The 52,194-nt window shown below is 38.3% G+C and overlaps 1 protein-coding gene, 1 long non-coding RNA gene and 1 other non-coding gene across 7 annotated transcripts; 1 reads left to right on the plus strand and 2 right to left on the minus strand.

Moving 5' to 3' along the window:
• Positions 1–8,131: 8,131 nt before the first annotated feature.
• Positions 8,132–16,285, minus strand: LOC132603082 (uncharacterized). Of its 5 annotated transcripts, none has more exons than XR_009567981.1 (7): positions 15,380–16,285; positions 14,852–14,917; positions 14,041–14,113; positions 12,118–13,506; positions 10,376–10,432; positions 9,542–9,614; positions 8,132–8,538 (listed from the first exon to the last, which is right to left on the minus strand). XR_009567981.1 is itself a non-coding variant. In XM_060315966.1 (6 exons), exons 4-5 carry the CDS (start codon positions 13,502–13,504, stop codon positions 10,401–10,403), a joined length of 1,419 nt encoding a protein of 472 aa, XP_060171949.1. In that variant the 5' UTR covers positions 13,505–13,506; positions 14,041–14,113; positions 14,861–14,917; positions 15,380–16,285; the 3' UTR covers positions 8,547–9,614; positions 10,367–10,400. The 5 variants fall into 5 exon arrangements, 3 of the variants coding, with proteins under 3 accessions (XP_060171949.1, XP_060171948.1, XP_060171947.1); XR_009567980.1 differs by having other exon boundaries at positions 10,367–10,432; XM_060315966.1 differs by lacking the exon at positions 8,132–8,538 and having other exon boundaries at positions 8,547–9,614; positions 10,367–10,432; positions 14,861–14,917.
• A 14,904-nt stretch (positions 16,286–31,189) lies between these two features.
• On the plus strand, positions 31,190–31,295 carry LOC132604731 (small nucleolar RNA R71). The gene has a single exon (XR_009568833.1). It is a non-coding gene; the product is annotated as a small nucleolar RNA R71 (small nucleolar RNA).
• A 15,526-nt stretch (positions 31,296–46,821) lies between these two features.
• LOC132602110 (uncharacterized) lies at positions 46,822–48,575 on the minus strand. The gene is made up of 2 exons (XR_009567602.1): positions 48,523–48,575; positions 46,822–47,068 (listed from the first exon to the last, which is right to left on the minus strand). It is a non-coding gene; the product is annotated as an uncharacterized LOC132602110 (long non-coding RNA).
• Between the last annotated feature and the right edge of the window lie 3,619 nt (positions 48,576–52,194).

Here is a 52,194-nt window from a genome sequence, read left to right on the forward strand (position 1 = left end):
ATAATCAATAAAACTGAACATATATAATGTAAATTCGAAACAAACCATTGGATTATGTATATATTGTAGATTTATGTAACAACCAGATATGGAGAAACCAAACAAGGATAGCAGCAACTTAAAGGATCTAGTCTCACAGTTTCGAATAAAGTCGCTAAAGAGAGAGCGTTTAAAGATCTCGGACAGTTTACAGATCAGGTTATGTGTCACTTAATCTCAACTGGACATGACCTTAAACCCAAATATATATAGCATACGGCCTTAGTTATATAAACACAATAACATTATTTAAGAAAAAATATAAACCCCTGTATACGAAGTATGCAGGCAGGTTCAAGATTCGCGAAAGAGAGAACACTTGAGTTATACAGATCATGTATGTCAATTAATCTCATTAATCAGACGCAACTTAAACATGACTTGACGAGCTTCCTGATTTCCAAATACGTACCTTTACCCATATAGTGTTAGAACAATAGTGGAAGTGCAAATGCAGCAGCGAGGTAACAGTAATGTCATCAACATCAAAATGGATTTCAAAATTCAATGATTTCTCAAAGGGGGGGGGGGGGGGGGGGTCAGTAAGAAAAACAGAAACTTGGTTGTATATAGATCAGGTGAATCGTCAAACATGTCATTTAGATATCTCGATATTTTATCAGTTTCAAACTGAAACAGGGTACTAAGATTGGCATAATATTCGTCAAATTGCTCATTCACATAGTTGGACCATTTATCGAACTATTCAACTAAATAAAAAATTAGATTTGGTTACATTACACACTTCACTTGAAACTAACGGTAACGAAACTACTGCCACTATTTCCATATTAGAATAAATCAAAACAGGAGATTTAGATTTATGGATGAAAGACAATTATGGAGACGATTTAATGTCGATCTGTTCTGATGCCATACGCAATATACCTAAGATATACACTCTAAGACATGTATATTAGATGTATATCGAATATATAACTTCTTCTTAGCTTGATAAACCGTTGTATATCCTATGTATATTGGACTTCAAATAGGTTCTAAATCCTGGAAGTTCAGTCTAAACATCTGAACTGCAGTATACGTCTTTCAAATTCGTTTTAGCAAGTACCAACCTATCCTAACAGCGCCCAAACATCAAACAGACAACACGACGACAAAGAAAACTACATAATTAAGAGAGATATCAGAATAAGCTAAACGCTTTAACTAAAGCAGAAATTAAAATTAAAAGCAATAAGTGTATCCTTGTTTACCTTTTTTGTGTGCAATGAACGAGGCGTCGTGGTCTCGAATCCACTCTCGAATAACGATGAATGATTCTTGTTCAATCTGTTTGAGGGGGATTTTTTCAGGTCTGTCCCCTCTCTTTTCGGTTTGTTTCGATCTTGTTTTCTTTGTTTTTAACAGATTTCCTTTTCGTTCTGTTTTGTTTTCGTCTTTTTTTTTTTTTTTTTTTTTTTTTTGTTTCTGTCCCTAGAACCAACGAATCCTTCTTCTCCTCCCTCCCCCTTCTTTTTCTCCTTTTCTTTTTTTTTCGTCCCCCCCCCCCCCCCCCCCCCCCCCCCCCTTTTATAGGAAGGTGATTAGGTTTTTGTATGTGAGGTGCGGCGGTGAGTGGAGAGGAAGAGGAAAGAGAGGAGTGATGTCGGGTGAGTGGAGGGGAGCGTGTGTGGGGAAAAGGGAAGAGGAGCGGCGGTAGTGGGGAGTGAGACGAGGGAGATGAGGCGGAGGAAAGGGGGAAAAGGAAGAAAGAGAGATGAGGAGGGAGGCGGAAAAGTGGGAAAGAAAGAGAAGAGAGGCAAGGGGTGAGAGAGGCGGGGAAAGGAAAAGAAAAAGGGGGGTAGGGTTTAGAATAATGAGGTAAATGGGCCGCCGGGTCGGGTGAAATAATGGACTGGACCGAAATTAAGATGGTAATGGGCTGGTCCGTTTGGGCTGAAAATATGGGTTGAGTATAAAAATGTGGGTTATTTATTTGGGTAGGGAAATAATATTGTATTTGTATTTTTGGCCATTAATTTGGCTGAAAAATGTTGATCCTTCCTCCTTTATTTAATTATTTTTTGGGCTTCTAATTTGATAACTAGTACAATATATACTATGTAAAGACGATTGATAATTAATATGTAGATAAAAATAAATATTTTGCAAAGTGTTGTCTTGTAATTAATTTAGTGATTCCAAACCCGAAAATGAAATGATGACGAACATTAAAAAATTTGTGATAAAGTAATGCTCGTAATGTTTAAAAATAAGAGTAGTGAAAAATAATAGTAGTGAAAATAAAGTATTTAGTTCTTCAGTAAATTTAGAAGCCCGAGTGAATAGAATTAAATAAGGAAGGGACAAAATTGGGTGTCAACAGATGCCCCTCTTCGACCGGAGACGATGTAAGAGTTTTCGAGCGAAGAAGTTGACGTAGTAGCCAATTTTGTTACGACCAACAAAATATGGATTTGTAAGGAAATACGGTTTTTAGAGAATTGGTTGTCGATCCTGTGGAGAGAATATTATTTATGGATTTATAACTTTGCAAGGGTCATGGACAGATGACGAGAATGGAACATATGCTTATAGCCTCCTAATTATAAATGTGGCGCGCAACACACTTTCAAGTAGGACTCTACTAGGCACGATGTGAATTCTTCAAAGATGCCCCAGTGTTGAGTTATGGAAACGCTGGGGATGTAGAAAGGAATATGAGATTGTGAAAAGAGTAGATTTAGTAGAGTTTTAGCGGGAGATGTGAAAGAGAAATTAACCTACGTATCACATGTTTGTGGATTGAGTTCGAGAGTAGATTCGTGACCTTTGCTTGTGAGTTTGGTATTCCTCTTCAGCAAATTTGCCCCAGTTCACTGCGTAAGATAAAGTTCCACGTTGTGTTGTGTCTCCGCAGGTTGTACTTTCTGCCAAAACTGAAATTCATGTCACAATTAGTAGAAAAGTTGGAAGTGTAAAATTATAAAGAGTGTAAAAATGATAATAGATATGAGTGTGAAGGTGAGGGTGGAGCTGTATGGCTTATAATGATGTCGTGTGTCCGAATGTTGTCCCTGGTTGTCTTCAGGGACTTGAATGAATGTGTGATATATATGCTAAGGATGTGATAATATCTCTAGTTGCATTTGAAGATGATAGTGATAAGGTCTCCGGCCGTCTTCCGGGACTCGATGAGAAATGATATCTGCGAATTTTAAGGAAAATTCATTAAAGTGGTAAGGTAGATGATGAAATAAAAGAATGAAGTAAGGAGTAAAATAAGTGTATAGCCGTTTGGCTTTATGCAGGTGAGGCCGTGTAGCCATGCGATGTCTCCGGTTGTCTTCGGGGATTTGATGCTACGTCTCCGGTTGTTTTCGGGGACTTGATGCTACGTCTCCGGTTGTTTTCGGGGACTTGATGCTATGTCTCCGGTTGTCTTCGGGGACTCGATGCTATGTCTCCGGTTGTTTTCGGGGACTCGATGCTATGCCTCCGGTTGTCTTCGGGGACTTGATGCTACGTCTCCGGTTGTTTTCGGGGACTTAATGCTATGTCTCCGGTTGTTTTCGGGGACTTGATGCTATGTCTCCGGTTGTTTTCGGGGACACAGTGATATGCTGATGAGGCTGTACAGCCAAACAATGTTCTCCGGTTGTCTTCGGAGGCTCAATGATAATTCCTGTAAAGTTCAGGGTAAAGTTGTTAAAGTTGGTAAAGTAAAGGATAAAGTAGAGAGTGAAGCCAAAGTATAGCCGTCTGGCTTATGCGTATGAGGCCGTGTAGCCATGTGATGTCTCCGGTTGTCTTCAGAGATTTGATGATGATTCCTGTAAAGTCCAGGATAAAGTTGTAAAGTGGATGATGTCTCCGGTTGTTTTCGGAGGCTCAATGATAATTCCTGTAAAGTTCAGGGTAAAGTTGTTAAAGTTGGTAAAGTAAATGATAAAGTAGAGGGTAAAGTCATGGTGTAGCCGTCTGGCTTATGCATGTGAGGCTGTATAGCCGAATGATGCCTCCGGTTGTCTTCGGAGACTCGATGCCAATCCTGTAAAATTCAAGATAAAAATATGAATTCTTATTTTAGGGTGGAATGACCCAATATGTTCTATTTTAGGGTGGACGAACCCAAGTATCCTATTTTAGGGTGGAAGAACCCAAGCATCCTATTTTAGGGTGGACGAACCCAAGTACCTTATTTTGGGGTGGAAGAACCCGATATGTCCTATTTTAGGGTGGACGAACCCAAGTATGTCTCCGGTTGTTTTCGAGGACATGATGCATATGCCGCGTGAGGCATTTAAAGAAATGATATAGTATTTAGTTCTTCAGTAAATTTAGAAGCCCGAGTGAATAGAATTAAATAAGGGAGGGACAAAATTGGGTGTCAACATAATTGATAAGCTAAAATTTAGGGATTTTATTGTAACGTGAATTCCTTATTTCGGCTGCCTTTTTTTTTTTAATTTATTCTTTTTGTATTTTTTTATATACCTTTTCTTTCTCCACTCTACAACAAAAACAACATAGTTGTAAATTGTAATCCTTTAAGTGGGGTCTGGATAGGGTAGAGTGTACACGCATCTTATTTCTCTGTTCCGGTAGACCTTCGGCTCAAGTAAAGCCGAAATGTAACTATTATAAAAACATAAGCAATGACAACATCACAAACTAAAGCAGAAGCGACGAAAAGTAGCAATACATATGCAAACATAGGAAGACTTCGAAACAAAGATGATTTTTTTTTTTAATTTCATATATGTTAAACTCAACATTGTACGCGAAGTCACTTAATTTGGTTGTACCTAAAGTGTCAAATTTAACTTGATAGTGCCTCGAGGATATTTGAGGTATAGTCGATTGATTACCTCGAGAATGATTATCAAAGATTGTCTACTGCTGAAGTAAGTATCGTCAAGCCTATTGTAATTTTTTCATTATTTTTCTTTTTCTTCGGTTGAACATTACAAACCTTTTCTTGCGCGTCCGTTCATTTTTTTTATAATAATAACAACAGGTAGCATGCCTTTTGCATTGTAATTTTATTTGATATTAGAACTTCGATTTAGTCAGAGCATTAGAACTGGTTATCTGTATTTTTTGTGCGACTCTGTTGGCTCACTCAGTTATGTTGGTTCTCCGTAATACTCAACAGTTAGTTATAGCCGTTGTTGAATTTGTTAGAAGCAGTTGACAAATTAGATTCTTTCTCATCTCTACAGAAGGCATTGCATCATTATAGATTCAATCATCAATTGAATATACTACAAGTTTACAATCGAATTCTATTCTTCATCTTCTTATCTTTTCATCTCCATAGCTGTCCACTCGAGTTTCTCTGTAAAACTCCTGTCCAGCTGCTAAAACCTCGGATTCCTCTGAGAATCCCTGCATTTTGGCTAGCAGAGTTTTTGCTTCTCTTCAAATTGTTCTTAAGAATTACTAGTACTGTTTTACTTTTTTTTTTATTTTCTCTCGGATTACCACAAACCCGTAGCTTAGATCTGATGGTGTCATTTCTATTTTTTAGGGGATGTTGTTATTGTAACTAACCCCCTGTTTGGATGATGGTTTTTCGTGGTTCATTAATGTATGGTTTTCTATGAAACATATTTGTTTTCATTGTTCTTAAAATTATGTGGTTTTGTGTTGTAGACCCGTGGTTCATCCCATGGTTATATAACTATCAAAAGTTCTAATTTTTATAACCACGAATTTAGTGATTTTTCCGTGGTTACGTATTTCATTTCTCCGTTATACACACCCTCCACAATCCACCCCACCCCCATGCCTGCCCCACCCTCCACCCCACCTCACAACAACTTACCCCCACCTTCATCCCACAACCACCCACCTCACACCACCCACCCCTCCACCACCCGCACCTACTACCCCTCACCACCATCCAACCACGTACCCACTACCCCCACCCTCATACCACAACCACCTACCTCACACCACCCACCCCTCCACCACCCCTACCCAATATTTACTTATTTTTTAAAGTTCCTATTCTTTACCTGAGTTTTATTAACATATATAAACTAATTTTTAATTAAGAGTTAAGGGTATTTTAGTAAACTTACAAGTTATTATACAGTATCATACAGTCAAACCAAACAATACAAATGTTATTAAACCACAACAAACGATACAGTCTATCCAAACATTGTGTTAATTAATACAGTACAATACAATATAATACAATACAATACAACACCATACTGTACCATACCATACTGTACATTAATGAACCACGGGAAACAACCATCCAAACAGAGGGTAATAAAGATATGATTAATATAAGCTAAAATTTTGGGATTTTATTGTAACGTCAATTCCTTGATTTCGGCTGGCACTCTTTTTAGTTTTTTATTTTCTTAACTTTTCTCTCTCCACTCTTAAACAATAACGGTTGTTTCGGCTAGATCCTCGGCTCAAGTAAGGCAGAAATACAACAATTACGAAAACATAAGTAATAACAACATCAGGATATATAGTAATATATAGTAAGTAACTAAAGCAGAAACGACGACAAGAAATAATACATACGCAAACATAGGATGACTTTGAAACAAAGATGATCTTTTTTAAATTTCATGTCTGTTAAAACTCTACATCGAGAGGTAATAACACAGAAGGTCACCCAACTATGGGTAATGATCTCTCAAAGTCATGTTTCTTTGTTTTGTAACAACAAGGTCACCCAATTATGAGTAATGATCTTTCAAGGTCATGTTTCTTTATTTTGTAACAACAACGTCACTCAACTTTCCCTATATCATATCAAAAGTCACCCAATACATATTTGGCAAATAAAATATGACATGACATTTAATTTAGTCCACATGTACTTTTCCTTCTTTCTTTTCTCAGTCCACGTGGCAAAAAGACCCGACCCGGCCCGATCCAAACCCAAACCCAAATTAACCCTATTTTCTCTTAATTAAAATAGAGTTTTTTTTTTCTCTCTCTCTCTCTCTGTGAAAAACATTGGCTCATCATTTAATTAAAATCGTGTCATCTTCTTTTTCCTTCTTTTAACACTTCTTAGACTTCTTGTACATATTTCTTCATGACTCTTTTCTTAAAAAGTCTGTCTCTTTTTTAAACACACATACATTAGAAAATGCAATTTGTTCATTCACATTCTCTATGACTTCAACTTGTTCGTTATTGACACCCTCAAGACCTTCTGCAACGTCCAATTTGCTCCTTAGTCATGCCAAATAAGAGAAGGAAAAGAAGACGACACGATTTTAATAAAACGATGAGCCAATTTTTTTAGAGAGAGAAAAACTCTATTTTAATTAAGAGAGAATAAGGTTAATTTGGGTTTGGGTCGAATCTGATTTTTTTTGCCACGTGGACTGAGAAAAAAAGAAGGAAAAGTACATGTGGACTAAATTAAATGTCATGTCATATTTTATTTGCCAAATATGTATTGGGTGACTTTTGATGTGATATAGGAAAATTTGGATGACCTTGTTGTTACAAAATAAAGAAATATGATCTTGAGAGATCATTACACATAGAGCCCGTTTGGATTGGCTTATAAGTTGCTTATAAGCTGTTTTCAGCTTTTTTGAGTGTTTGACTGGCCAGCTTAAAGTCATTTTGTGCTTAAAATAAGCTCAAAAAAATAATTGGGCCCATTTGACTTAGCTTATCTAAAGCAGCTTATAAGCCAAAAAAAATAAGTTAGACTACTCCAACTTTTTTTTTTTTAGCTTATAAGCTGCAAACAGCTTATAAGCATAAGCTCATCCAAACAGGCTCATAGTTGGGTGACCTTGTTGTTACAAAACAAAAAAATATGACTTTGAGAGATTATTACCCATAGTTGGGTAACCTTCTGCCAGTCTCAATACTGAAATTGCTAACAAGTTTTAATATTTTATGTGCCTCATTCCACTAACATTGAATTATGCATGCGTGACTAAAGTTAATTCATATACACAAACATATCTGTTAAAAACTACTGTAATTTACATTCAATTTCAAGATTACAATATTTAAATAAAAAGCTACAGTACTTAAATCACATTCCCTATTATTGATTTTCAACACCTTCCGAAAATAATATATAGCGGACTTACAAATTGTCCGTCACACCCCTACCAGGAGTATGACGGGCTCCGACCCGTAGACCGGGAACCACCTGACTCATTCGTGACTTTGAACATTATAAACTATAACTCAAAGAATATCTGCACGCAGAAAAGGCCCAACATAGGAATATCCGCTCATTCAGCACACATGTACATATGCAGACCGACAAGGTTGCCACAACATAATGTATTTCATAAAGCCGGCAAGGCTAACAGTAGAGTATCAAGAGCTCAAAATAAGGCCGACAAGGCCACCAATATATTATACAACAATATGAACCGGTGGATCTATAAAACATCTAACTATACACACACGTCTACGAGCCTCTACATAAAATACAAATGATCATAAGGGCAATACCAAATATACTGTAGCTCCGAAGTAAATGGAGTGCTCCTGAGAATCCGCTGATAGAACACCTACGGGCCTGATCCGTCTTCCTACCTACTTGCGGGCATGAGCGCAGCGTCCATAAGAAGGGACGTCAGTACGAATAATGTACTGAGTATGTAAGGCATGAATAACAACATAATATAGACATGAAAGGTAACATGGAATAAAAGAGATAACCGGTACATCTGGATGCCTCATAAGGCGGATGCCATGCATGCTTAGCCTTTAGAAAAATATTTTTATACATATACATAGTACCATGCCCGGCCATTAAGGCTCGGTGTCATATATATAGTATCATGCCCGGCCATAAGGCTCGGTGTCATATATATAGTATCATGCCCGACCATTAAGGCTCAGTGTTATCATCATTAGCCGGCGTCTGGGGCAATATCATAATATGCCCACTGCAGTGGTGTGCACATCTACGTGCCATGCCCGACCGACTATAGCGCGGCGCGGTGTGAGAAAATACATACATATATATATAAAGCATGCATGAGAGCCAAATAAGAGCTATAAATACATCGGAGTGACGTAAGGTCGGTAACTTCCGATTATATTATGGAATAATCATCATCGTTCTATCTCACCTTGAAGGAACAATTATTATAAGGCGAGATCAACAACAATAAATAAAAATAAAGAAAATCATGAAAATAACTCAACCTTCTCATATTTACATTGAAATCATAAGCTTGGGACTTTTAAATATGAAATCATCTGTCACGACCCAGCTAGGGGCCGTGACGGGTACCCGGGGCTAGCCACCGAGCACCACTCGCTCTAATACTCATCTTACTCATTTAATGCTCTTTTACCAATTTTATACACGAATTGTAGGAAAATCATATTTTATATAGAAACATAAATACTTATATACATTTGCCTCTCGCCCATCAAAATAATATATACATAATAATAACATCTTGTAAGACCATCTGACCCACACTGCGTATCTACGAGCCTCTACTGACATACTAAACATATAGACAGAACAAGACTCCGTCGTGCCCAAAATATGCATATATACCAAAAGAAGAATCATAAGCACCTCCGGACAATGAAGTGCTCTCAATCAGCTGACAGCTACTAAGGGTCTAGACCAAGCTCACCTCCCTGTCTACCTGTGGGCATGAACACAGCGTCCAAAGAAAACGGACGTCAGTACGAACATTGTACTGAGTATGAGAGACATAAACAATGAAGAAAGAGAGTGATAATATAATGTGAACATCAATGTGAAACATCTGAATCTGAATGACAATCATAAAAGAAGTAATGCATGCTGTCTTACTCATACTCATCATAATCTCATATATGCATAATATGCAAGCTGCCCGTCCATATCGGAACAGTGTGATAATCAATAACATTAGCCTGCGTCCAGGCCTCCCGCGTCCGGGGTACCATCTCATGCCGCCCACTAGTGGTGTCTGCCCATGCCAAAAGGTCATGGTGTATCCGTATAGCTGCCCGCCTTGGCGGTGACTGCCCGGCCAACTAGGCGCGGTGTAATATGATCATGACATGCTCATCAAAAATACTTGTAATAATATGCTTATCATAATATGCTTATCATAGTACATGCATAAGACTGAAGATCAACTATAATCTATCGGGGTGGCGTAAGGTCGTGATCCCCCGATTTCATTATGGAGCAATTATTGACATTCTGCCTCACCTTGAAGGAATTAGTACATAAGGTGAGTGTAAGCAATAAATAGCATCATTATCAATATGGCATCATCATATCACATCTCTTATCTTATATAGACATTTATGGACTTAGGCTTCTAGCTTTCCGGAAAATAGGAACTCATGAAGAGGAAAATAACTCATGCTATAGGATTCATGCCATTAGAAAGAAAGGACTAACCTCACATACCTTTGTCGTTTAGCTATGTTATCGTTCACTTGCCCTCCCCCAATGTCACGTCGTTACCTTCACGGGAGAATTTGTATTAACATTAGTTAATCGATTATAAGAACGCGTCGTAAATTCTAGAGAAAATTGGGCAACATTTCCCCTGTAAACTTAACAATCCTCGAAATTCCAACTTAGCCAAACATCAATAAAAATACCAACAATTTCATATCAAACTAGAATTAAATCCATTCTTAAATTACTTCCAAAACAGCCCAATATACATTCTCATACCGATACTTGTATACACTTCCTTATTTTCGTATATACATAGTATAACAACAAGCACAACCACAACCACTACAGCCAATTCCACGATATTCCAGTACACCAAACAATTTATAACGACCACCAAACAGTCCATATGATAACAATAACAATTTATCCGATTTCCTGCAATTAATTTCGTATTTCATTCATCTAGCAATCTAGATACGACTTGGATAAATCAAATACGTCTAGGAGAGAGGATTTCTTACCTTATATGCCAAGGAATACTTTTCTTCCACCCTACTTCTCTTTGAAAAAATCTCTAATTTGCTAGGATCCGGAGGAAACCGATGTTATAAACATAAAGTCGACGGAGGAGGATAACTATACATGGTCTTGGAGCAACTCTCTCCCTAGGCCAAATTCCCCATTTTCACGTTGAACCAGTGGCTTGAAAATACCATGGCTGGTGCCCTTTTATTAGCTATACATGGAAATGCTAATCTTCTTGGATGCTATGGTTCTACACAACTAATAAACATATATAGAAACATACGGTGGTGCTAGATATCTAGAGAACCTTAATGTTTAAGAACTAATATGTCAGATGTGTATATATATAGTTATATCCTAGCACAAAAGGAATGCAACAAATATAAACATATGTTGGATACGGTGGTGATTATTTCTATGTAAAGAAATGGTGTCCCACGTGTCTTAATAGAAAGTATATCTTATCTCTTTGTCACCACTTTATGTTGGAAGACGTTCCTTGGTAATAATGATCTTAGCAAAATGACAAAATATCATAAGTAATATTGTCAATAGAAAGACTTCAACCTTATTCAAATATTAAAAAAAAATATCTTATAACAATTGACACGTAAATATGGAGACATCTAGAAGAGTATATCTTATCTAATTTTCCAATCTCATATAAGGAGTACAAATTTTGTACCATAAATTTTTAAAACGGTAAAAATATAATTTATTTTCTTATGAGAAAATAATCTCTATCTTTACAATAAAGGAAAAATCACATTTATAAACTTCCTCATATAAGGTTTATAATTTAACGCATATCTAGAAGTAGTAATTTTAATAACTTTATAAAATCATATCTATCAAACTTTCTACTAAAATATTTCACCTAAGAGAAAAATACGGGATGTAACATCCTTCCCCCCTTTAGAACATTCGTCCTCGAATGTTAAACTAGTCCTGCGCTCCCAATACTTCCTTAAAACTTAAGTACTATCGTCCCTACAATACCCTTTAAGTCCCATCGGTAGTACTTTTAAAAAGGTATTTTATAAAGATTACGGGTGATGGATCAATACTGTCCTCAAGGATATATATAAACATTGTTAATACCACAAAACATACTTTATCGATTACCGTCACTACATAGCATAAAACCTCTCAATTCATACTTGCTTAATATTACAAATATTCATTTCTTCTTTCACACATTATCAAAGGTGCAGATGTACCTGTGACGACATCGGGGTATGACTCTGGATCCTGTCGCTCCGCTAGAGCATATATACGGGGATTAGTGGCACCTGAAGTAGATGCTCCCCCTCTGCTCTGCCTGGACCTGCTGGAATCGGGGGAGTCTGGCCTCCTGGGCGCACCGAAGAAGAACCGGCCGCTGATCCAGTGGGCTGAGTCCCAACTCCACCACTCATCGATGGGCAATCTCTCATCATGTGCCCAAACCTGGCCACAGGCGTAACAAGCATCTGATCCCTGGAGACACCGTCCGGAATGTAGTCTACCGCACTGACTGCACCGCGGTGCTGAGGGTCTCCTCTGGCTATAATCTCCCCTATACCGAGAGCCCGACTCTATAAAACTCTGATCCGGTCCGGGATGACTAGAGAAATCGGACCCCTGGCTTGCAACTCGTGGAGGTACACTAGTCACCGATTGACCTGAGTGACTAGAATAGTTTTGCCTTGATCCCCCTTTATATTCACTGCTTGCTCCCATCGATCTAGCCCTCTTCTTTTGCCTTCGATCAACATCCCGGTCACCCCTTTGCAGAGGTTGCTGTCCTTCTAGATTCTGAGCATGAGCTTGTATACGGGCAATGTCCATCCCTGCTTGCAACGAGGCTGTCAGACAGTCTTTGAATAAGTGTGGCCCCAAACCACTCACAAATCTATGCACACGATCCCCCATGTCGGCCACCATAGTCGGGGCATACCGGGCCAAGGAATTAAATTGTAGGCTATACTCTCGAGCACTCATGCTTCCTTGCTTTAGATTCAAGAACTTGTCCGCTCTAGCTCGGCGGACCTCGGGCGGCAAGTAGTGACGAATAAAAGCATCCACAAATTCCTGCCATACAGGCGGAGGCGCATTCTTTCCTCTTGACAGCACCCAGTTGTTATACCATAACACTGCCACGTCCCGGAGTCTATAAGAGGCCAACTCCACGGATTCGGTCTCGGAGGCATGAATAATTTTCAATGTCCTCAACATCTCATCATTAAAACCTTGCGGGTCTTCATCCGGCTTTGACCCGAAAAACTCCGGAGGCTTCAGACTCATAAAATCACGAGCTCTGGTACTATCTGACTGATCACTTGAACTCACATTCTGCCGCTGTGCCTGGGCGGCAACCAACTGTGTCAGTAAATGGATAGCCTCGGTCACTTGTTGACTCGAAGCAACCGGTGGAGGGAATGGATGCACTGGAGCTGGAGTGGAGACTTCTTCATGCTCTTCTGCTACTGGAGGAATAGAAGTAGCATGTGAGGGAGTGGCACTCTGAGACTCACTATGTCCTAGTTCAACCGGGGGCTCTCGGCTGGTGCCTTCTCCCGCAGCGCCTAGTAATGTGCTGACTTTCTTCTTCTTTCTCAAAGGCATTACTGAAAATTAAACAGAAAAGATTAGATAGTTGCATCCTTAAATTGGCTCTATCGCACGATCTCTTAAGATGAAAGACAGTCATTTTTCCTAAATGCCCTGTAGCCTCTTGTTTATTAGCGTGGTGCGCTACACACCATAAACAAGACTCTACTAGACACGGCTCGTAGACACTTCCTAGGACTAAACTGCTCTGATACCACTTTTGTCACGACCCAGCTAGGGGCCGTGATGGGTACCCGGGGCTAGCCATCGAGCACCACTCGCTCTAATACTCATCTTACTCATTTAATGCTCTTTTACCAATTTTATACACGAATTGTAGGAAAATCATATTTTATATAGAAACATAAATACTTATATACATTTTCCTCTCGGCCATCAAAATAATATATACATAATAATAACATCTTGTAAGACCATCTGACCCACACTGCGTATCTACGAGCCTCTACTAACATACTAAACATATAGACGGAACAAGACTCCGTCGTGCCCAAAATATGCATATATACCAAAGGAAGAATCATAAGCACCTCCGGACAATGGAGTGCTCTCAATCAGCTGACAGCTACTAAGGGCCTAGACCAAGCTCACTTCCCTGTCTACCTGTGGGCATGAACACAGCGTCCAAAGAAAATGGACGTCAGTACGAACATTGTACTGAGTATGAGAGACATAAACAATGAAGAAAGACAGTGATAATATAATGTGAACATCAATGTGAAACATCTGAATAAGAATGACAATCATAAAAGAAGTAATGCATGCTGTCTTACTCATACTCATCATAATCTCATATATGCATAATATGCAAGCTGCCCGTCCATATCGGAACAGTGTGATAATCAATAACATTAGCCCGCGTCCAGGCCTCCCGCGTCCGGGGTACCATCTCATGCCGCCCACTAGTGGTGTCTGCCCATGCCAAAAGGTCATGGTGTATCCGTATAGCTGCCCGCCTTGGCGATGACTGCCCGGCCAACTAGGCGCGGTGTAATATGATCATGACATGCTCATCAAAAATACTTGTAATAATATGCTTATCATAGTACATGCATAAGACTCAAGATCAACTATACTCTATCGGGGTGGCGTAAGGTCGTGATCCCTCGATTTCATTATGGAGCAATTATTGACATTCTGCCTCACCTTGAAGGAATTAGTACATAAGGTGAGTGTAAGCAATAAATAGCATCATTATCAATATGGCATCATCATATCACATCTCTTATCTTATATAGACATTTATGGACTTAGGCTTCTAGCTTTCCGGAAAATAGGAACTCATGAAGAGGAAAATAACTCATGCTATAGGATTCATGCCATTAGAAAGAAAGGACTAACCTCACATACCTTTGTCGTTTAGCTATGTTATCGTTCACTTGCCCTCCCCCAATGTCACGTCGTTACCTTCACGGGAGAATTTGTATTAACATTAGTTAATCGATTATAAGAACGCGTCGTAAATTCTAGAGAAAATTGGGCAGCATTTCCCCTGTAAACTTAACAATCCTCGAAATTCCAACTTAGCCAAACATCAATAAAAATACCAACAATTTCATATCAAACTAGAATTAAATCCATTCTTAAATTACTTCCAAAACAGCCCAATATACATTCTCATACCGATACTTGTATACACTTCCTTATTTTCGTATATACATAGTATAACAACAAGCACAACCACAACCACTACAGCCAATTCCACGATATTCCAGTACACCAAACAATTTATAACGACCACCAAACAGTCCATATGATAACAATAACAATTTATCCGATTTCCTGCAATTAATTTCGTATTTCATTCATCTAGCAATCTAGATACGACTTGGATAAATCAAATACGTCTAGGAGAGAGGATTTTTTTACCTTATATGCCAAGGAATACTTTTCTTCCACCCTACTTCTCTTTGAAAAAATCTCTGATTTGCTAGGATCCGGAGGAAACCGATGTTATAAACATAAAGTCGACGGAGGAGGATAACTATACATGGTCTTGGAGCAACTCTCTCCCTAGGCCAAATTCCCCATTTTCACGTTGAACCAGTGGCTTGAAAATACCATGGCTGGTGCTCTTTTATTAGCTATACATGGAAATGCTAATCTTCTTGGATGCTATGGTTCTACACAACTAATAAACATATATAGAAACATACGGTGGTGCTAGATATCTAGAGAACCTTAATGTTTAAGAACTAATATGTCAGATGTGTATATATATATATAGTTATATCCTAGCACAAAAGGAATGCAACAAATATAAACATATGTTGGATACGGTGGTGATTATTTCTATGTAAAGAAATGGTGTCCCACGTGTCTTAATAGATAGTATATCTTATCTCTTTGTCACCACTTTATGTTGGAAGACGTTCCTTGGTAATAATGATCTTAGCAAAATGACAAAATATCATAAGTAATATTGTCAATAGAAAGACTTCAACCTTATTCAAATATTAAAAAAAAATATCTTATAACAATTGACACGTAAATATGGAGACATCTAGAAGAGTATATCTTATCTAATTTTCCAATCTCATATAAGGAGTACAAATTTTTGTACCATAAATTTTTAAAACGGTAAAAATATAATTTATTTTCTTATGAGAAAATAATCTCTATCTTTACAATAAAGGAAAAATCACATTTATAAACTTCCTCATATAAGGTTTATAATTTAAAGCATATCTAGAAGTAGTAATTTTAATAACTTTATAAAATCATATCTATCAAACTTTCTACTAAAATATTTCACCTAAGAGAAAAATACGGGATGTAACATCATCATCATCGTCGTAATCATCATAGAAACATTCTAATCTTTAGCATCATCATTAACATTGTAAAAACATGTCCGTTGTTGTTGTCATAAAAGCTTATAGAATCATAAATTTTTGACTCGGAAAATAGGGACATTTTGAAAAACATTTATGGATTATCAAGAAAGAAGTCATGCCTTTGAATCATAAACTCTATGAATCATGAATTTCTAGCTTTTGGGAATAAGAATATTCTTGGAAAACATTTATGGATTCACATAAAGGGATCATGGGACATTTAGAAAACACCTATTGGATTCATATGAAAGGAATCATGCCTTTAGAAGAAAGAGGAATAGCCTTAACATACCTGTTCAACCTCCAGTTATCCACACTTATTCGTCCGAATTCGTGAGTCTACATTTAAGAGGATTTACACTATCATTAGACTCATCATAGTATAGTTATACTAGACTTTCCAGTCAAACTACTCTATATTCTACCAAAAATCGGGCAGCATCTCCCTTGTTTATATGCCTAGCCCGAAATTCCAATTCAGCAACCAACAACATCAACAACAATACCAATAGTAGTAACATCATTTCCAACACCAACATATGCCATAAAACAGCCCACACGTTGTTTTCCAACTTCTATAACTAACCAACTTACTATACAATTATTTAACGACTTTATCTCCGTAAATAAGCCTTAAATAATACCAAAAGAGAAAGATACATACCTTTTTTTTTGTTAATATAGCAATATCCTCAATATCCACGCTAAAATCCACCACAAAACAATACTAGAATCACAACCATGCGTTACCCGGACTTAAACCACTACTCCGCTACTTGAAAATTGCTCACTTTTTAATATCCTCACTCTCCCTTCTAAAATCTGGAAATTTCTGGCTAAAATCTAGTGAAAAAAGGGGGGTTACTACCCTTTATATAGGGGTCAAATTCGGGTCGGGTTCACTGTAGCAGTATTGTAGCAAGTCGGTTACTGTAGCAGTACTGTAGCACGCGTTTCTGCTTTGTCAGCCGAATTTGTAACATCCATAATTCTCTACTCCAATATCCTATCAAATAGAGGTTTGTTGCGTTGGAAACTAGACTCGACGAACTTCATTTTAGGCTTTTGAAACACCTTAAAACTCCTAATATACCTAGAGATATATCCCTCCAAAGTTGACCCAAAATTCTATCCTTAATTCTGCCAACTTTTTCCAAATTTTCGACAAACTTATTTTCTTTGATTTGCTTGGTCCTGGAATCTTACAAAACTCCCCCTACATGATATTTATCATTTATTATACTTGATAATGGTCATGTTCATGTGTTTCAAGGTTGTCCTTCCCGATTACGACTTACGAGATCGTAATTCATCTTTACTTCGTTGTTACGTACTTCCCATGGCTTATACCTTCCAAAACTTCATGAGACGTCTCCGATACTCCATTATTATGGTGAAGTACGTGGCATGCTCATGCTCTGAAAGTGCGGGGTGTAACATTCTCCCCCCTTTCAAAAACATTCGTCCTCGAATGTTGAGGTAGAGTTCACTCTGAGGTAGATGTCAATGTTCTTACCTATATTTGTCGGTATTTACTTTACTTACTTGCAGGCTTACTTTCTAATTTAAAGCTGAAATTATCCGAATTATGCAGTTTATCCTTTCTCTTTTGTAACAGAAATTTATGCTTGTACTCAAGGTCATCCCTTTTCTTATTATCTGTCTGTCTACTAACTCTCCATGCTTTATCGTTCTCATTGTCTCTTCATCCTTCGCTGTTTACATTCTTGTATGCCCTTTCATCCCGTACTTAGCACATACTTTTATCCAATTTTGATCCCATCTTCTTTTTATTCAGAAATTCTTATTCTCTTCGATCTCCACGTATCTTTCTTACATTTTATAGATGTCCCAGGCCTTTGCCTTCTTGGAGTTTACTTATTCTTATTCTTCCTCCCTTAAATATAATCTCAAGACTGGTCACATTTTAGCATCCTTTTCTTTCTATAGCAGTCGAATTAATCTTTGCGGTAGTTTATCTTTTAACTAGTTTAACACTGAAATGTCTCGCTTAATTTCTCTTTCCTTCAATTGGACTTTTGGAACTTGTCTAACTAACGGTAATTCTTATACTTATATCAAAAACATCTCAAACCTTTTCTTTAATGATTCCTTTCCTTCAATTTACTCTTAGAGTTTCTGATCCTTAGTTCGGCTAATAACTTAGGGGTGAATTCAGAAATTTGTCGAAGAATAACCACGATTCCTAGTCATGCGGCGAATTTGAATCTTTTCATTCTTTCTTTTGTCTGTAACCTTCATTCATCTCTTTTTCCAATAAGAGCCTTCATGTTGCTTGTTCCACGAGGTCTCATTGTCACCCACTTGATCTAATCAAACGCAATATCCTTTAATCATTTCCTTTGGGGTTCTCCTTCTACTTTTAACCTTTGCCTGACTCTCACTTAATAAGTCTTTCTCATAGTCTGACGCACTTATCTATCATTTTAGTTTATTAATCAAGTGGATCTCTTAATACCTTAAATGTCCATCTCCTTTATTTATATCCTTGAATCCTTTTCTTACGATCTTATCTTCGTCTGCTTCCATGACTTCACCTTCCGTTGACTTAGTCCCTCCTATTTCTTAGCCTTCTATTTCTCTTCTAGTAGACAACTTTCTTATTCTTTTGTGGCACTTTTCCTTGCTTGCTTCTATAGTGCTACTTTAGATTATCCCTCTTAGTACTAATTGACTTTACATACATATAATCTCATTTCCTTGTTAATTATTTGGTTGGACTCCTTAATTCCTTGCATTGTCATCATAGTTCCACCTATGGTAGCGCCCAGATAGTTTGTCATAGATTTTCTTTGCTAATGGCTTATTATTCTCATTAATTACTATACTTCAGATTACTCATCTAATGCGTCAAAAATACCATAGCCAAGGGATTTATAGCCAAGGGATTTATATTCAAATGAGACTCAATTTAACCATATACAACAACCTCTGCGCCACCCCTTATATACTTGTATACAACATTTTCTTATCATCGTTGTTATCCCCTATCACAAGATTATACTTACAACATACTAATGATCATATCTCAAGCTAATCCACTATTCAAAATATTTTCAAATCTATGTTTGAATCTTTCCTCCAATTTCCTCTCCTCCAATCTTAACATCATTACAAAATAACTCATAAGCATGAGACTAAAATAAAATCTTACTTAATTACAACTTCCTTTCAATATGAGTGTGCTTCCCTCTTTAAGTCCTTGGCTCTTCTATACCAGTGGCTAATTGAGGCTCAACTAGCTTCCATCATTCTTCAAATATTTATTGTCGTCCCCACACCATTTTACTTGCCATTTCATCAGGATGGTTATTTATATGGTCCTAGGACATATACTCTCACGATTTGATATAAACGGTGACTTATGATTTCACGACGTAGGAGATGTTTTCTAGTCTTAGGTAATACTGTTGTCATGCTTATCCATAGGCATATTGTTTTTCTTTCTTTTGACGATTATTGAAATTCCTAAAAATATTCCTCTTTTAAAACTCTCACCTCTTCCAATGCTACGATTTCTCTTTACTAATCCCGACTGTCCTTGATACTTAACCTTGGTCACTTGTATGCCTTCTCACTTCTTTTGTTACCTTTTTGGGGTACGTTGCTGCATATTTAATTGTAACAAAAAATTTCTCTGGTACGAGCGATTCGAATCATAGCCCGGAACACAACGTATTGTAGTGACAAAACTTAATTCCTTGATTTTATAAACCTTTATTATCTTGTCATGCCTCCATTCCCATGTCTCTCTCATAATATACATGCATTTAGTCCATTTCCACTTTTTTTTAGCACATCCTTGCTATATTAGTTCATCTCGAATTTCGACTCCTTCAAGCCAGTACGTTTCCTTCTTCTGTACTTGGGAATATTCTAATTCAGCTAAGAATGGTCTCATATACCAGTAACATTTGAGTATTGACCGCTTTGGTAGTCATTCGGCCGAGCCTAGTGATACGCTCAAATTACACCTATTAATGGTATAATGCGGACGTTGTCAAATATAGTAACCCAACAAGGTTGGGGTTGAATACCATAGGGAATATGGTGTGAAAAGGTTACTAAAGTCGTAGATGCTAAGTTCTAGGTCTAATGTCTTAATCCGATAATGTTGGTAAAAGTTGGTCTTTTCTTATAACTAATTTCTAAACTATTTCTTTGGTGGAAATTTATGGTAAAAGAAACTAAGGTTGTGTCCCCGTTAGATAGAGTGTATGATCATGGGTATTGATCTTGATATACTTCTAATGGATTGTTCTATGAGTGCACTTAATCTCTATGTGAATCTTTACTGTTTCCCAATAAATAAAGATTATGTCTTTCTATGATTTTCCCAAATATAAGAAAGTAACCATGAAGAACGATTAATTATGCCAAGTAAATTCTTCTTATTCCTAAGTGAATTTACTAAACAAAGTTTAAAGCTTTGAGTTCTTGTTAACTATTCTTATCAACCCTAATTATTTTCCCAAATAAATCAAGGTTTATGGCTTTAATCAATGTTTGCAACCATTAATTATGAATGAAGAATGAAGAATAATCAAACCCTAATAATCCATTATTTGTATATCAAAAACAAAACCCAATCACAAAACACCCATCATTGGGTTCACAACCCTAGTAAAGGGACTTAGCTACTCATATAGAAAGAAGAACAATGAGAAATAATGAGAATCATAAAGCTTACAATTGATTTAATGGACTTGAGAAATTACTTGTAATTGTTTGTAATCTCCAAAAGAGCTCAAAAATATTAATACTTTGCTAAGAAAATGAAAACTGAGGTCTGTGAAAAAAAAAACTGCGTACAAGAACCCTACAATTAAGTATTTATAGGAGCAAAAATCGTGAGAAGTGAAATGACACAATTGCCCGTCGGGCTTGGTTTACGTTTCATTTTACGGTCCGTAAAATAGTTATACGGACCGTAAAATTACTTCCTCTCACCCTTTTATACGGACCGTATAAATGTCCCGCAGAAATGGCTCATCCATCATTGCTCACTGTGACCACTATACGGTATATTTGACGGTCCGTCAAATATTTTTACGGTCCGTATAATTGATCCGCAGAATTGGTTCGTCTATCATTGTTCACTGTGACCACTATACGGTCAATTTGACGGTCCGTATAAGAGTTTTATGGTCCGTCAAACTGCCCCATCAAACTGACTCTTATTTTCTCCATTTCTTCGACTTTGGCCATCAAAACACTTGATACCTGAAATCCACTAAAAAACACATTAAATCACGTAGACTTTGCTTAAAAACAAGTAACGCTTATAGCCGAAAAGCATCAATGGTGGCATAAAATTACGCCACATCAACACCCCCAACTTAAAGTGTTTGCTTGTCCTTAAGCAAGCCATACAAAACAACGACTCAATCTACACCTAGATATCATAGAATAACAATGTCTACATCGGTTTTGACTCGGAACTTTTGGCATGCATGTTTTCCTTCAACTGACCACCCCAACTGTCTATTGTAAAGCAATATTACACCACTTAAGAATGTTATGACTACCATGAAGCTTCAATACATGACATTACATTATCGAACATATTATCATGCACACAAATGCTACTTTCGGCGGTCACTTTATTTTGTTCAATTCTCTTCCTTATGCCCTCACATAGACCAACGAATGTCCCAACACACATATATACGACAAGAATGGGACGAAGATGAAGAAAAACACTCAACACTCACAAAGAATTCATATCTACACATGCAAATACCACAGGCTTGCCCTTATTTTCTATGTTCTCATCCTAGGCTCGTTCGGTTGTGATCACATTAGGACTTGTTTCGGCTTGTAATGTAGGTTTAGGGACGGGTCGGATACTTTTTGGATATTAGTGACTCACCCTCCTTGAACACTACAACATCTTGTCACCTTAATTTGCCTCTTTTCTTTCCACCCCTTTATTTTCTTTCAGTTTTCGACCTCGATGTGGTTTTACTCCTAACCAACTTACAAATATTTTTGTGTTACAATTTTCTGATATATATATATATATATATATATATATATATATATATATATATATATATATATATATATATATATACGCAACTACCACATCGAATCTCCACTAGCAAACTCCACCACTCCCAACTTATGTTTTTAACATGTACTCCACATTTAATTCACCCCCAACTTAGGCATTTTGCCTCATCTAACTAGTCGCATCAAGGAGGGAACGGGTGCGAAGATGGATTAATTGCACAAAGGGTTAGGTTTCATAATTGGCTAGCCAAGAAAAAGGTCAAAAGGCTCAAAAGGGAAACTAGGGGTATTTAACACTTTTGGTAAGGCTTATTTAGGCAAAGTGACTATTTCAACAAAGAAAGCCTAAGGTCATCTCACAACCAAACTAACTTTCGGATTTCATACAAAACCAACCGGGCAAGTTCTATATTATACATGCATAAACAGAATCAAACTAACAGCTCACACACACATTGGCATAAGGACAATTATTTTTACACTTGTGACCTCCTAAGTAGTCATTTATCACACACAATACCCCAATAATAATAATGTCATATACAGAATCAATCATGTTAATCAATCCTGTTCTAAGTATGCGTTTTTTTTTCTTTCAAAATTTCGTGGGGTCCAAAATTTCCAACAAACCACAGTACATGCCATTAGTTATCAAGTAGTACCAAATAAGACAGAATGACTCTACTCAACCTAAGTAACATCCTAAACATGCCAGTTTCAACAAAATAAAACCCCCTTCAGGAAAAGAACTCTGGCAAAGAAAAGCCGAAGGGGTGCCTAAACACATATTTACTCTCCACTACTATGAAATAGTCCCACCCCCAACTAAAGAAGCATGCATTGTCCCCAAAGCATGAAAATAATTAAACCAAAGGGATAGGGCTACCTGAAATGCTCTAGGCGTCCTGCTTGTCCTGAGGTCTCGTCACCTCAATAGTGGTGTCCAGTGCCTGCTCTGCCGCTGGAACGGTAGTACCAACTGCTGGCCCTATTAGACCCCGAGAGCGTGGTTGCCCCCCTGGACTCATATCACTGCCTGTCATCTCAACAGGAGGGGCATGGCTGGATGACGCCCCTGTAAAATGGGTCTCCTCACGAGAGCGTCGCTGAACCTTTCGAAACTGCTCTTCCTCATCACTGTCATCCTCCTCATCATCAGTCTCCCCGTACTCTCTAGGCCTTTTGCTGGTAGCCCGAGGTGGGGACTCATTTCCCAGCAAGTCGACAACAGGCAACAGAGATGCTAAATCTAGCGGCTGTGCCTGTGGCGGGGCTGCAGACGTAAATCTTTTTTTCACCTTCAACGCTAGCACATCTGTCTTCAGTTGCATCAATTCCGTTTGCATCGTCCCTAGATCGACTGTAGGGCCTACCTTCTCAAGATCCAAAATCCGCCGCTCAAGTCCATCGATCCTAGAATGAATGAGTTTATGGGAATCTTCCCACTTCTTCCTTGCGGGATCCAAGGCTGCTGCCACCCTCTTATCTATATAACCCTGTAGCTGTCCCATCAAGTTAGCAACTTGGCGGTCTGCCCTGTATGCTTTTACAAACGCATCATGGAAATTTTTAGCATTAAACTGTATCATAACACCGCCAAGCAAGGCTGTAGAAGCTGAGGCCACATGGCTGCTCTGAGAGGTAGCAGTGCTGGGGATGGCTGGAGCTGCCTAGGATGAAAGCCCTGTAGATGTATCCGCGGTGCCCGAAACGAACTGATCTGGTGTGCTTGTGGCAGTCAGCCTCTCCTGCGATGTCTCGGGAGTTGCTGGCTCATGTCCCTGGGATGTTGGAGGAGGCAGCACAGCTGCTAGCTCTATAGGAACATCTGGAGTAAGGTGGATGTCCCCATCTCGACTCTTCCAAAGGTCATACACACTCTTGGCTGTTAACCGATGATCTCGATGTGCATAATGATCGAGATTTTCCCGTAAGCATAATGCTGTAATGAGGCAGGGATATGCTAATGACAACTCCTTTGTCATTGCTCTGTGATGAATTTGTTGAACCACCAACTCTCCCACATTTATGTTGTACCTTGACATGATGGCCGCTACTAGTATGGCCCGCTCAACTGTCAACACATTATCCGCCTGACTGGGGTACAACCTATGAATCAAGACGCTCCACCAAAATTTTCCTTCCACGGACAAATCTGCTTTCTTTATTTGTAATGAGGTGTTTTTACTCCATTCAGGGGAACCCCTTGCTATCACCGACGCAACCCATGGTAACTCAACCAGTTTGTCATTTCGATCACCACCCAATCTGTATTGAAGCTCATCTGTGTTTGGAGGTGGTACATAGTCGAGGCCAAAGTAAAAACGATTGATCGTCTCAGTAGAAATATTTATTCTCTTGCCTCGGACTGTCACCTCTGTCAACGGGGGTGGCTTTTTCTTCTTAAGCTGAACCGACTTGAAGGTATTTTTCATTTCCGCCGCATAGTTAGCATAAAATTCCCGAACTAGGGATGAGATGTACTCCCCTGGAGGGTGGCTAATGAAGTTCCACTGATGGTGGTCAAGAGTAGCAAGAAGCCGTGGAAAACCCGCCAGTCTGTCTAGGCTAATGCGTTTTTCCTCATGAATGCTTTTCTTCGGGCCACCCCCTTCTTTTTCTTCAAGCCCGTGCTCGTATATTTCTTGGGAACCCGGCACAGAGAACCTAACACTGTGTTCTGATTTTTCTTTCATTCGGATTTCTCGCAGTCTGGCAGCCTCCACCTCATCTTCCGAGCTGCTAGAGGACGTAGAAGTGTCCTTCTCCTCAGACTGGGAGGACACTTGTACCTGAGTCGCAACACGAGCTCTAGCGAGTCTTGCTGCCAGTGGTTCGTCGTCCCCTGCACTAATTTCTCCTTGGTCGGATGCATCACGGAGGTGTCGGCGACTTTGAGCTCTGTCCCTGCCTCGTGACGTGGTTGGAGCGCTTCCTCGAACTTTGGGAGGCATACTTGTAGAAAGTAAGTAAGTATCGCCTTTAAATTATATGTTAAATGCACAAGTCGCAAGGAATTAAAGAGTCAAATGTGTTGTTTGGACGATTTGACGGTGAGGTTTTACGGTCCGTAGAACCTTTTTTTACGGTCCGTCAAACCTACCGTCAAATTGTCACAGTGATTGGATTTTGGTTGGACCATTTGACGATGAGGTTTTACGGACCGTAGAATTTTCTACGGTCCGTCAAACCTACCGTCAAATGGTGACAGTAAGTGGGTTTGGTTTGGATCATTTGACGATGAGGGTTTACGGTCCGTAAAACAATTTTACGGATCGTCAAAGCTACCGTCAAACGGTCACAGTGTATTATAGTGGCATTAAACACTTGACGATACAGCTTGACGAACCGTCAAAATTTTTACGGTTCGTAAAACTTGTCGTCAAGTTCTTCCACTTAGTTTATGGCAATCATTGTGACACTTGACTCGTTGATTCACAAACAAGATTATACATTCCAGCCCCCTCGTAGACTCATAAAAAGCCGGGGTTACTCAGACTTCACCCCTTTTCATTATCGATTTTCCTTTTTGGCATTTCATCGAACAGTTGGCGGGCATCACAGTGATTGACTCCAAAGGCTTGAACAAAATCATTGAAATGCCTTCCAACCCATCAGATCATCAATTATGAATTCACCAATAGCCAAATTTATGCACACACCCCAATCCCGACATATATTATCAATAATGAGACATAATTCCCATTTATGATCATAGGAACATAGAATCACATACCTGTTGGCTTGTTGAAGTTCGTAATACAACACACAATCACTAATTTCTCAACGGGACCTTGGTCTCGTGAAGACAACCAGCAAAAACAATTATTTTTACCCCAAAATTTGAAATATAAGACGGCTGGGATTTTTTTTTTTTTAAAGGGAAAGAAAAGGAGTTAAATGGAGAAGGGAAAGAGGGGACGTGGGGTGTAAGTGTAGGGAGTGGGTGGGGGAAATTGAACGAATTTGTGTGAAGTGGGATATGAAAGGATTTGAATCGGTATTTGAATTGGGAATGAAAAATGAAACCCAGCCAACTCTTTATATTCCTTATCAGATAATTTTTTTTTGAACGTTTTACGGATCGTAAAAACGTTTTACGAGCCGTAAAACGCCGTAAAAACGTTTTACGGCTTACCTGGGAACAACAAAATGGCATCCTTTACTGTGACAGTTTGACGCTTACATTTGACGGACCGTAAAAATTTATACGGTCGTCAAATGCAGCGTAAACACATCATAGTGAGCAGGTTTTGTTTGTACCATTAAGCGGTCCATTATACGGTCCGTCAAATGATTTTACGGTCCGTCGATTATACCGTCTAACTGTTTTTCTCCACTTGTTCATATTCTGCACCAAAACAAACATTACCCTATATCCAACTAGAAACCTAAATGAAAATAAATATTACACTTGGGTTGCCTCCCAAGAAGCGCTTGATTTAACGTCGCAGCACGACGGTGGTGATCATTTACTCCTTATCTTGGTGCACCAGATCATTGTTCGTTCCGAGGTGCTTCAACCTATATCTGTCAACAATCCTGTCCTCCGAAACCATACCATGATAGTGCTTCAGTCTCTGCCCATTCACTTTAAATGTCCGAGTACCATCTTCGGACTGTAACTCAATTGCTCCATGGGGTGAAACACCTACCACCTCAAACGGACCAAACCACCTGGATTTAAGCTTACCCGGTAGCAACTTCAGCCGAGAGTTAAACAGTAATACAGAGTAGCCCTTGTAGAACTCTCGCTTCAGAATTTTCTTGTCATGGTATTGCTTCATCCTTTCTTTATAGAGGGCTGCACTCTCATACGCCTGGTACCGAAATTCACCCATCTCATTTAATTGAAACAACCACAGCTTGGTTGCTTCCTCCCAATCCATGTTTAGTTTCTTCAGCGCCCACATAACTTTGTGTTCAAGTTCAACCGGCAAGTGACAAGCTTTACCGAATACAAGCTTAAAGGGTGAAGTCCCAATTGGAGTCTTGAAAGCAGTCCGGTATGCCCATAGAGCATCATCGAGCTTTCGGGCCCAATCAGTTCTATTTGCATTCACTGTCTTTGCTAGAATACTTTTGATCTCCCTATTGGACACTTCAACCTGTCCACTTGTCTGAGGATGATACGGCGTCGCCACCCTATGTTTAACACCATATTTCTCCATTAGCCCCGCAAAAACTCTATTGCAAAAGTGGGAACCTCCATCGCTGATTATCGCCCTCGGGGTGCCAAAACGGGTAAATATGTTCTTCTTAAGGAACCCCATCACACTCTTGGCCTCATTATTAGGCAAAGCAACAGCTTCTACCCATTTTGACACATAGTCCACAACAACCAAGATGTATTTCATTCCACCCGAACTTACAAAGGGCCCCATGAAGTCAATCCCCCAAACATCAAACACTTCTACCTCCATAACAAAAATCATAGGCATTTCTTGCCTTTTTCTGATATTCCCTTGCCGCTGACATTGGTCACAGGACCGAACCAATAGATTAGCATCGTGGAAAATGGTCGGCCAGTAATAGCCGCACTCAAGTACCTTAGCTGCAGTCCGGTTTCCGCTATGGTGACCCCCAACAGGAGAGTCATGGCACACTTTTAGAATTTCCATCACTTCACTTTCCGGAACGCAACGCCGAATGATGTTGTCAGTGCATGTCCGGAACAAATACGGTTCATCCCAGTAGTACTGTCGAGCATCCCGCAAGAATTTCTTCTTTTGGTAGGTTTTGATATCTTCTGGAACTAAACCTGTTACCAAATAATTTGCAATGTCGGTATACCACGGTGCCACCTCCATTGACACAGCCAACACCCTTTCATCTGGAAAAGCATAATCGATATCAAGCTCATCAGAAGGTCTCCCAGCTTCTTCAAGTCGAGAGAGATGGTCAGCCACCTGGTTTTCGGTGTCCTTTCGGTCTTTTACCTCAAAATCGAACTCCTGCAGCAATAGCACCCATCTGATCAGTCGCGGCTTTGCTTCCTTCTTTGCCATGAGGTATCTCAAGGCTGCATGATCAGTGTAAACCACAACTTTGGACCCCAACAAATAAGCCCGAAATTTCTCGAAAGCAAACACAATGGCAAGCAGCTCTTGCTCAGTCACTGTGTAGTTCATCTGAGCAGCATTCAGTGTTCTGCTAGCATAATAGACTGGGTGCATAATTTTATTGTGCCTCTGCCCAAGCACAACACCTATTGCAAAACCACTAGCATCACACATCAGTTCAAATGGTAGTGACCAGTCAGGAGTAACAATAATAGGCGCAGTAGTGAGACGCTCTTTTAACTCCTCGAACGCCCTCTGGCACTTCTCATCAAACACAAATTTAGCCTCTTTTTCACGAAGCTTGCACAATGGATTTGCAACTTTGGAGAAATCTTTGATGAAGCGCCTGTAGAACCCAGCATGTCCCAAGAAACTTCGGACACCTTTGACTGAGATAGGTGGAGGAAGTTTTGAAATTACATCAATTTTTGCTTGATCGACCTCGATTCCCTTTTCAGAGATTTTGTGACCGAGGACGATTCCTTCCTTCACCATAAAATGGCACTTCTCCCAGTTTAGCACCAGATTGGTCTCCTCACACCGTTTTAGCACTTGACCCAGATGGCCAAGACAATCTTTAAACGAATCACCAACCACAGAAAAATCATCCATGAACACCTCCAAGAAATCTTCTACCATGTCAGAGAAGATTGACATCATGCACCTCTGAAAAGTTGCTGGTGCATTACATAAACCAAACGGCATCCGACTGAATGCAAAAGTTCCATAAGGACAAGTAAAGGTGGTCTTCTCCTGATCTTCCAAGGCGATGTTGATCTGATTGTAACCCGAATAACCGTCAAGGAAACAATAGTAAGAACGCCCTGCTAACCTGTCAAGTGAATTAACTGTCTCCTCATAGCCTTCCATGTCTTCAGCATCGAAATTCATCAGAATACCAGCCAAAGCCTCACCCAAACTCTCTTCTTCCATTTTGAACTCCACTGCTTCATCAACGAAATCGAATGAATCAATTACCGAAATACTCTCGTAAGCACTTGGTAACTTCATCCCTTTGCTAGCCTGAAAGGTCACTTCTTCATTGTTGACTCGGAACTTTATTTTATTTTTTTCAGAATCCATCAAAGCCCTCCCTGTAGCAAGGAAAGGTCTCCCCAAAATGATAGGAATGTCCCGATCAACAGCACAGTCATGAATCACGAAATTAGCGGGCAACATAAAATCACCACCCCGCACGATGACATCATCCACCACCCCAACAGGTCTTTTGATAGACCTATCAGCCATTTGCAGTCTCATCGTAGTCGGCCTTGGCATCCCCAAACCTGATTGTTTATAAATAGCAAGGGGCATCAAATTTATACTCGCCCCATTATCACACAAGGCACGAGCAAAATCATGGTGCCCAATAGAAAAAGGAATGGTGAACGCCCTAGGATCTCCCTTTTTCTGCACAAGTGTGGTTGAGATGATGGAACTCACAGTATGAGTCAAACTCACGGTTTCATGTTGAACCGTCTTCTTCTTGGTCAGAAAATCCTTCAAATATTTTGCAAAACCGGGCATCTCCTTGACAGCTTCCAAGAAGGGAAAATTTAGAGATAACTGCTTCAGCTGATCATAATACTTCTCAAACTTAGCATCTTCTTTCTTCATTGCCAACCTCTGAGGAAAAGGAGGTTTAGATTTGAACAGCTGTGTCAAAGGGCGGAGAGCCCCTTTTATGGCTTGCTTGCTCGTTTTATCAGCTTCCCTCACCATCTCTGGAATATCATCACCCTTCTTGTCAATAATAATCTCATCAGCAGTGATGGGTGCTTCAGACTGCACCTCATTCTCTTCATCTATCGGCTCAGGATCAATCACCTCTTCAGCAGCCCCTGTATTGTTTTACCACTTCTAGTAGTGATGGCAAAAGCATGGTCTATACCGCCTCCTCCATTTATGGGTTTGGAATAGTGTCACTTGGAAGTCCTCCCTTTTTAGGAGGGTGCTGCTCTCTGGAAATGTCCCTCATCTGCGACTCAAGCTTCTGAATAGCTGCTGTATGGGAACCCCCTGTTTCTGTCAGCCCAGATAAAGTCCTGTCAGACTTAGATTGGTTTGCCAAAATCTGCTCAAGCATTGCTTCAACCTTCGAACTACTTTGCTCTGATGACTCACTTTTCGGTGGTATATAAGGATTTGAACTCTTGTTCCCAAAATTGTTGTTGTTGTTATAGCTCCTGAGATTTCCACCACCATAATTATTGTTGTAGTTACCAGAATTGTTGTAAGCACCTTGTCCTTGGCTTTGCTGCGGTCTCCATTGATTTTGACCCTGATAGCCACCTTGGTAATTCTGTCTTTGATAACCCCCTTGAGAGTTTTTAACATAGTTAGCATCTTCAACCTGCCTAGATGGCCCTTCAAGGAACGGACCATCTTGAGCATGGTACATCCCTTATGGCAAGACTGTATTATCTTCACAAACATTTACCTTTTTGATTTGAGATTCATCAAACTTCTTTGTCAGCAGGGCAATATTTGTTGCAAGTTCTGCCAATGTTTGTTGGGTGTCTTGATTCTCCCTCACCATATTCTGGATCATAGCACTACCATATGGTACCGTATCAACATTGTTTGAGTGCCAAGCCTGATTATGAGTTGTCAGCTTGTTAAGTATGGTGGTTACTCGTCGAAAGGTCTTGTTCATAAAGCAACCATCAGCTGCATTATTAGCTACTGACTGTGACACTGGATCTAACCCTCGATAGAACTTCTCCATCAATATATGATCCTGAAAACCATGATTTGGGCTTTCCTGCAAATACTCCTTGAATCTCTCCCAGGCTTCATATAGTTGTTCCCCCGGTCGCTGCTTAAATTCATATATCTTGTCACGAATTTCAGCCCTTTTGCTAGGGGGATACCACTTTGTGAGAAAAGTAGTTGTCATTTCTGCCCATGAAGTAATAGAATTCCGGGGTAGCTTTTCAAACCATGTTCTTGCCTCTCCAGCTAGGGAAAATTTGAATAACCTCAACCTAATAGCATCTTGTGAAACATTGTTCTGAATGTGATTAGCACACACATCCACAAAATTTTTCAAATGGCGGTGGGTGTCATTCTTGGTGGAGTTCCAAAAGTATCCCTCAAGTTTCAACAGCTGGTATAGAGAGGAGTCAATTTTCACAGTGGCAGCTCCAAATCGAGGCTGAACAATAGGAGATGCATAGTCCTCCTCCGGAACAAATTCAGCGAAAATATTTTCATCATCTGATTCATTCGCCGGATTGTTCACCATATTTCCCTGGTTGTCAGCACGTTGATTTTGCTGATGTCGATTCATGTTCACATTCTTTACACATAGTAGCAAACAGGGTGTGATGGAATAAGCAACAGACTTTAATCAAAGCAAACACTATTTAGTAATTTCAAAACCGTATTCCCCGGCAACGGCGCCAAAATTTGATACGCTCAAATTACACCTATTAATGGTATAATGCGGACGTTGTCAAATATAGTAACCCAACAAGGTTGGGGTCGAATCCCACAGGGAATATGGTGTGAAAAGGTTACTAAAGTCGTAGATGCTAAGTTCTAGGTCTAATGTCTTAATCCGATAATGTTGGTAAAAGTTGGTCTTTTCTTATAACTAATTTCTAAACTATTTCTTTGGTGGAAATTTATGGTAAAAGAAACTAAGGCTGTGTCCCCGTTAGATAGAGTGTATGATCATGGGTATTGATCTTGATATACTTCTAATGGATTGTTCTATGAGTGCACTTAATCTCTATGTGAATCTTTACTATTTCCCAATAAATAAAGATTATGTCTTTCTATGATTTTCCCAAATATAAGAAAGTAACCACGAAGAACGATTAATTATGCCAAGTAAATTCTTCTTATTCCTAAGTGAATTTAGTAAACAAAGTTTAAAGCTTTGAGTTCTTGTTAACTATTCTTATCAACCCTAATTATTTTCCCAAATAAATCAAGGTTTATGGCTTTAATCAATGTTTGCAACCATTAATTATGAATGAAGAATGAAGAATAATCAAACCCTAATAATCCATTATGTGTATATCAAAAACAAAACCCAATCACAAAACACCCATCATTAGGTTCACAACCCTAGTAAAGGGACTTAGCTACTCATATAGAAAGAAGAACAATGAGAAATAATGAGAATCATAAAGCTTACAATTGATTTAATGGACTTAAGAAATTACTTGTAATTGTTTGTAATCTCCAAAAGAGCTCAAAAATATTAATACTTTGCTAAGAAAATGAAAACTGAGGTCTGTGTCAAAACAAACTGCGTACAAGAACCCTACAATTAAGTATTTATAGGAGCAAAAATCGTGAGAAGTGAAATGACACAATTGCCCGTCGGGCTTGGTTTACGTTTCATTTTACGGTCCGTAAAATAGTTATACGGACCGTAAAAGTACTTCCTCTCATTCGTCAAATATCACACCCTTTTTACGGTACAATTTGACGGTCCGTATAACAGTTTTACGGACCGTATAAATGTCCCGCAGAAATGGCTCATCCATCATTGCTCACTGTGACCACTATACGGTATATTTGACGGTTCGTCAAATATTTTTACGGTCCGTATAATTTTTCCGCAGAATTGGTTCGTCTATCATTGTTCACTGTGACCACTATACGGTCAATTTGACGGTCCGTATAAGAGTTTTACGGTCCGTCAAACTGCCCCGTCAAACTGACTCTTATTTTCTCCATTTCTTCGACTTTGGCCATCAAAACACTTGATACCTGAAATCCACTAAAAAACACATTAAATCACGTAGACTTTGCTTAAAAACAAGTAACGCTTATAGCCGAAAAGCATCAATTGTGGCATAAAATTATGCCACATCACCTAGCGATCCTTCAACTCCTCTAGTCCATATAATGCTAGAGTTACTTTCATCGCATGGTTTGACTTATTTCTCTTTTGCTAATTGGATTCTTGTATCAAGTCAAATGTCCACACATATTGGACACAACTCAAACCACTTCCTTTCTTCATGCTTAATAGTCCACAGGTTAATGAATCAATGGTGACATTAGAATTCGTTAGGCTCCTTATAGGATGCCCGACTATACCATGCTCCTTCAGCCGTAATTTTTTTTCCTTCATAGACATCCTTTCCCCAGTACCCTTGAGATTTCTCTTACTCTTGGTTCCCGATTCTGAGTTAGGTTTATACCATACCAGTAAAAGTCGATATTCTCTCTCATATTCATTCTCATGATTCGTCCTTTCCTTAATTTAGCTCATAGTGTCCCATAGTTTCTCTTAACTAATTGTTTGTATCATAATCATGCGTCATAATCCTTCTAATGTCTTGATGATTCTTGCTCTCATCATGAAATTTTAAAGGGATGAATCTCTTTTTATTAATATTGATTTAGGAATATTTACGAGAATAAGAGTTATAATTATTGCGTTGGTATTGTTGGCATATGGATTGAGGTTTGAAGAACGTTTTGGATGAAATTGTGTATATTTATCTTGTAGAATCTTGATGATATTGTTGTTGATGTTGTTCGTATTGTTTGGGAGTTGTTTTGGTATTTAGAGGAAGTAGATAACATAGGGGAAATGCTACCCAAATTTTCGTAATCCAAAGTTAGTCTTCAATAACTAGTACATCTAAGTTGAGATAGGAATATGATTGAAGTATGATTAAAGATATGTTTCTCGCTATATAGGTTCGGGTGAAGGGCGAGCATCAGAGTAAAGGATACTTTAAGTGGTGGCTTGATGAATAAGGTATGTAAGGTGTTAGTTTCCCTCTTTCTTTGGCATGAATCCAACTAGAACATAAATACGAGCGTTCCATAACAAATCCACTCCATTCCCATGCCTTGTATTTCAGATCTTAATGTCTTGTTAATTGATTGATTCTTAAAATATTATTTTACTTATCATCATCGATTGCTTCTTTGGACTCGATACGAATTCCATAAGTTATTTGGAGGCTACCGACCTTATGTCACTCCGAAAGGCCAAGATCAGATTATTGACTTCTCATGCATTGTATATATATAAATGTATTGCACTATTTTACTACACCGTACCGCGCTATAGTCGGTCGGGAATGGCGCGTAGATGCGCACACCACTGCAGTGGGCATGTTCTGATATCGCCCCAGACGCGGGAGGCCCGGACGCGGGCTAATGATGATAACATCGAGCCTAAATGGTCGGGCATGATATTATGTATGACACCGAGCCTTAACGGCCGGGCATGATTTTTCACATATAACGCTGAGCCTTACAGCCGGGCATGGATACTATCTGTTATGTATTTATATATATATATATGCATACAAATGATTTTATCATGCATTTTATCTTGTGCTACTTCCAGATGTTCAGTTTTCTTTTGCCCTTATTAATGTTACATTATATCTTAATTATGTTGTTACTCTCCTGCCTTAAATACTCAGTACGTTTATCCGTACTGATGTCCCATTGCACGGGACGCTGCATTTCATGCTGTAGGCTCCGATAGGGTTATTGAAGAGCAACCGCAGTAGGATTTTCCAGCTTTAGCGGTGTTAGCAAGTGTCACTACTCCGGACTTGCTATCTTTTGGTACTTTTCTGTTGGTATAATATATGTTCATATGTATACTCTTAGAGGCTCATGGACATAGAAGGGTATGTAAATATTATATATGGCCTTGTCGGCCTTGTTTTGAGCTTTTCTGATAGCCTTGCCGGCTTTGTGATACTCGTGATGTTGTAGCGACCTTGTCAGTTTGCATATGAATATATATGTTGGATTATTGGATATTTCTATGTTGGGCCTTTTTTGCGTGCAGTTGTTCTTTGAATTAGGGTATATGATGCTCAAAGTACCTATTAAGTTAGGTGGTCTCGGCCTTGTTGACACTCAATTTTGGTCCTCCCTCTTCCAGTTCACTTCCTCGAGCTTCTAAGTTTATTAAAAAACTAAATACTTCCTACAATTCACTATTTCCACTTTTACTATTAATAGACATTTTTATTTTATTATTAGATCTATAATTATGTTACTATTGATCTCAATTATTACTAATTTATCACTTGCTAATCAAAAATAAAACCCAGACGACATTTTTATTACTATTACTAGTCAGATTATAATACTAAATTATATCCTATTTACTCTAGTTATTAAATTTACTATCCTGGTATTTTAATGATATAAAGAGGCACATGGAATGCTTTGAAGAAAGAAAAACACCAAAGTTCAGCCATTTAAGCCTATTGCTACACCTAGTTAAATAGCCAAAACCCACCAGAAAATGGGTCCAAAGCAGCCCAAAATTAGTCCTAAAACCCAATTGTATTGAGGCCCAATTCGAATAACACTAGCCCAACCCAACAAAACACGCACATTTCAGCCTTTTCCAAAACCTAATTCTTTCCTCATCAGCCGCTATCTCCTTTTCCCTTCCATTTTTGGACGGTTTTGTACTTCTCCTTCACCATCACAGAACCCTGCTCCATCATTTTTGTAAAAGTTTCAAAACTATTTTGTTTTCTTCAACAAATCTCTTTGGTTCCAAGTCAAAATTTCGTCACAGAGATTTGTTTTAGACAAGAGATGAATCACGGGTCCTTTTCTCTCTTCACCCATATCAGCCCCCTTTTTCTGCTCATTTCCGACATGATTTTGACTCATCACAACGACCATCTTTCAAAATTGAACGTTTTGCAAGTTCCCGCCCATGAATCTCTACTCAAAAGGAACCCTAGAGTTTCAACTTCACCTATAAATACGACCTTAAAAATTCTGCCCGCCCAGTGGGAAACAACCTTGAACATCTTAGAACACCTTGACTCTGATAACCCACGGGTGAACAACGAAAAATGCTATTTTTACTCTAAAGCATCAGTTTTTTTCTTGTTCTTACTCTATCTCTGTTGGTCTCGAGCCATAGCAGAGATCTTCTAGTGTTGTTCGTGAAAGAGAGTTAGATCCGAGGCCAACATCCTTGTTCACTGTACCAATAAAAGATTAGTAAATCTTAAGCTTGAATCTTTTCCTCTATTTTCCTTTTACTGCTAGTGTATAATAAATGTTTCCTGTTTTAGATAAAATCATGAGTTAGAGTTCTCTTGTTATGAAACCATGCCTTTTAGGAAGATAACTTTCTCTCTGTATATTCAAAAACCCGATTGATGAATATTGGCTCAACTGCTTATGTGAATACATTAGGCTTCATCTCTATAGCGTTGGTCTAGATGCTAGGATACAAGATCTTTATATGTACTTTGTAGGAAATTGATTTATGAGCATTCTATACTTATGTATAGATGCTAAGATTTATCCTTCTCTATGATAGTAGAAAGTATTGATTGTCTGTTTACTTCATTTCTACCATGACCATTAGACAACGTATCCCTTTGGTTTCAGATTTAAGTAAAAGGAGGCACCTTTAATCTAATTAATGCACTGTTTGGACCGTAGATTTTGGGATAAGTAGTAGCATGCTTAAGTCTTGTTTTTTCTTTCATTATGTGAAATTTGTTAGCTTACAGAATATGGGTGGTTTAAATGGTAGAGTGATTTCATTTTACTTATAATGTCCTCTCTATATTTGAAGCAAGGATCAGATTTCTCTCATTCTCACTGTAACTTTTATTTCTTTGCATGAAAACCAGAGTCGAAGAGTTTCACTTTGAGACTCAACGATGCCTCGCAAAGGAGTCTGCATGACCTCTCCGTTCCTCACCATTTATTTCCCTCGCTCCCTCCTAAATGCATCCGAACAGAGAAAAAAAGAAGAGCGAGGCGAAATTCTGAGTTTTAGTGCAAGTTGTCCGCTACATATTCTTTATATTCTAGTTGCACAAAAACTATCGAAACTCGGCAGAATGTGCCATTGATTTTCTTCGGTATATTTGCTGGTGTGATTTGAAACTTTTAATTATTCATTATCTGTTAGGACCCATGACTAGCATAGGATTAATAACAAGGTTATTTTCAATCATTTAAGTGTTTCTATGACTTAGTAAGCTACTTCATTACCTATTTTATGAGGCCAAATTCTTAAAAGATTTTAAATTTTGTGCTTTAATCATCATTGGTTGTCTTATTGATTTTTGGCTAATGTACTCAAGATTTTTATCAACTTTAAAAATTAGCTTCTAAACAATACCTTACCAGCTAAAGTCACATTATTGACATGGTACATTTATATCCCTTGCCCAGTTAGCAATATTTTCAAAAGTGAATGCAATACTTTACAATTTCACATTAATCACTGTCTACTGGTTCCAACGTTTTGTTTTAAAAACAGATAATTCAAATATAGCCAATAGACATTTATATATTTTTAATAACCCTTTAGCATATTCAGCACATAAGCTAATTAATTTAAGTCTGGTCGGTTAACCATTGTTAATGGATCTTAAAGGGTGCTTAATACCTTCCCTTTAGATTAGTTGAGCCCTTATAATCTTTAAGTTAGTAGACCATAACGGAGTTAACTTTAGACAATAACTTTAATTAACTTTAGGTGTCCTAATTCATCATAAATAATTAGGTGGTGCTTCCTTAATTTTAGTTATCGTCGGAATTACCGGAATGTTGTAAACCATTTTGACTTCGGTTAAAATGGGGTATAACAGGCCTATGGGTCGGAGCCCGTCATACCCCTCGGTGGGGTGTGACAAATAAGTCTGCTAAACATAACTGCTGGGACAAGGCCCCCAGCATACCTTCAATGCATAACTAATAGGACATAGATAAATGACTAAACCCCGAAGAAGATGGGGCTCACCAAAAGCTGATACGTGGATGATCCTACTGAGCACATGCATCGTGATAGCTCCATGGACAAGGATGACGCTATAGAACCCTAAGAAGATCGTCGTCAAGGTCATAAGCTAAGGAGATGCAAGCCAAGGTTGCTGGGCTTCAATTGGAAATCAAAAAGATGCTTATCGTGGAAGAAAAGCCCAAGAACGAGTCCAAGAATTATGCAGAAGAATGGGCTAAATACTACACATATTTCATGATCCAAGTCTAAGCTCAAGAGAAGGAAGATTGGGCTCCACATGGAGCCCAAAAGAGCTTAAATTCAAGCCCACATGGGGCTGAAGTTTCTACCCATTAAAGAAATTAAATTCAACCCAAATTGGGTTGGAGAAAGTCACACGTACAAAGTGACTTTTTGGGCAACCTTCTCCTTATTCTATTAGGGAAGAAGTTTGTCAATTATTTTACATGCTTTCCTAGTTTAATCCTAATTAGGTTTTAGTATTTAATTATTTCCATAAAAGTAGATTCTAATCCCATTCGATTTGGGATAAGTTTCCCCTATATATAGGGGTGGATTTTGTTATTTTCATTAGACAAATATTATTATTATTGAGAGTTTCTCTATTTTACACCTTTGTGTGGCTACTTTGGATTTATCTTGCAACCTTATAAGAACGATTCTTTTAAGAGATAAGATTAATTCGTACTTGATATCTTTGGTTCTTATTCGTAAATTAAAGAAGGTAATTAGTCTTATACTAATTATTGTCTCTAATTTCTTCGAAATAGGGGTCTAGATCACCTTTTGATCTAAGTTCTTGAATTGACTCTATTAGTATCTTAATTAGTCTTAATCCGCTAATTTTGAATACTAAGACCAATTAGGGTTCTTATCACTTAATCTTGAAATTTGGGGATTTTATTCTTGAATGTCTCCTATCTTTACATTCTTGTCTTTAATCTTCGTATTTTCGCTTCCGCATCATAATCTTGTTTTGTTCAAGTACTCCCATTCTTATCAAATGGTATCAGAGCGGTGCTATCAAGGTTCTGTTCGTGATAATCTTGGGAGTTTCGTTAAAAAAAAAAAAGGAAAATTCTCTTTTTCTTTTAGTAGCTTAAAATGGTAAAGCTATATAGCAACAAAAAAAACATTCTTGCAAATTAAGAAACTCCATAGTTATTGTGTTTCTTGTTTTTCCAACATCAAGAAGGAAAACCAAGAAGAGGGGAAATTTGAATTTTTTTTCCATACAAATTGGTCTTTTTCTTGTCTCGCCAAACCCAATCCGTCTGGGAGTTGGTAATTTTTTTTCTTTCTTCTACATCTTACTTCTAAAGGATTGTACTAGTAGGGTTTATATATAAATTTTAAAGGAACCAGCCAAAGGTAGTAATTTGAGTGGAAAAGGGCAAGAGAGGGTGAGATCAATTGAGGGAAAAAGTCGAATTGAGAGATATTTATTCCTTAGTATTTTTTCGAGATGTCTCAAACAGGAAAGAAGAGTGAAGCAGGAACTCAAAACAACAACTTAGTGGAGATGCTCAGAATGATTACCGCCGACTTGAAGCATTAGAGGCAACCCAAAATCCACCTAATCCGGTGAACATAGCCGATGTGCGGAGAATCCAACAACATCCGATTCCTCAGGTTAGGAGACAAGCTGTTCGACCTCCTCAATTCCAACAAGGTGAGAATCAGTTTGGAGACAATGAGGACGAATTTGAGGAAGCTTACCAAAGGAGGAACGAAAGAAGGGCACTACGAGATAGGGCTGAGGATGACAATCTTATTAGCATTAAGATGAAGATCCTACTTTCAAGGGAACAAGAGATCCGGACTTGTACCTTGATTGGGAGAGAAAGGTGGATGCCATCCTTGACTGTCATAACTACTCTGAAGGTTAGAAGGTTAAACTTGCTGTGGTTGAATTTTCTGACTATGCTGCTAGTTGGTGGAAGAAATATAGCAAAGACATACTAGACAATGGAGAACTGCCCGTTGCAACATGGGACGAGATGAGGAGGGTTATGCGAAAGGGTTTTGTGCACTTTCAAAGAGATCTGCAACAACGCCTTCAAACTCTTAGGCAAGGTTCTAACTCTGTGGATGATTATTTTAAGGCTATGGATATGGCTATGATCCAAGAAAATTGTAATGAAGAAGAGGAAGCCACTATGGCTAGGTTTCTTAATGGGTTAAATGGAGAAATAGCTAATAGAGTAGAATTGCAACAATATGTAAACTTAGATGAGTTGGTAGTGTTGGCTGAAAAAGTAGAAAAACAGATTAAAAGGAAGAAACAAGCTAGCTCATGGAAAAAATGATCTACTACAGCTCCAAGGAGGCCATGGCCAACACATGAGGAGAAAACTTCCTAAAGCACAAGATGATAAGGGAAAAGGTAAATCTCACAAAAACTTTTAACATAAAAACTTCTACTCCTTCTACACCTTCTAGTGCGATACAATGTCACAAATGTCAAGGGAGGGGACATAAGGCGTTTGAATGTCTAAATAGAAGAACTATCTTAATTAAAGATAACGGGGAATATGAGAGTAAAAAATGTGAGGGAGAAGAAGAAGAAGAGGGTGTTGAGAGTGAGGACGAGAGAGATGTGGGTCCTCGTGCTGAGGGAACTTTTTTGGGGGTAGTTAGGCGTCTTATGAACATTAATATGGGAGAGCTTGATGAGGCACAGAGAGAAAATATTTTTCATACACGATGTGGGATAAAGGGTAAAATTTGCTCTATGATTATTGACAATGGTAGTTGTGCTAACGTGGTGAGTGCGTACGTTGTGGAGAAATTGGGAATTCCATGCACGAAACTTAAGACCAATTATAAGCTCCAATGGTTGAATGAATGTGGAGACCTCAAGGTGAGTGAACAATGCATGATTTCTTTTTCTATTGGGGAGTATTCTGATGAAGTTCTCTGTGAAGTTGTACCAATGCAAGTTTGTCATATTTTATTGGGATGACCCTGGCAATACGACAGATATACTTCCCATTGTGGAAGGAGAAATAAGTACTCTCTTGAACATAAGGGAAAGAATTATATTCTAGCACCCTTAACTCCTTCCGAAGTGTATGAAGACCAACAATGATTGAAAGAAACAATTGGAAAACATGGGGAAGGATAAAAAAAAAGAGTAAGATAAGAGAGGAAAAAAATCAAGTGAGGCGTGAGGAGAGAGAGGGCAGCGACGAGAGAAAATAAAAGGTGGGAAAGGGTGATAAAAAAAGAAAGAATTGGTGAGAGAAAAGAGGCTAAGGGTGAAAAAATAGTGAGCCTTGCAAAAGCCAAAGAGTGTTTACTTGCAAGAAATGAGGGGTTGCCCATTATCTTGCTTACATATAGGGAAGTTATGATTAACACTAACGATTTAGCTCTTTCTTTGCCTAGTTTTGTTTCAAAACTTTTGTAGGATTTTGACGATGTCTTTCCTGAGGATATCCCTAAGGGGTTACCCCCTTTGAGAGGAATAGAACATCAAGTTGACTTTATGCTTGGATCTCAATTGCCGAATAGGCCTGCTTATAGAAGCAATCCCGATGAAACAAGGGAACTACAAAGACAAGTAGTAGAGTTACTTGAAAAGGGATTTGTGAGAGAAAGTATGAGCCCGTGCTCTGTTCCCGTGCTTTTGGTACCAAAAAAAGATGGTACTTGGAGGATGTGTGTGGATTGTCGCGCCATCAACAAAATAACGGTAAAGTATCACCATCCTATTCCCCGTCTAGATGATATGCTTGACCAATTGCATGGTTCTAAAATATTTTCTAAAATTGATTTAAAAAGTGGATACCACCAAATTCGAATGAATCCCGGAGATGAGTGGAAAACTGCTTTCAAAACTAAGTATGGCTTGTATGAGTGGTTAGTGATGCCGTTTGGTCTAACTAATGCACCTAGTACTTTCATGAGACTAATGAACCATATCTTTATGGATTTTCATGGCAAATTTGTTGTGGTCTATTTTGATGATATTCTGATCTTTTCAACCTCTCTTGAAGAACATGTGGAACACTTGAGGTTAGTTTTTGATGTGCTTAGGGAGCAACAATTGTATGCTAATTTGTCAAAGTGCACGTTTTGTGTTGATAAAGTAATCTTTCTTGGTTTTGTTGTTAGCTCAAAGGGTGTTGAGGTTGATGTAGATAAAATTAAAACAGTTAAAGAATGGCCTACACCTAAGAGCATGACGGAAGTTAGGAGTTTTCATGGACTTGCTAGTTTTTATAGGAAATTTGTGAGGGACTTTAGTACAATTGCTGCACCATTAACTGAAGTCATAAAAAAGGATAAGGTTTTTAATTGGGGAAAAGAACAAGACCACACATTTAATGTCTTGAAGGATAAGTTGTATCCTGCACCTTTGTTGCAATTACCTGATTTTTCTAAATCCTTTGAAATTGAATGTGATGCTAGTGGAAAAGGTATAGGGGCTGTTTTAATGCAAGATTCTAAGCCTATTTCATATTTTAGTGAGAAAGTGAGTGGAGCTACATTGAATTATTCTACTTATGATCATGAGTTATACGCATTGGTAAGGGCTTTGGCTACTTGGCAACATTACTTATGGCCGCGTGAGTTTGTGATAAAGACTGAACATGAGTCATTGAGGTACTTGAAAGGCCAAGCTAAGTTGAGTAGGCGACATGCCAAGTGGGTGGACTTCATTGAGACGTTTCCTTATGTGATTTCATACAAGCAAGGTAAGGACAATGTGGTGGCTGATGCATTATCACGAAGGTACATTCTTGTCTCTACTCTTACTTCTAAACTAATGGGATTTGAGCACATCAAAGGTTTGTATCTTGATGATTCCTAGTTTGGGGTTGCTTATCTTGCATGTTTGAAGGGACCCTTTGAGAAGTTCACTTTACGTGATGGGTTCCTTTTCAACGAAAATAAGTTGTGTATGTCAATATGTTCATTGCGTGAGGTTTTTGTAAAAGAGGCACATTGCGGGGGTCTTATGGGACACTTTGGAGTGCGAAAGACCTTAGATATACTTGCTGAAAATTTCTTTTGGCCTGGCATGCGCAAGGATGTAGAAAAATTTTGTGCACAATGTTTAGAATGTAAACATGCTAAATCTAGGGTTTTGCCACATGGGTTGTACACTCCTTTACCTGTTCCGATTTCACCTTGGATAGATATCTCTATGGATTTTGTCTTAGGTTTGTCGAAAACAAAGTATGGTAAGGATAGTGTCTTTATTGTGGTGGATAGATTCTCTAAGATGTCTCGTTTCATTCCATGCTTGAAAACTAATGATGCTTCTCATGTGGTTGATTTGTTTGTTAAAGAAATTGTGAAATTACATGGCATACCTAGAACTATTGTTAGTGATAGGGATGTTAAGTTTTTTAGCCACTTTTGGCGTGTTCTTTGGGGAAGGCTAGGGACCACATTGTTGCTTTCTACTTCTTGTCACCCACAAACTGATGGGCAAACTGAGGTGGTGAATAGAACTTTAGGTAACATGTTGAGGGCTGTTTTGAAAGGCAAATTAACTTCTTGGGAGGATCACTTAGCTTTGGTGGAATTTGCATATAATAGAACTATTCATTCTTTTACTGGGTCTTCTCCTTTTGAAGTTGTTTATGGTTTTAATCCCCTTACTCCACTTGATTTAGTGCCATTGCCTACTAATGATGTTGCTAGTCTTGATGGAACAAATAAAGCTGAGATGATGAGAAAAATACATGAGCGAACTAGACTGGCCATTCAAAAGAGGAATGAGCAAGTTGCTTCGAGAACAAACAAAGGACGAAAACAAGTCATCTTTGAGCCTGGGGACTCAGTTTGGGTTCACATGAGGAAAGAAAGGTTTCCTTCTAAAAGGAAGTCTAAATTTCATGCTAGAGGCGATGGACCCTTCAAAGTTCTTGAGCGAATTGGAGACAATGCTTACAAGTTGGACCTGCTTGGTGAGTATCAAGTAAGTGCTACTTTCAATGTTGCTGACTTGTCCTTGTTTGATGAAGGGTTAAATTCGAGGACGAATTCTTTTCAAGAAGAGGAGGATAATATCTCCACGGGCAAGGATGGCGCTATAGAAGCCCTAAGAAGATCTTCGTCAAGGTCACAAGCTAAGGAGATGCAAGCCAAGGTTGCTGGGCTTCAATTGGAAATCAAAAAGATTCTTATCGTGGAAGAAAATCCTAAGATCGAGTCCAAGAATTATGCAGAAGAATGGGCTAAATACTACACATATTTCATGATCCAAGTCCAAGCTTAAGAGGAGAAAGATTGGGCCCCACATGGAGCCCAAAAGAGCTTAAATTCAAGCTCACATGGGGCTGAAGTTTCTTCCCAGGAAAGAAATTAAATTCAACCCAAATTGGGTTGGAGAAAGTCACACGTACAAAGTGGATTTTTGGGCAACCTTCTCCTTATTCTGTTAGGGAAGAAGTTTGCCAATTATTTTGCATGCTTTCCTAGTTTAATCCTAATTAGGTTTTAGTATTTAATTATTTCCATAAAAGTAGATTCTAATCCCATTCTATTTGGGATAAGTTTTCCCCTATATATAGGGGTGGATTTTGTTATTTTCATCAGACGAATATTATTATTATTGAGAGTTTCTCTATTTTACACCTTTGTGTGGCTACTTTGGATTTATCTTGCAACCTTATAAGAACGATTCTTTTAAGAGATAAGATTAATTCGTACTTGATATCTTTGGTTCTTATTCGTAAATTAAAGAAGGTAATTAGTCTTATACTAATTATTGTCTCTAATTTCTTCGAAATAGGGGTCTAGATCACCTTTTGATCTAAGTTCTTGAATTGAATCTATTAGTATCTTAATCCGCTAATTTTGAATACTAAGACCAATTAGGGTTCTTATCACTTAATCTTGAAATTTGGGGATTTTATTCTTGAATTTCGCCTATCTTTACATTCTTGTCTTTAATATTCGTATTTTCGCTTCCGCATCATAATCTTGTTTTGTTTAAGTAATCTGATTCTTATCACATCGTCCTGTAAATCCGAACCTGCATCGTGAAATACAAGTCCTCGAGCAATAGAAAGGGGACGTTAGCACATAGAATGTACTGGTATGTAAAGCAACTGAATGAAATAAACATGGCACATGAAATAACATGATGAGAGCTGAAATTAAAACTGAAACCTGGTCATGGACATAAATACATATTTATCTATATAATCATGAGTAAAAACATTTTAAGTTGGGAGCACATAAATATAACCGACAACATGAATCACCACGTGGGTACGTGGAGTCTGGCACCTGACACGACCAGCAGAGCTCTCATACCTTGCCAGGGGTATAAAATATAAACATGGCATGAAAGGATCCAATCAATAAAGCATGAAGGAATCGTCCTAAACATGGGTGGATCTTTCCTTATCCTACGGTGGCTAATGTAGTTTCAGGCTATTAAAGCCTTCTCGGTAATCTGTGCAACTCCCAAAACATGAACATAATATAGGTGGCATCTGAGTCCATGGTTTTCCATAAATCATGACTTGCATTATACATGGATATAGTTACATAATATACTTGCATGAAAACGTGTAAACATGTAAAGTGTTTCATGAAAATAAATATAGTAATTAATAACTTGCATGTAAGAACCCATGGATTGCAAAGTAAGGGTTTTCATGGATTATAGACAGATTCTCAATAACCAAAATGGAATATCAAGAATACAATAACGAACTATTCATAGAAACATGGTATATCATACTCCATCTGTCCCAAAAAGATTGTCTTTCTTTTCTTTTTAGTCTGTCCCAAAAAGATTGTCCCCTTTCTATATTTAGAAACAATTTAACTTTATGAGATGATTTATAGGCACACAAATATCTAAGGCTTGTTTTGGACCACACATTTTAAAAGTATTCCTTTATTTTTAAAACTTTGTGCCAAGTCAAAAGAGGACAATCTTTTTGGGACGGAGGGAGTAGCGCATATATAGACTTAGGGTTATCATGAACATATCTAGAACCCTAGTTTTCGTATAATCTCATACTTTCATGGAAGAACTTGGCATAAGGAAGAACAATGATGTTCCCACACGTAGATAGAAACTCTACATACCTGGTACGCTCCAAACTTGTAGTAAAAATCTTAACTTTGAAGAAGAATCCCAAAGTTTAAACTTCAATTCCATTTAATTGGGTTTTCTTGAAAACCCTAAGTTAAGAACAATGAATTCTTGCTTAATGTTCATAGATATATGTTAGAGTCCATTGGAAAAGGTTAGGGTTGCTTACCTTAGTGTTCTTGGTGATGGAGAAGAAGAGCAGGCCGTCCTAGGGCTTGGAGAATGAAAAGTGGGGAAATAAAACTATCCCCAGGTAATTATAGTATTTGGCTGATGCAGGTGAAGTACGGGCACCAGGTACGTCCCGTACTTTGAAGTACGGGCCGTATTTGTAACCCGTACTTGGATGTGAACTTCCAGTGGGCATCATTTATTGACAGCGAGGTACAACCTCAAGGTACGCCCTATACCTTGAAGTACGGCCCGTACTGTCACGACCCGACTAGGGGCCGTGACGAGTACCCGATACTTGTACCGAGCACCCCTTATCTATCGTATTACCTGTACCTCTTAGCAAGCCGTGTAAACCGAGCCATTTTTTTTCCTTGAACATAAACTAATAAACTCCGTTATTACCTTGTACAACAATATTAACATGCCAAAACACTATACATATATCTGTACCTGACTGACTGTACGTATCTGTCTACGAGCCTCTAGACATAGTACACTTATACATAGAAAGGGCCGGGGTGCTACCAAGCCCGAATGTATATGCATAAAATAGTACCGCTGGAGTGAGGCTCCGGAACAACTGGAGCGCTGTCAAGTGCGGCTGGTAGAGCTTCTAAGGATCACGTCCACCTGTCTGCTGACCTGCGCGGCATGAAACGCAGCGTCCACAAGAAGGGACGTCAGTACGAATAGTGTACCGAGTATGTAAGGCATGGAAGACAATGCAAGCAATAACATAGAGTGCGATTAATAATATCATGGAGTCACAGGACATATAACGAGGCAAGAAAGTAACCTGTACATAGGAAGGCCCCTTTTTGGGCGGCTATCATGCATGGCTTGTCTTTCCCTTTTAAAAACGTTTCCCGTCCATGAATGTAGAAAATAGAACTTATATTATGTCGTATCTTGTCGTATCGTGTCCTATCGTGCCCTATCGTATCCTATCGTGGCATATCAGGTTGTATCCTATCGTGTCTTATCATGGCATATTATATCGTGTAATGTCATGTCTTACTACAGCATGTCGTATCGTGTTATATCATGTCAATGTCATAGTATAGTGTGTCATAGTGTATCATGCCATAGCGTAACTTGTCATATCATAGCATAGCTTATCATATCATAGCATAGCTTGTCGTAGCGTATCATATCATGGCATAGCGTATCATATCATAGCTTAGCTTTCCGTTGAAAATATTTTCTTGTTCATATATATATAAAAATAGAACATGTCATATTGCCGAGGCGTCGGCAGCCGATCCATTTAACCATAAATACACATCCCGCGTCCGGGCATCCCGCGTCCGGGACGATATCATGTCATGTAATGCCAACTGATCAGGTGGATATGCGTGTATAACGCTCTGCCCTTATTACCATCTTCCCCGTATACATATGCATACATCATGTACATATATCAGCGTCTATAGCGCTCTGAATCTTTTATCATATACATATACTGGTATCATGTACGTATATCAGCGACTATAGCGCTCTGGATCTTTTATCATATACATATACATGTATCATATACATATATCAGCGTCTATAGCGCTCTGGATCTTTCATCGTATACATATACGTATATCATGTACATATTTTATAAACATATATATATCTTATATACATATACATGTCTTATATACTTTTACATATCTTATATACATATACATATTTTATATACATATACATATTTCCATTAGAATGGTACAGTACTTATCGTTTGATAATCGGAACGAGGATCAAAAGTTTCCTTTGGATTCTACTCCCAAAATAAGTCAAACGGAGCAATAGGGAAAATTCGGGAACAATGGGCCCACCTCGGGTCAAATGAGGCGGCGTATCAAATTTACGTACATTATATTTCATGACGTCACTTGTGAGGGTTTTAAGGTAGTCGGGTCATATTTATGCCAGTTCTAGATGTTTAGGAAGTTTCTCCAATATTTTACACAATTTCTAATTCAATTCTACTGAATGAAAAAGGGGAAACTTTAAGTGCGGATTCCGGGAAATAGAGTTGTCCCCGAGGCTCGTACCCAACTTATTACGTTTAAGACATGCCATAGAAGGAAGGGTGAAGCCTTACATACCTTTTCCGCTTCATACACGTCTCCAAAATCAAGTTTCAAGTTCGCAAAAATCTACAATTTGGTCACAATTACCAAATGTTAATTGTAAGGCTTTAAGATTTCAATCTTAACCAATACTTGTCTACAAAAATTTGGGCAGCATCTCCCCTATAAATACACCATCCCCAAAATTCAACTTAGCCAATTTTTTTATCAACAACAATCCGGGAATTCAACCCAGCCAAACTATCAACACAATGACAACAACCATGACTACAAAACACAATATAACACAACTAGTCTTCTTTCCAACATAATGCAATAGCTTTCATTCCAACTTCACATTTCCAAAACCAATCTCAATGTTTTTACATTCATTACTAATCAAGATCATTACAATATAATTCGGAAGCATTTCATATCATTTCTACCAAATATTCACAAGATATACAAAATATACAAACTTTCCACCAAAACCATAATCCATCCAAAACTTCTAATCTTCAATCTACATATTCATAACATATTTCCATCTTCCAATTTCATCAACCATAATCATAATTTGCACCTTAATAATTTCATTTTCATAATTACATAAATCTACCATAAAATCACAAAACTTCTCATAACCACTTAACAACCAATCTTTCATGCCAATATGGACTATTATCCTTCCAAATTCACCAACTAACATAATAATTCACATTTAAAACTCCACTTCTATAATTACATAAAAACTTCATTAAAATCACATAATTTCCTATAACTATTTCCAATAATTTTCCATGCCAACTTGAACCATTTTCTTCCATTTCCAATATAAATTTCACCATAACCACAACTAGAATACAACATAAAATTCAACTCATACTATTTATACAACAATATACATATATGTCCACTTACATATATGCACACCCACTTTGTAAACTTCCATATTTCCATAAATTCTACTCATTTCTACATACTACAACATAAACCAACCTTCATAACATAATAAAAAGGGATTAATTCTTACCTTTTTCTACAATCTTTTTCACTTGACCAAGTTGTCAACTTGAAGAAACAAGTGCTCTTTCTTCCAAAATAATTACACCAAGTTGTAAAGGACCCTTTAATTAGTAGGAATACCACAAGAAAATAATTTTTGGAGAAAGATTTCAAAGGGCAAAAATTTGCAAGCTATGGCCGTATGGCCTTTAAGCTTTTGTTCTTCTTTTTGTTGTTTTTCTCTTTCTCAAATTTTCTTGAAGTTTCTAAGACTAATGATCCCTTCTAGTCTTATTTATCACATGAAAAATTAATTAAGTGACACGGGTTGGGCCAGGTATGGCCGGCCACCCTCACTTTTGGGCCTAAATTCGTTTTTTATTTTTTTGGGCCAACTCGGTTGATCCCGAGTTGGGCCTAACCCACTGACCTTTCGACCTTAAAACGTCCATATCTCCTTGTACCGACGTCACCTGAGAACCCACGACCTATGGTTGGAAAGCTAATTCAATTATCTACAACTTCTATTTATTGGTATTTTTCCAAATTCCAAACTTATAATACCGTTTTTGCCCCTAAAAGTCAGATCACCCGAAAACGTTTTCTTAAAAATATTCGTTTGGAGGACTTCCACTTTGATTTGGCCCAAGGGTCCTTCTTGAGTTGTGTTTAACTTCACATATGTGATTCATATGACTTTTCAGATGTCCAAAAAAAAATCTCGATGTGTGGGCCCCACCTCAGCTTACAAATAATCCGACGTAAAAAAAATACGGGATATAACACGTACCTTGCCGCCTGTACATGGATGCCAATTTCCAGTGGCTTCTGAAATTTTCCAACGAGGTACGCCCTACCATGTACGGGATGTACCTTGAAGTACGGCCCGTACTTTGGTCGTGAAACGTACTTTCACCGTGATGAAGGAATTTTCGAATTCCAACACTTCCATCTTGATTTCTAAGTCCCGAATCATGAACATAGCCTAGTTTAAGGTACGAGGTGTTACATACACCTTCCTTGCCTATTCATTGTTTCCCCACAAGTACCCTCTATGTTGCTTAGCCACTTCCTTTAGCACACTTTGTGGGAGGATTCTGACCAAAAGTTATGCAAAGAAAAAAGAACTAATTGTATGACTTGTAACCTTCCAGCATAAGACGTGTATTTGTTGCTGCTCTAATTCTCTTAGCGACTTTCATACAAAGTTGGTGACACTCAAGTTTACTCCACTTCTTAGGTGATAATGGAAAGCCCAAATACCTAATAGGCAATGAACCAATTGCAAAACCTGTTATTGATAGTAGTCTGTCCCTCAAATCAACCTCCACCCGTGCAATGGATATGTTAGACTTATTATTATTTGCCACCAGTCCTGTTGTCTCAGAGAAATGATGCAGTGCTTCCATTACTCCTTGTACTGATGCCTCATTAGCTTTACAAAAAATCATCAAGTCATCTGCAAATGCATGCAAGGTGTGTCAACTGCTGATTCTTGCACATGGGGTGGAATCTAAAATCTGGTAATTTGCTCATCTTACTTAGTATCCTAGATAAGTACTCCATTACTGGTACAAAAAGCAAGGGGTAATAAGCATGAAGTTAAGCATGACATTTTAGCAGAAAATACAGATAGTCAAAATGCATCATTTGGTTGCGGTAATTAAGGAGTTGCCACATTTTATAGAGTGAAATGTGTGACATTCTGTTGGGGCTTACTTGTTACAAGTTGCTCATTAAAAAATCATTTGCAGATGGACAAATGAATCTGCATTACTAAGTCTCTCCTATAAATTGACACATCCAAGTATGTACTAATTAAGAACAAAAGCAAATCAGCAAACTTCTCAAAAGATTAAAAATACATAAGTCACACCTACAAATACAAAGTACAAACTAGAAAACCAGAAAACTAAGCCGGGCAAACCAAATATTAATCACAAGAGAAGTACAATAACAAGAATAGTCCCACAATTTTGTCTTGAACTTTCGGAGCAAAGTTACCTAGATTATTCCCTCTGTATCATTGTAAGGCTAGTGAATCCATTACATTGTGTTCTATACACTACTAAGAAATCTCTATTTTTCCATTGATTTTCCATCGGAAAATGTTTAGTGGCTATTTCCTATTGAATGTCGTAGTGTTTTCACACGGAAAAATTAGGAAGTTTCCATGCGTTTCAATGAGAACCTGCTCTTGGTCTCCAAGTCTTCATGGTCGTTCTTTTGAACATCTCTTTTGTTTCTTCTAATGTAATGCCATCTGTCTCCTCGTACTACACCCCATTGCGCATCCATTGCGCATCCTTTATTCGTTGGGAATGAGGTGGGAAAATCATGTTATTTAGCACCAATTTTCTCACTGAATGTCGGTGGGAAAAACATCTGTTTCTAGCAGTAATATAAACCCTTCCATAAATTGTCATCACACGCACAAAGAGAGAAAGATTGAAGAGTCGGATCCTTTTGGCACTAATCTGAAAAGTGCGGCTCTCGAAAGGATCAAATACAGGGGCGGATCTATTAAGGGTCGGGAGGGTGCCACGCCACCCGCAAGCCTCACCCGAAACCCTGTGTATATATATGTATATATACAGAAGCTATGTACAAATATTTAAAATGGCACTCCCACTACAAAGTAACCTGCTGGTGCCAGTGGACAGAGACTTTGATTCCTACTCTTTGGTGGCGGGATCGAGCCCC

The sequence above is a fragment of the Lycium barbarum genome, chromosome 7, assembly GCF_019175385.1.
Source record: "Lycium barbarum isolate Lr01 chromosome 7, ASM1917538v2, whole genome shotgun sequence".
Taxonomy (NCBI): Eukaryota; Viridiplantae; Streptophyta; class Magnoliopsida; order Solanales; family Solanaceae; genus Lycium; species Lycium barbarum.

Bases quoted from the DNA above. Each gene is read 5' to 3' on its own strand.
- LOC132603082 (XM_060315966.1), bottom strand. From the start codon at position 13,504: ATGCCTTTGAGAAAGAAGAAGAAAGTCAGCACATTACTAGGCGCTGCG. The intron at 10,433-12,117 runs GTACATCTGCAC...TCTCCCGTGAAG, and splicing joins ATACCCCGATGTCGTCACAG to GTAACGACGTGACATTGGGG.